At 41.5% G+C, this 72,089-nt stretch overlaps 1 long non-coding RNA gene and 3 pseudogenes across 1 annotated transcript; 3 read left to right on the top strand and 1 right to left on the bottom strand.

Moving 5' to 3' along the window:
- Positions 1 to 20,052: 20,052 nt before the first annotated feature.
- On the top strand, positions 20,053 to 22,197 carry LOC122112026 (annotated as a pseudogene).
- An 8,719-nt stretch (positions 22,198 to 30,916) lies between these two features.
- Positions 30,917 to 38,369, bottom strand: LOC122112073. Its single transcript, XR_006148085.1, has 3 exons — positions 38,099 to 38,369; positions 37,119 to 37,122; positions 30,917 to 30,927 (listed from the first exon to the last, which is right to left on the bottom strand). It is a non-coding gene; the product is annotated as an uncharacterized LOC122112073 (long non-coding RNA).
- Positions 38,370 to 38,921: 552 nt separating this feature from the next.
- LOC122112025 lies at positions 38,922 to 45,108 on the top strand (annotated as a pseudogene).
- A 174-nt stretch (positions 45,109 to 45,282) lies between these two features.
- On the top strand, positions 45,283 to 45,976 carry LOC122112023 (annotated as a pseudogene).
- The last annotated feature ends 26,113 nt before the right edge of the window (positions 45,977 to 72,089 follow it).

The raw sequence follows: 72,089 nt of genomic DNA, 5'->3' as shown, positions 1-72,089 counted from the left end.
TTTTCACTGTATTTGATTCTGGTGCCCTACATCTTGTATATACATTTTTCTAATTTGGGGAGGGGAAGGGAAATAAAAAAATGCTGAAATAAGGATACAGGTTGACCCAGTGTAACAATGAGATGTATAAGACACTGCTAAAAACAAACTACAACTTGGTGGGAGGAGGAGTTGGGAAGGAAGGGAGGGAAAACAAAGGAGGAGGTAACAAGCTCCATAGAAAATGTACTCATTACCTTACTTATGTAACTGTAACCCCTCTGTACAGTATTTTTACAATAAAATAATATAAAAAAATTATTAAAAATGGCTTGCATCTTTAAAATCTTTCATTGATCCAAATCTGTGCCATACAAAAACTACTTCACATTTCATACTCCTGATTCATAAGAATATGAAGGAAAGCCATTTAAGTCACAAATTTACATGATAGGAAGAACATAAATTTTGGGGTGAAAAATATATCTGTCTCCATCAGTCTAATGCTTAATGTTATGAGAAAATATCTAAGTCTCAATTCAGACCTTTCTTAATGGGTTTTATATCAATATGCTACTAGGCTTTTCTGAACTACACACTATGTTTTCTTAAAACTCCAAAGAATTGGGTTATCTTCCAATGCAATTCTTACAAAGGACCCTAAACACCATTCTAATGAAACCAAGTTTAACTCTTATGTTGTGTACACTCACAAATTAAAGTTTTCTAGCTTCCTGGCATTGAATAAAGTAGTTCTTCAATAAGGCTTGTATTTTCAACGCATATTAAATACATCTTGGAGCAAAAAAGAACAATGGATTATGATATGAGAGAAAAACTGGAGTAAAATGGTTGTCAGTTTCAGCAATGTTTCAGACCCCGTTCTAACAGGTTATTTGCTCATCTTCCTTGCATTTTACATCTGAGGATGCACACCCTTTTCCCCCAGCAAGCATTCTTCCCCTGCATTCACCTGAAATGTCCCAGTTTTCATCATCTTCTGTCTCCATCTGACACAGAAATTGTAAAGCTCAGCCAATGTGCTAAATGGTTGAGGTTTCTCATCAGTAACTTGCTGAGCCTAGGAGTGTGAGCACAGGCAGTTTTATTAATACAATCAGTAATATATAAAACATACATGTATGTCATGGATATGTGCACTTTATACATCTCAGGTGTGGAATATCCACAAATAACACATTGCTAAATCGAATCATGTATAAGTTGAAAACATCTGAATTTCAGCATACATAAATATACATATATGTAAATATATATGAATATGTACCCATATATATTTGTAGTAGTGTTATCCTGTTCCCACCCAGGTTACACCAAATAGTCACAGAGCTTTGCAGGTATATGCATCTATGCTAGGATTAGGGCATGCAAACACTTATATAAAGGCAGTATTCAGGGCAGTCATAGGACATATTTCTAGTAAATAGAAGAGCATAAGCATTCAGGCATCACTAGAACATATCCCACAGGATCATTAGAATTAAAAGTTTTTCACTAGTACCGTACTTCTGCACTTCTATACCTGCATCTATTCTAGGTTATATTTATAGATTAATTCCTGTGACTCAAATTCTGCAGTGTTAAAATACTCACCTCTTCAGCTCTGGTTTGTTGGTAAGGTGCTTGATGATGTCTCTGCCCACAGCTTTTAGATTTTCTTCCCATTGCCATATTTCACTCTGAAATATGGCACTGATATTCGGAAAGTGCACCTTATGAACAGCAATATTTGGCTATTTCTATGCTGAAAGGACAACATGTAAATTTGAAAAATTGTGGAGGAATTTTAGTAATATGGTATAGAGCAATTATAAATATGCACACTTTCCAATCAATATAAGTCCATATATGTTAAGATAAACACAGCTCAAATAGGCTTATTTGGCTTAATTGATCTTTTTTCAAGTCTTTCTGCTTCCACACAAACGGGACAATAGCATTAATTCTGATGGAAACATAGCATCCCACTGTACATCTATACCACTTTTTTGATCCATTTCTCTACTGAGGGACATCTGGGTTGATTCAATATCTTGTCTATGGGAAACCATGTTACAAAGATCAACATTGTGCTGATGGCTCTTGTGTGGCCTGGTTTGTGGTCCATTGCATAAATGTCCAGGAGTGGAATTTCTGGGTCATAGGGAGGCTCTATGTTTGGTCTTTTAAGGAACCTCCATACTACTTTCCAGTGTGGTTGAACAAGTTTAAATTCCTACCAACAGTGTAATAGAAGTAACATAGGCTGCATTGTATCCGCACTATAGTAACTATAATGTGCCTATAAATCTACAAGTAAACACACTGAATGATTTCTATACACATAAACACACATACACCCTGGGACATGATAAATTATATACAACTCTAGACACAAACTGAGGCCAAAGGAGGATATACATAGGAGTGGTTGACATTTGACAAAGGCTCAATAGCTATGTGCAGATGATAATATATTTTATGAAATGAATTCCAAGAAAAGAGAATTTTTGTTGCCATTGTTGCTGTTTTCTTTTCCTTTGTCTTGTTTGTTAGTTTGTTTGTATTTGTGAGGGTAAAGGAAGACATACAATAGTTGGAACAAGGGTGAACAAACACAACAGTAATACTCACTAGACACTATGTAGAAAATGAACTGGCTATCTTGTGGGGGAGGATGCAAGGAAAAATGGAGAAAAAAGTGACAGAAGGGGAGACATGGTTAAAAAGGAATTGAACTCATTACCTGATTCACCTAACTCTATCCCCTCTGTATATCAACTCTACCATAACGATTAAAAAAACACATAGGCACAAGCTACCCTTGAGTCCCATGGCAAACATCTTTTACCTGTTCTACTTTCTCTTGCTTAAAGTTGTTGCAATCCAATTTTACCTAGCAGTCACATATTTGTGGTATATTCTTTGTAGTCTTAACAGATAAAAACCTCTGATTTTATTAGTAAGCTTTGGCTCACTATCATAGAAGAATGAAGGAAAACAGCAAGAAGAAGCAAGTGGCAAGCCAGAACAATACTACTTTGATTATATTCGCTTTAGCTAGGCCCCTTTGCTGCAAACATGACTTCTTCGATGGACCATTCGTTCTTCTGTAATCAGGTTGTCCAGTCCATCAAAAATTCTAGTTTCTTCATGTCCTAGAATTTGAACTTAGAGGGAAAAATTTGCTAGGTGGGTGTTCTACCACTTGATCAACATCACTCAGCCTAGGTTTGCCGGTTGTTATAAAGATAAAGAAACTGGCCAATTCTCCTGGCCATGTTCTCCTAAAAATGTTATTGTTCCACTCTCAGCCTCCTAGACAGCTATGAGTGCAGCCACCTGCATGGTTTTATTACTGCTCAAGGCCTAGGGGAGTTGATTAACACAGCAGTGGCAACCCCTACCATTCTCTGCCCCACCAACTCAGCCTGGTGCAGAACAGACCCTGCATTCCAGCATTGACTTCATCAGCTGCCGCACTCCCTATCACTAGATTCCTGTGGTTGGTTCTTCCGGTTGCACCACAGGCACCCACAAGTGAGGCTCAGTGAGTGTCTCCAACACAAATTCAAAAGCTCAACCTACCTCTTATTAACCCCACCAACACCACCTTACATTTTGGTGGCCTCAAAAAACATGGTTTATACTCTGAGCCACTCAAGAAGCCATTTAGTCACACTGTTTTAGGGCTTGAACACAGGGCCTGGGGGCTTTACCGTAAGATTTTTTATCAAGGCTGGCACTCTAACAATTGAGCCAAAGCTCCACTTCTGACTTTTTGGAGAGAAAACTTCCTCCCCAGGCTGGCTTCAAAATGTGATCTTTCCTGCCAACACCAGCCTTGCGTTGTGAACCTCAGACCTCAGACTCCTGCATACCAACATTAGCAAGCATGAGCCACTGGCATCTGGCACAATGTAAACTTTGAAGGATAAAAAAAAGCATGGCAACTCTTCCTTTCTTAACGATAAAAGTGAGCTCATGTGAGCAAGAGCAAAATGGAGGGTGGCAGACTAATTCAAACTCCCTTGACTAGCACTTACGAAAACCTGAGATTTCCAGGAAGAAAGCACAGAGCTCACCCCAGGCTGCTCTGACCTGTCCACAAGCAGAAAGGAATATTCCGGGGAACATTCCAAGGAATTCCGGCCTGAGGCTGATGCTAGGTGTGACCATACTTGGAGTGAAGGTCCCACAGTTCTCCTCCTGTCATCCCATAACTTCTCTGCCTGGGATAGGGAAGATGAGATGCTCCTGTGGGCAATAGGGACATCACTGTAATGTGGACACTCAATGGCTGAATTGGGCCTTCTGACACCAAGCCCGCACTATGGGACCACAGCGACCACAGGGCCACTGATGTCCTGAATGGAAAACATGTTCTGACTTATCAGGAAGCTCACATAGGAACACGGCCTCATCCTAGAACAGAAACATGTTTAATGTATCCTCATGGTAATATCTGTCTTCTGGCAGTGTTTCCTAATACATTCATAATCAAGAATTTACACATGAAACCAGACTTCATCATTTAAGTCCTTTGTTCTTTAGCGTGTGCATAAAGCAATTTGTATAACTACTTGAAATAACTTAAACAGACATATATTTGGTATAATAAGAAGCGTGTACATTATAACACCTATCTAATTTATTGTTAAAATATTTTCAAATATCCAGGCACTGGTGGCTCACACCTCTAATTCTACTTATACAGGAAGAAGTGTGAGGATTGTGACTCAAGTGGCAGAGTGCCAGCCTGGAGCAAAAAAGCTAAAGAACAGTGCTCAAACCCTGAATTCAAGACCCAGGACCAGTACAAGATAAGTATTCTCTAATGAAAAAAAAAAAAAACCACCCTACAGTCTCTATTTTATCACATAGTGTTCAAATGCAAGAATCTTTCTTCAGAAGTTTGTTTTTTTTTATGTGAAAATGTTGAAGTAGGAGAGGTAGGCTGATGTGAAATTCCATGTTGAGAACAACTGATCACTGAGTCTTATTAATGACTCATTGATCCAGGAAGACTGCATTTTGATGTTGCCTTAATGGGTGCTTTTACACTCCTAGATGCATGACAGATGTTTCCTTTTTAAAACATCCATCCAGTGTAAATCAAAACAGTTTACAAGACATTTGAAAGTTAGATATTTTCAGAGGAGACTCTTAGGGCAAATATAAATATATAAAACCAGACAATGGTATTTTTGTACACATAACACAAAGGGAAAAAAATACAATTAGCTAGAAAGATGGCATTGCCCCATTTGTTAGGAAATGGAAAAACTTGTACAAAATTGTATTAAGTGAAGTAATCCAGGCCCAAAATCATAAGTCCCATGGTTTCCCTTATTTGCAATAACTAGTATATGCCTGAGACCAGCAGAAATGGTCAGATAAGTTGATGTTAAGTGAAATGAACCCCAAGTTAAGGACTCAAATGTTTTTTTCTTTCTTGCTATTGTGTCTAACATATTTATAAGATATTTCTTTGTTGCTTTGTATGTTCCCCTCCCACGGTATAACCCCTGTTTTCACTGTATTTGATGTTGGTATAATTTTTTTAAATTCTTTTATTTTTTATTTTTTCAATTTATCTTTTTTATTGTGAAAATACTGCACAGAGGGGTTACAATTACATGGACAAGATAATGAGTATATTTCTTATCAAGCATTGTAGCCTCCTACTTTGTTTCCCCTTCCCATCCCTTCCCAGCTTCCCCCTGACCCCCTACCCAATCCTCCCTGATCCCTCTTCCCCCCCCCCCCCCCACCGTCCCCGCACCAAAGTTGTAAAGTTCGTTTTCGACATAATGACTTGTACATCTCATTGTTGCAATGGGTCCATCTGCATCCCTATTTAAATGATTTGTTTTTCCCCTTCCCTTCCACAAATTATACCAACATCAAATACAGTGAAAGCAGGGGTTATACTGTGGGGGAGGGACATGCAAAGCAACAAAGAAATAATCATATAAATGTGTTACAAACAATCACATGAAAGAAAAAAAGCCATTTGAATACATATCTTAGGGTTCATTTCCCTAACATCACCTTATCTGGATGTTGGTATAATTTGTGGAGGGGAAGGGAAAAAAATTGTTTAAATAGGGATACAGGTAGACCCATTGCAACAATGAGATGTACAAGATGTTATGTCGAAAATGAACCTTACAACTTTGGTGCAAGGGTGGGGGTGGGGAGGGGGGGGCGAGGTGGGGGAGATGGGAAGGAATGGGAAGGGGAAACAAAGGAGGAGGCAACAATGCTTGATAAGAAATGCACTCATTACCTTGCCCATGTAATTGTAACCCCTCTGTACGGTATTTTCACAATAAATTTAAAAAAAGATGAGAATATACATAGACTGCTGTGTTGAAAGTAGCATCTATTTATTACTATATACATGAATATATAATTGATGTAGCCTTCGTTCAGGCTCCTATTTCTAGGAATCCAGCATTATAGGGATGGAAGACATTGATGAGAGCCACCACCAACTGACAGGATCCACACTGGCTCAAGAAAGATGCACGAAGTCGGGTACCAGTGGCTCACGCCTGTAATCCTAGCTACTCGGAGGCTAAGATCCGAGGATTGCAGTTCAAAGCCAGGCCTGGCAGGAAAGTCAATGAGCCTCTTATCTCCAATAAACCACTCAGAAAAACCAGAAGTGGCACTGTGGCTCAAGTGGTAGAGTGCTCGCCTTGAGCTGAACAGCTGAGGGACTCCAGTGCCCAGGCCCAGAGTTCAGGGCCCATGACCAACCAAAAAAAAAGATGCACCAGCACCTGAGGTTTAGGCTAAGTTTTGGGAAGGAGTTGATGACTGCAAGTGATGGCCACGCGCATCATGGGTCATGGCATACCAGGTGAAGAAGGAAAACAGAAGATGGTATCTCTAACATTGCCTGAAAATTGACTGGAAAAATCAACATGGTAGAATTTACGGCCATGTGCAGACCTTCATCATAATGAATTTTTCCTTCTTCCTGGGATCTTATTTTCTGTGTGTGAAAATAAAATATGATTGCTTTCTTCCCCTCCTTACCTGTCTCCATGGAGCCTCATGGTACATAACGTGAAGGGGTCTAAATAGTATCTATGAGAGACTTGCTTTCTGTCTTGGGTTCACAGGCTAGTCTGAAAGACAACCATTTTGAACGCCAATATTCAGAGCTCAACAAAGGTTTCTGGGAGGAACTTTTCGTATTTAGGAAATCGTGTCATCTATTCTTTCTCACCACACATTCATGAAATAACATTCTTGTGCATGGTATTTCTTACCATGTGATCATACAGACCATTATTTCATCATACTGACACAATGGACACCATCATTTCCTATTTTATATCAAGTGCCTTACTTCTTCGGCTCAAGGCTAACGTTCTACCACTTGAGCCACAGTGCCACTTCCATGCCTTACTTCTTAACTTGAAAATAAAAAGTTTTATACTCCTGCTAAAAATCTCTTCAACTGGGAATGATAGCAGTGAATGTTGAGGTGGCTTAATGGAGAGTAGAAAGGTATTAACAGTCTAGAACCTGTGATAATATGATGAGTGGATAGGTTCCATTTAGAATGCAAACTGTTGGGTTCTATGTGTTAGATTATCAGAGATAGAAACAATGAATGTACCACTTTATTTTGTGGTAGAATTCTCTTAAGTTAAATCAACTAATATTTTCCAGATGTAAACATTTGCTCTATAAATACATAATACATCCAAAACAAACACCAATTTGCATGAAATATAACAATATAAAGGAACAGGCCCACCTCAGAAGATCATGAGCTTAAGGCCATCTTGTGCTACATAGCAAAACCCACTGTCAAAAGTAAGATTAAAAAAAGAAGTATGCTGTACTGCCAAAACAGAGATTATTTTGTGACTATGCTAAATCCCTTAACTTCAGTCATTTTTGTAACATATTCACAGATGTGATTTTGGTTATTGTTCACCTTCTAACATTCCTTTTTTTCCTGGTCAAAACCTTCTAAACCCTTCTGCAATGGCAATTTTTTTACATATACATGCATGATCATTTATATATCAATATATATGTGTATATCTACATATAGACATATGTTTGTACACACACATAAACCAAACACTCACACATATATATACAAAGAAATGTTTCACATCCCAGGTCATAAAGGAAATACAGGTCACAACAGAATAGATCTAAGCACCAGTGTTTCACTTCTGTAATAAGAGATACTCAGGAGGTTGAGATTCTCTTTCCAGGATCAAACTCAGCCCAGACAGGAAAACCTACGAGACTCTTATCTCCAATTAATCACCAAAATGTTTGAGGAGGAGCATTGGACCAAGTAGAACAAACAAAGGAAACAACACAGCACTGAATTTTTTATTACTGTGAAAATACCATACAGAGGGGTTGAAATTACATGAGCAAGGTAATCAGTACATTTCTTATCAAGCATTGTACTGTATCATGTGGTGTATGAGCAGTAACTATCAATGACACCTGAAATCTGATTCCTGGGGACAGTTCCAGGAATATTTTATTTCCAATTTTCTGTTACATTAAATGAAGAATCTTAGAACCTGCTGCATCTCTGCTGCTGACTGGAGTGATGAAAGTAAACTCTGGGTTGTAAAAATAATTTGTAGTTAGCACTAAAGGTTCTACATTCTACTTCCCACAAAGAAGGCAGTGTACACGCAAAGCAGGAAAAGTACCAAATTATTTTCTCATGGGGAGAAAAAGAAAGTGAGATTTAAATAAATTAATGGACACTGAGGTCAATTATACTTTAGAAAACTTTTCACCAGGGAGTGGGTGCCTTGTGCATATCTTGTGGTACACAAATGTTTTCTTTTAAATACTGTACCTTGAAGAAATGGTGGAATTAGTTCAATTACCTTTAGTTTTCTAAATCTGAAGTTACTTTCCTTAAAAATCAACTTTAATGTTCTCATGAAAACAGCTCTCTCTTGCCCAATTTCTTGCTGAAATGTGTGACTATTCCTGAAACACAAACTACCCAAGAAGCTGAAATCGAGAGGATCATAATTCCCAATTAGCTTCAGTAAAAAGTTCATCAGACCCCACCTGAAGCAACAAAATCTGGCCAGAGTGGTATCGGCATATTGCCTAGTTACAGAAGTAAAACAAAGAGGATGCTGGTCCAAGCTGTGCTGAGCAAAAACCTAGATGCTAATAAAATACCACAAAATCAAGAATGACCAAAAGGAAGCATGACTCAAGTGGCAGATTACAATACTAGCCAACACAAAACCTTGAGTTGAATCTCCTGGACTGAGCAAATAAAATAAATACACTGAATAAACATTGCCATACAAAATTGTGAATACAAGGAAGCGATTCAAACCAGAGATGGAGAAAAATCTTCAGACAGGTTTACACGATTCATTGAGCCGTCTACTGCCTGCCATACAGAATTATTTTACATTACACGCCCCAACTTAGAAACGTTTTAAGGAAAATCATTGAAGTGTCTCTGTTAAATATACATGGTAAGAAGAACACAAAATGTGCAATGAAATCCGCATGTGTCTCTATCCGTTTGATGCTTCTTGTTTAGACGTAATACCTGAGGTTCCAGAATGACATTTGTGAAATTAGTTTCATATCAATATGCAACCAGGATTTTTTGAACCACAAGCTATGTTGGCTTAGAACTCTAAAGATTTGGGTTATACCTGCTTTCACTGTATTTGATGTCGTTATAATTTGTGGAGGGGAAGGGAAAAAACAAATCGTTTAAATAGGGATAAAGGTGGACCCATTGCAACAATGAGATGTACAAGTCCTTATGTCGAAAACGAAATTTACAACTTTGGTGGGAGGGGGGAGCAGGGAGGATTGGGTGGCGGGGAAGGGGGAGGATGGGAAGGGATGGGAAGGGGAAACAAAGGAGGAGGCTACAATGCTTGATAAGAAATGTACTCATTATCTTGCCCATGTAATTGTAACCTCTCTGTACAGTATTTTCACAATTAAAAAATATCAACAAAAAAAGATTTGGGTTATACTTTTGATGCAATTATTATGAAGGCCCACAAAGACCACTCTAATGAAATTGAATTTGGCTTTAATGCTATGTACATTGACAAAGTAAACAAAGTTCCCCTAGTTTCCTGGCATTGGATACCTCAGAAAAATTGGGTTCTCAAAACAAAATTAAACATATTTGGAAGAAAAAGCACAATGTATTTTCACAGAAGACAAGTGGAATCAAATGTTAGCCAATTCTACTCTCCAGTCAATTTTCAGAAACATTTCAGAACACATTTTTTTTCTTTCTGCGAGTCCTGGGTTTGAACTCTTGACCTGGGCACTGTCCTTGAGCTACTTTTGCTCAAGGCTAGCACTCTGCCACTTGAGCCACAGCACCACTTCTGGCTTTTTCTATTTATGTGGTACTGAGGAATCGAACCCAGGGCTCATTCATGCTAGGCAAGCACTCTACCACTAAGCCAGCTTCCCAGTCCTCAGGATACTTTCTAACTTGTTATTTCCTTGTATTTCATTATTCCAGATGCATACCACTTTTCTCCAGCAAATATTGTTTTGGGAAATACCTGGAATCTCGCAAACTCCTTTAACACATAATATTGGAAAGCTCAGCCAAAGAATTCACTGGTTGAGATTTCTCTTCAGTAACTTGCTGAGCCTAGGAGAGTGAATAGGTACAGTAATACATATCAATAATATATAGCACATGAATGACATTTTTATATATAAAAAATCTGAAAATAGCCACAACCCATAGGTCGATCAAATTATAGAAGTTGAAAATATTCTGAACATCAATGTGTGTGTGTGTGTGTGTGTGTGTGTGTGTGTGTGTGTGTGTGTGTGTGTTGGAGGGGGGGGGTGCATAGTAATGTTACTCTTCTCCTAACCAGGTTACTCCAAATAGTAGGTAATGAGGACTTTGTAATTATTTTCATGTATGATTAGATCAGTATGTGCCAACTCTTGAATACAGGCACAACAAGATAGTCACATAACCTACTGCAGGAAAACAGATGAGCATATGTATGCATTCACACACCACCACCAGAATATCATCCCTTAGGCCCAATAGACTCAAATCTTATTCAGTAGCACTACCCATCTGCACATTTATATCTGCATGCATTCAAGATTACATCTGTTACATTTAAAGATGAATTTCTGTGGCCAAAATTGAACATTGCTAAGATACCACCTAAGTACTAGACTTTTGGTTAGGCGCTTTTGCCCAGGCCCTACTCAGTACATTCTGCTCAGTCTACTGCCAATATTTCCCTGCTCTTTTATGGGCCTACTGTATTTTTTCCAGGTTTTGATCTTAAGAAACCTGAATTTTAGCTTTGATATCACCCTGACTGCCTCCATGCCCCCTAATAAACTTCATAGTCAGTGATATCATATACAGACTCAGTCCAAATTCTCCCCCTTTTGTGATGGTAATTGAGCTTGAACTCAGGGCCCTAGTTTTTTGCTTAGTTTTTTGAAGATGGCAAGTGCTCTGCAACTTGAGCCACTTCTTCACTTCTGGCATTTTTGCTGCTTTATGAGATTGTCTCTCAGATTGGATGCATCTGGGTTCAAACTTCCATCCTCAGATTTTAGCCTTTTGAGTAGCTAGGATTACAGGCATCAGCTACTGGCCCACTGCACATGAATGATGTTGTTATATTATTTTATCTTTTTGGGCTAACATTGGGGCTCAAACCCAGAGTCTTGCACTCTCTCTTGGCTTTGTCACTCATGACTGGCTCTCTACCACTTGAGCCACATTTCTAGTTTCTCAAATTCCACTTTTAAGAAGCTTTTAAAGTGGTCTGGAATGTGTCTCATGAAGAGCTGGTGACTTGCACATTGGGACTCAGAATCTCTGGTTTCTTCATGACTGATAGGATATTGTGGGCCATGTGCAGGACACACTGCCCTCTGGGAAGTAAGTCCACTACACTGTCAATGTGAACTAGGACCACATCCAGAGAACAGAACACATACTCAGAAATCAACATGGCTTCTTCTCTCTGAACTATTTCAGATTGTCTGCATTTATCTCAGTGAGAAATATGCAAATATGTTTCCATCTTTTTTTGAAAAAACTAGGGTTTGAACTCAGGGCCTCATATTTTTTAATATCTATTTTTTATTGTAAAGATACTGCATCTATTGAGATAATCATGTGATTCTTATCCTTGCTCTTGTTGTTGGGATGAATTATATTGTTTTGCATATATTGAACCAGCTTTGTATCCCTGAAATGAATCCTGTTTGGTCATGGTGTATAATTTGTTTCATGAGTTCTTGAAGTTGATTGGCCAAGATTTTGTTGAGAAGTTTTGCATCAATATTCATCAAAGAAATGGATCGATAGTTCTCTTTCTTTGATGTGTCTCTGTCTGGTTTGGGGATGAGGGTTATGCTGGCTTCATAAAAAGAGTGTGGTAGTGAATTTTTGCTTTGTATTTCATTGAAGAGAAGGAGGAGTATTAGTGTGAGTTCTGCTTTGAAGGCCTTGTAGAATTCCACTGTTTTCTGGGGTGGGAGGATTTTTATTGCTGCTTCTATTTCAATGCTTGATATGGGTCTGTTAAGTTGGTTTAAATCATCTTGGTTTAGTTTGGGCATGTCAATTCACTGTATTTGATGTCGGTATAATTTGTGGAGGGGAAGGAAAAAACAAATTGTTTAACTAGGGATACAGGTGGGCCCATTGCAACAATGAGATGTACAAGTCGTTATGTGGAAAATGAACTTTACAACTTTGGTGGGGGGCGGGGGGGGGGAGATGGGGAGGGATGGGAAGGAGAAACAAAGGAGGAGGCAACAATGCTTGATAAGAAATGCACTCATTTCCTTGCTCATGTGATTGTAACCCCTCTGTACAGTATTTTCACAACAAAAAACTTACTAAAAAAAAGAAAGAATAAGAGAGTAGCCGAATTTGATCAAGTTACACTGTATGCATTTATAGACATAACACAATGAAGCTCTTTTATATAATTAACATACAATAATGAAAAAATCTTTCTAAAACAAGATATACCCTGCATAGGCTGCTTTTCAGGGCTCTGTTCCTAGTCTTTTCTGCATTTATAGCCATGTCTTACAACTTCCTTATTCCTAGCCAGTGCTCACAGTTCAGAGAAGCTGTTGGCTCTCTAGCAGGACAAAGTGTGATGGTCAGAGATGGGATTTCATATCTGTTTTTCTGTATTGGTCCCTGGGGCTTGAAATCAAGGTCTAGGCACTGTCTCCGATCTATTGTGCTTCCACTTTGAGTGAAAGCTGCACTTGCAGGTTTCTCTTGTTAATTGGATATAAGAGTCTTACAAACTTTCCTGTCCTGATTGGCTTCCAACTGTGATACTCAGATCTAGGCCTTTTGAATACATAGGATTACTTGCATGAGCCACCATTGCCTGGCTGGCTCCCTACCTAAAATGATAAGGTAGTTGGAGGTGGGATTAATATAACACTTGTGTGTGCTTGCAAGTGTATGTGTGTGTGTGTGTGTCTGTGTGTGTGCATGTGTGATTAAATGTTAAGAGCTTCCTCACAAAGCTGTGGGCTTTGTCTTAATCTCTTTAAAGACTTTTATTATTTGCTCTCACTATAGTCTATTACATTTCAGTTAATTCACTTTAAAGAGGGGAAAATAAATCCAAAGGGAGAGGGGTCAGAGAATGAAGAGGGAAGGGGAAAGAACATACAGAATAATTGCTTTTATATACCACATAACTAATAAATATAAGGAAGGATGGGACTAAGTAGGATGAAGATCATGAAGTGCTGACACAGATCAAGACGCACTGTACATACAAATTACATTGTTCAATGGCAAAAAGATTCAATACCTAACCGAAAATTCAGATAAGTAATGGAAGAGGTGTGTTGGGAGGATGGATGAGAATTTTGAAAGGGTTGACATTGATCAAGATGCGCTCTATTCATAAACTGCTCCTGGGAATGGCAACATCGTTGTACAACTACTTAATAAAAATATTCAGAAAGGGGGTCAAGGGAAAAGAGGTAGACTACTGAAGAAGAGAAGAGGGGGAAATGTAACAAAAAATCTGATGTATATCCCACAAAGTTAAGAAGAGTAAGGAAGGACTATGTAGGGGAGGGAAAGGTGAGAATGTTGAAAGGGATGGCACTGATATATCATAAACTCCTTTGTTAAATAACTCTTTTGTATAACTACTCAAAGATAATTTTAAAGTTAAAATAATAGATGCTATTTCAGGATCTCTGATAAAGACAGCAACAGTCTCTACATCTGGTGGCCCACAATCCTTACATTTTATTATCACAGATCACAAAGGAAACAACATGGATCATTGTACTTGGCTGCAAAGATATACTTTCTACATTCCCTTACATTTTGATCCTCAGTATCGGTTTGGCTTTGAGGATCCTTCTTACCAATCTACAAACTGATCTAGACTATACTCTACCAGGGATTTTGATATAGTCTACAGCTGTTCAGGTGGACTGAAGCCCAGGATCTCTTACAATTTAATCATTAATCATACAATCCTTAATCATTCTGGTGATACAATATCCCAATGATATTCTCTCTGGTTCCTGCAGAGGAGATACTCTTCATATTGAAGATTCCAAAAGGTCAATGGATCCTGTGCCATTCAAAAAAAGTGACCTCTTCTCTTTGCTTTCTCTCATTCTGTGCTTCTACTCTTAACTTTCTGGACAAATGTTGCTGTTCTATACTTTCCTTCAAAATAAAAAAATAAAACAGACTCTAGCGCTCATCTTTGTGCTACTGATTAAAATTGAGGGAAATCTGTGTTATCTTGCTCTTCAAAAACATAAGCTCTCCCCATTTTTGGAAATCACCTTTACCTTGTCTTCCCTCTGAGAGCATAAACAAACATTTCTATCTATTTGTTCTTGCTCAAATGTCCTGTTCAACATGGTCTCTATAATCAATCTGTAATACTCTGCCATGGAGGCACCACTAAAGGTGACAAAGGAGTTTTAAGAGTTGGACTGCAACTCTGCCTTGGATTACCTCAGAACTAGGAGCAGCTGCAACCTCCAAGGGGACAAGTTTTTTGTTTTTTGTTTTCCTTTTTCCTCCTTCCCACAGGCTTCTCTGCCCTTTGTAGGCCTGTCTGCTATTCACAGGCCTCTCTCCACTCTCGCCAGGCCTCTCTGATCTCCATGGGACTCTTGGCTCTTCACTGGCCTCTGCGCAGGCCTCTTGGCTCTCTGCAGGCCTCTGGGTTCTTCACAGGCCCTTCTGCAGGCCTCTTGGTCCTGTGTATGCCTCTCAGCTCTGCGCAGGAATTTCTGTAGGCCTCTCAGTGCTGGCAGACCTCTCCACCAATCCGGGCTTCCCCGGGCACCTCTTCTGGCCCAGTTCTCCCCTCAGGCTGGCTGGTCCTTCCTGGGCCTCTCTGCCAGCCAGGGTGTCCTCTGGCATCTCTGCTGGCCCAAATCTACCCTCAGGTCAGCCTGGGCGTCCCTCAGGCGGGCCAGGCTGCTACTGCTCTGCTTCAGGAAGTGCATTTCTCCCCACGTGTTTCTTGCAACTTTTCCCTCTCTACCCTCTTCCCTCAACCCCATCCTCCCAATATCAGGCAGCCTGCTCCCCCACCCGCCCTTTGACACCCCGCCCCCCCCAGCAACCATGGGTGATAGTGACATCAGCATGGGGAGGGAATTCTTCCCCCAGGTTCTCCCAAATTTAAGAGTATTTTTTTTGTCGGTCATGGGGCCTGAACTCAGGGCCTGGGCTGTCTCTCAGCTCTTCAGCTCAAGGCTAGCACTCTACCACTTGAGCCACAGCACCACTTGCGGCTTTTTCTGCTTGTGTGGTACTGAGGAATCGAACACAGGGCTCCATGCATGCTAAGTAAGCACTCTACCACTAAGCCACCTTCCCAGCCCATCTAGGAGTAATTTTAAACCCTGAGGTCATGACCTCAAAAATAAAACTGGAAAGATATTTTGATCCCTTTATAGAGCCATGCATTCTCTAGCTGCTTACTCTACAAGAACCAAATTTGCACTGTTGATGCTAAAATACACACATGTGAAGTAATGACATCTCCTTACCACACCCCCTAATTATAATCAGCCTATAGCAAAATGACATATCTGAGAGTATTCTAAATTAATATACTCAGTTATATATAATTTCATTTATCAAACATTGAACAAAACTTTCTTTGTACCCAGGAAATCCAGAATTATAATTTACACAGATTTACATTTTGAAGTCAATTATTATGAATTCATGATATGTCTAATCTGAAATTTATTGTACATTTATGTGTGTAGGTATGTGCACATAAAAACTCAGGATGCCCTGCTATTTTAACTGCATAAAACTAAGAACACTCTTAAAAGATTGTTATCTTATTTCAATTGGATCTAAAAAAGTAATGACATTGCCTCATTTGTTAGGAAATGGAAAGACTTGGAAAAAATTTTATTTATTTATTTTATTTATTTATTTTTTTTTTGGGTCCGGTCGTGGGGCCTGAACTCTGGGCCTGGGCGCTGTCCCTCAGCTCTTCAGCTCAAGGCTAGCGCTCTACCACTTGAGCTACAGCGCCACTTCCGGCTTTTTTCTTTTTGCTTATGTGGTGCTGAGGAATCGAACCCAGGGCCTCAGGCATGCAAGGCAAGCGCTCTACCACTGAGCCACCTTCCCAGCCCCAGAAAAAATTTTATTAAGTAAAGTAAGCCAGACCCAAAGAAACATAGGTCCCATGGTTTCCCTTATTTGCAATAACTTGTATAAGTCCAGGACAAGCAGAAAAATTCAAAATCTGTGTACATATGTTCATATAAGGTGATGTTAAGTGAAATGAACCCCAAGATAGGGACACAACTTGTTTTTTTCTTTCTTGCTATTGTTCTTAATGTATCTAAAATGTACTATGTGATTTTTTTTGTTTCTCTTGTCTCCTCCCACGGTATAACCCCTGTTTTCACTGTATTTGATTCTGATGTCCTGCATCTTGTATATACATTTTTCTAATTTGGAGAGGGGAAGGGAAATAACAAAACGCTGAAACAAGGATACAGGATGACCCTTTGTAACAATGAAAATAAACTACAACTTGGGGTGAAGGGGGGAGTTGGGGAGCTGGGGAGGGAAGGGGTGGTAGGGAAAAAACAAAGGAGGAGTTAACAATGCTCAATAGGAAATGCACTAATTAATCATGTAACTATAACAATAAATAAATAAATAACCAAAAAATTAACTTGACCAAGTCAAAAAAAGGCGGGATTGTTTTGAATTCAAACAACAAATGGGATCTTACAATTTGATTATCTAAACAAATGACCATAATCTGTTTCATTTTAGATTTAACTATCTTACAATAGATGAGTATATCAATGAATGTATTCAGTATTATACGACCAAAAGAGTTTATGTTGGCTTTACTTCCTGGATACAAAAATACTGTGTTTTATATAAAATGCTACCTAAATTCCACAGTTTCATAAAAGTAACCTTAAAATACACATTTGAAAAATGTACATGAGAAAAAATCTATGGACGTAAAGAATGTTATATGTAATGTAAACTAATCTAACAAGGTATAAAAGATAAAAAGTGCAAAAAGTTATATATACTGTGCTAAGGGCAGTGACAGGTCCAGAGGAGGAGCCTGAGTCCCTACAGCTCCCACAGCAGCTGGCCAGGGACCCTGCGTCTAGATTCAGTATAAAGGAAGCAGGCCTCTCTCTGCTAAGTGAAGACTGCACAGTGCATCTTGCAAGCAAGGTGCCAGAGTGGACATTAGCCATGGCAAAAGACAGTGGCATGGGAGGAGCCTTGCTTATCTTGTGGCAGGCCCAGGGCAGCTGCTCTGCATCCTCCAGGTGCATTCAGCCTCCTGAAAAGTGCCCTAAACAGTTTACCTGCAAATGTTAGTGCCCAGCATATGCCTCCTTGTCTTCACTCCCCTCAGGTGACTAAGAGCCTGAGGGTTAGGGAAAAGATGTGACTTTCAGACTATCCTGAATGAGCAGCAGGAGTCCAAATGTTCCTCTGCTGAATGAATATAAACGGGTCTTTCTTCTGAAGCTGTTCCCACAGACTGTTCTCAGAGGCCCTCCACGCCAATTAAACTATCATTATATGTGTCAATATTCTCTCTCTGATGCCATGGATTTAGGTGAATTAGGAATACTTTTGTGTCAAGTAGATTCCCTTCTCTACAGCAGCTCTTTCAGGTGAACTAATACTTTTCACTGCATTTGGTATCCTGTTCACAAGCTTATATGCCAAAAGGAAGTCATCAATGGCAAAACAAATATTTACCTCAGATATTTTAGTAGAGGTAGAAGACCATGAGTTGACAAGCTGTGCTGGGGCTGAGAATGTCAAATTTCTACTTCCTGGCAAAAAGTAACATGTAGGTAATACAGTGCTCCATTTTGTATTTGCTAAGTTGATAAGTGGGCTCTCCTACCTCCTCTAACCCAAATTCTTGTATAGAAGCCACAGCCTTTCTTATAGTATTATTTGGAAATAGGGCCTGAAGGAATTGGTATACTACATCATTATAAGAAGGGACACAAAATGGCTTGATTTCGCTGCAATGGGAATACAGCAATAAGGTGGCTACTATGAGCCAGGATAGTACTGGCATTGAGTTCTTTAACTCTCAAACTCCGGAAATGTGAGAAAATAAATTTCTGGGTTTTATTAAGCTTATAAGGTAGCCGGATGCTTGTGGCTCAGGCCTCCAATCCTACTTAATGTGAAGACTGAGGACAGATGACCGTTGTTTGAAATCAGTCTGGACAGAAAAATCCGTGACTCCCTTTTCCTCACAACATCTTTATGTCTTTTTCCCTTTCATGCACTTTTTTTGTCAGGAATGGGGCTTGAACTCTGGGCTTGGGAGCTGTCCCTGCACTCTTCAGCTCAAGGTGAGCACTCTACTGCTTGAGCCACAGCACCACTTCCCGTTTCCTAGTGGTTTATTGGAATAAGAGTCTCACAGACTTTCCTGCCTGGGCTAGCTTTGAACCATGTTCCTCAGATCTCAGCCTCCTGAGTAGCTAGGATTACAGGCGTGAGCCACCCGCACCCAGACCTTCATGCAATTTTATTGATATTATGAATGTGATATACAGAGGAGATACAGTTACGTAAGTCAGATATAGAGTCCATTTCTTGCAAGGGTCTGGTGGCTCATGCTTGTAATCTTAGCTACTTAGGAGGCACAGATATTAAGACTATTGGTCAAAAACAGCCAGGGCATTAAGTCCATGGATTCTTTTTATAAAAATTGCTATTGAACAATTGATATACATTGGACTCACAGCTACATGCGTCAGATAATGAGTACAATTGTTTTCACATCTTGTCTCCCTTTCCCTCACTGTCTCTCAGGTTTTCCCTCTCATCTTCACCTAAAAAAAATACAGGTCATTTTCCACATAGTGTCTAGTGACTACCATTGCACCTCCCTCACTCTCCCAAATACAAACTAACAAAATAAAAGGAAAAGAAAACCAAAACAGCAAAAATAGCAACTAAAATATTCCTCTTCTTTCCATTTCTTGAACTTAATTTCATAAACTATTAATTTACATGGTCCTATGCACATAGCTAAAGGGACTTTGTCAACCATTCCTACGCATATTCTCCTTTGGCTTCAGTGTGGGAACAGCCAGAGTCCTATATAATTTATCTTGTCCTAGTGTCTGTGTGTATGCATATATATATATATATATATATATATATATATATATTATTCATTCCGTGTGTGTACTTGTAGATTAATAGAACATTCTAGTTACCACAAATGAAGGAAACCACATAATGTATGTTTTTTGGGTATGGCTTACCTCACTTAATATGCTTTTCCAAGGCTTTCAAAATCCTTACAAATGGCCCAATATCATTCTTTCTGATTAGTGAGTAGAATTCCATTGTGTGTGTGTGTGTGTGTGTGTGTGTGTGTGTGTGTGTGTGTGTGTGTGTGTGTGTGTCACATTTTGATACATTTGTCCAATGAAGGGCATCTGGGTTGCTTACATATCTTGGCTATGGTTAACCATACTGCAATGACCATGGCTGTGTTGGCAGCTGTAGGATGGCCTTGTTTGTGGTCTATTGGATAAATGACCAGAGGTGTGATTGTTGGGTCCTAGGGGTAGTTCTATATTTAGTCTTTTAAGAAACGTCCATACTGCTGTTCAGAGTGGTTGAACAAGTTTACATTACCACCAAGAGTGTGATAGAGTTCCCGGTTGTCCACATCCCTGCCAGCATTTTTTATCATTATTTTCCTCATAATGGCTATTCTAATGGGGATAAGGTAGAATTTCAATGTTGTTTGGATGTGCATTTCTTTTTTTTGGGGGGGGGGTGTCCGGTCATGGGGCCTGAACTCTTGGCCTGGGCACTGTCCCTCAGCTCTTCAGCTCAAGCCTAGCACTCTACCACTTGAGCCACAGCACCACTTCCGGCTTTTTTTTTCTGCTTATGTGGTGCTGAGGAATTGAACTGAGGGCCTCATGCATGCAAGGCAAGCGCTCTACCACTGAGCCACCTTCCCAGCCCCATTGGATGTGTATTTCTTTTATGGCCAGAGATGTTGACTATTACTACTCCTCTTCAACATAGTGCTGGAATTCCTAACAAAAGCAGTAACACAAAGGAAAAAAGCAATGGTGATCCAAATAGGAAAAGAGGTAAAGTGATCCCTCTTTGTGGATGACATGATCCTGTATTTCAAGAACTATATAGATTCCTCACCCAAGCTACTTGAGTTGATCTGAAACTTTAGAAAAGTAGCAGGGTATAAAATCAACCAACAAAAATCAGTACCTTTAATCCCATTCCTGGGCATTACCTTCACAAACTCTAGAGAGCAGAAAAGCCCTTTGAACCAGGGTGGGTAGAGGCTGCTGGCATGGGACAGCCACCTCATAGCAAAAGACTGTCCACTGTCTCTGTTATCCAGACTCAGTAGCTGTGGTTTTTGGATGGACATAAGGCCCACCATTCCTCCCAGGAAGTTCCTCAGCCCAAAGATACAGATGATGATCTTTTGCTGGGTAGCTCTGCCCAGGTGAGCATGCACAGCCTGGGCCCAGGGCTCTGTTCAGCCAGTGGGGAGGTGGCCTCAGGTAGCTGTGGCAGTAGGACTAATGGGAGTAGCAGGGACTATGACCAATAGCTGGGTCTAGACTTGTCCAAAAAAAGTCCACCCTTGCTCTTTATGACCCAGCCCAGCTGGGTAAAATGTAACACGACTCACCACCATCACTCTCCATCTCACCTGTTCCCAAAAGTACCTCTTTTGCTGAGCTGGGAGACACTACTGATGAGCCCATGGATCTGGAAAATACTGATGACAATCACTCGAAACTATTTGAGGAGCCAGAAAGAGAAATGAAGCAAGAAGGAGCCTGTTTCTGCCTGTAGCCCATTGGGCAGGGAGAAATAGGGCCCAAGGGCCCCTACCCAGGTGAAGAGAGCAAAGAGGACAGAGTTCCCAATGGCATTCTGTCCAAGGTGGTAGTGTTGGAGGACATAGTGGGCCTTAGAGAAAATCCCTGTTCCCCTCCAAGGAGGAGGGGGAGAATAACAAGCAGGGGAGCCAGGACAGTGGGCAGAGCTGGAGTGAGGGTGATAGTGGCCACACTGGCAGGAGACCTGAGAAAGATCTATATGGAGACACCCTTTATGTATGCATGTCCTGCGCTAAGGGCTTTCCTGCTCCACGCAGCTCAGTGCTCATGTGGAGACACACACAGAGGAGGGGCTGTTCATCAACAAGGAGGGAGTTTGAGTGATGGGCAGCAGGGGTGCTAAGGAGAAGGCTGAGATCTGTCATTGCCCAGCATAGCCTATGCAGTAGATCCCTGGCCTTTTATGTGCTCAGTCTGTGAGATCTACACGGACCTGGCCACCCTGCCGCCCCAGGAGAAGACATGCTGGCTGATGAGGCCCTTTCCTGCAATATCCACGGCAAGATGTTCACCCAGTTTGGCATGCTGATATGCCCCATTCAGAGCCACTGGCAGAAAAGGCAGAAGCCTTTTGCCTGTGATGAGTGTGGCATGTACCTCAGCCTCCAGCACCACTTCATCAAGCACATGTGCGTGCATTCAGGCAAGATGCACTATGAGTGGCAGCTGTGTGGGGGCAAGTTCCCCCAACAACATAAGCCATTCAGCCACCTGAACCTGCATACCTTCCCGTCCTAGAATACAAACTCCTATGGGTGTCCTCTGCAGATCTACTGCCTGGGAACCCAACAAAGAAGCCAGGAAGCAGAGTGGGAGGGGCTGAGTTGAAGTCCATGGGGAAGCTTTCCAGGCAGACCCACAACCAGAGCATAATCAACAATCTGTACCAAGGGAAGCCAAGCGAAGAGAAGCCTGTAGGCGCAGCCCCAGTGTGGTGCTGATGGGGATCATTCTATCTTACCATTGCACCCTTCCATCCAGCCCTGGGGGACTGCCAGAAACAGGAGGGAGTGAGTCACATGAGTCTTGGCTAAGAGCTGGTCCCTTTCCTTCAGGCTGGGCTAGAGAAGGGGAAGAAGAAATCCCTTTATTCTAGTGAGGCAATATGCTTCTTATAAACATGGGTGATGCCTGCAGCAGGTCATGGCCTGACAGGGGCCATGACTGTGTGCTTGGGTCTGTGCATGTCCCTAGCTCAGGGGAGCAGATGCTTGGGGACAGCTCCCTTCCTCCTTTAGTCAGGGTGGCACTGCTCTCGGACATGAGGATAATCAGGGTGAACCCACTGTCTATGTCTGGGCCTGTGTTGCTGTTATTGCTACTGACATGTTGTTCTTGCTCCACCTGTTCTTTAAACGGTGAACTTTTTAAAATGAACACTAGCAATAGTTAATTTTCTACCTGCCTCTTTGGGGCTGAGCCTGGGTCTTCAGACTGAATGTAAGTAGAGCAACTACACCAGCCTGTCCCCCCCCCCCCCAGAGGTGATGATGTGGGAACGAGTAGAGCCCATCTCTCCAGGCTCTAGAAGCCTCCTTGCCCAAAGGCTTCCCTGGTCCCAAACCCTGCCTGGGCTGCCTCAGGAAAATAGGTTTCCTATAGTTTTCAAGGAATATTCTTTGTTTAGAGGTGCCTGTTCTTTTGTTTTTGTTTTTTGCTTTTAATTGAGAACACCCTCTCCATATCACATTTATGGAATTGTTGAAACTGGAATATTTAGGGGATGGGGGAGGCTGAAAATGTTGCCAATACCACTAGTATTTGCACTTGTCATTTCTGTATATTTTGGGTGAGTGTGGCAGGGACAGATGCTTGAATTTCCCTCCTCACAGAAGGAGGAGAGACATCTGACCACTTGCTAAGTCTTGAATTCATAACAACAGTAATGGTATGGTGGTGACAGGAAGCTGAGGGAGAACTGCTTGCTTTTTTATCTGGGAGAAGAAGCTGGGCTCAGATCAGCCCAGTAATGTTGGGATCCAGAGGCCTGGGCCCCAAATTCTTAACTGCTATTCAGTATGCTTGAGTGTGAAGTAGGTGCTGAGCACTGAAGTAATAAGGAGAGACCAGCTCTTAACATCTGCTTCCAGGGCTGCGCTAAAGGGGAAGAGAGCCCCTCATCCCCACCATCCTATCTCTACATGGAGTTGGAGAGAGCCAAACCTCCTCCTGGTTCATCTGATGCAGGCAAGAGCCAACTACAGGACAATGAATGGAATAGAACCTTTGAACACTCCTGGCCACTCTAGTAAGAGTTGGTCAAGCCATGGGGACAACTTTATCTTGGGCCAGTGAGTTCCCCCATACCATAGGTTTCTGAGATATTTGCATGGGTCCTAGTCAGGATCTAGGCCAGACCAAAGCTCGTTTCCATTGCCCTTCACCAGCTGAGCCACAGGACTGGCCTAGCAGGCTTTTATCTTCATTTTGCTTCATACTTTTTCTTGTTACCTTTAAATTTTAATTTCAGACCAAAAACATCTAGTCCCTGATCCCACCCCTTCACACACAATCTAAAGAAAAACAGAACGAAGTTCAGGGACTTGGGTAGTGATTGGTGTTTTCTTGGAATAAGGTTGTTACATCACAGAAGGGATCTTGGTGGGGCCTCCATGTGGGCCCCCTATCCCTGAGCTGGCTCACCTTCCTGTTAGATAGGAGGTGGAGGTCTGGACCCTTGACCTCAGTTCCAGCAAGTCTGGCTGAGCACCTGAGGAAACACCTGGGATCCTTCCCAACACTATTAGCACTAAAACCCACATATCACATTATTTGAACTGCAGTAGCACACAGGAATTGTGCATGCGCCCAGTGGCACATGTGGCCTCCACCACCATGGGCAGCTGCATCTATGAGGTGATATTGGAAACTATGTGATCTCTCTACAAAACTTAGGGACTGGGATCAGAGCTCCCTCTCTCACTGTCTGGGTGATGTTGGATTGTATCCACCCAGTACTGTATCAAGCATTTTTCTGTATTTTAATGGGGAACTTTAAGTTTCTTTTTTGTGTGTGTGAATCATGGTCCTAGAAATCTGGGCCTGAGCAACTGTCCTTGAGCTTTTTGCTCAAGGCTAGCACTCCACCACTTGGGCTACAGCACCATTTCTAGTATCATGGGTATTCATTGGAGAAAGAACTCTTACGGATTTTTCTGAGGCTGGCTTTGAACCATGATCCTCACATCTCAGCCTCCTCATTAGCTAGGATTACAGGTGTGAGCAACCAGTGCTGGGCGAGTTCCCTATTTAAGATGATGAGGGTAGTTGGGATGGGGAGGGATTAATACAACACTTGGTTTTGTTTACTTTTCTTTTGATTCCATGTCAGTGTATGCTGCAACTCTGAGTGTGTGTGTGTGTGTGTGTGTGTGTGTGTGTGTGTGTGTAAATGCTAAGAGCCTCACAAGGAAATTAGGCTGTGGGAGACAAAGCAGATTACAGTTTTCTGCTTTAGTTATTTAATTCCTGAATGTTTCAGAGAAAGGAGAAACAGAAAACAGCAGATGTTACTTAGGAATGATGGTTTTTCAGGGGGAAATAAGTTCAAACGCAAACTAACAAAACCTATCATTTAAACAAAGTACATGTTGAATGAGTCTGGAACTGGAATAGGCTCAGATACAAAAAAACATAATAATACTGCCTCATTGTTTACATAAACTTTTACAGTTTCAGATCTCAGTAGCTTAAAGGCCAGTCCCAGGTAATCTTCATCTTCCACTGCAGGTCCTGGCTCAGCTCTGGAACAGCTCATGGGCAGACATAGGGCTGGGAAGAAGTGGGAAGCCCCCCTGGATTCACCAGGGCTGTCACCATCAATCCCAAGGATTCTCCAAGTCCAGATGGCACCTAACAGCTTGGTTCTGTGCTACCCAGGCCTCAGGCCTGCTGGCTGGACTTTAGTGGTTTTGCCAGCTGGTACACACTAGGTGGCTAACAGCTCTGCTCATAGGACCCCAGGCTGAGGTTCAGCTCCAAGTGAAAAGCGAGCTCACTGTGTTGCTCTGCTAGTGACCCTTGGCAGAAGCAGGCAGATGGAATGATGTGAGAGTCTCACTGAAGTAAAAAAGCAGAAACTTAGCCGGGCGCTGGTGGCTCACGCCTGTAATCCTAGCTACTCAGGAGGCTGAGATCTGAGGATCGCGGTTCAAAGCCAGCCCGGGCAGGAGAGACCGTGAGACTCCTATCTCCAATAAACCACCAGAAAACCGGAAGTGACGCTGTAGCTCAAGTGGTAGAGCGCTCGCCTTGAGCTGAATAGCTGAGGGACAGCGCCCAGGCCCAGAGTTCAAGCCCCACAACCGACAAAAAAAAAAAAAAAAAAAAGCAGAAACTTTTGTATAGCTCAGTTGACTCCAGTGGGTCCATTGCCCTCCTACACCGCCAGCTAGCGAAGGGCTGACAGGATCTTATCCTTACCACCACAGATGGTGCAAACCCTCTCAACAGTGTTGTTATATCAGTGTTGTGGTGCAGTGATAAGTATATTTATTTCTTCCACTTGGGACAATTTAGTAGCAACCTGGGGTCTGCCAGTATCTGCTCCCTCAGGACCCAGCCACTACAAGGCCTTCCCCCCAAGACTGAAAAAAATAAAGGAAAGAGAAAAGAAAAAAGGACAAAAAAATGAAGAAAAAGATGAACCTTTAAGCAAATGAGAATCTCAGAGACTTGCAGTATAGCCATACACTTCAACCTATGAAGCCAACAATCTAAACCCAAACTGACTTCCCTGACCTTAGAGTAGCCAGGTTGTTTTAGGTCCATCACCACTTGGGGTAACAGGGCCATCTCTCACTGTCACCATCCTGAAGTTATTCACAAAAACATCAAGAGTTTCAGATATCAGCAGCTGGAAGGCCAGTCCCAGAGAATCCTCATGTCCTGAGTTGGTCCTGGAACAGGTCATGGGCAGACATAGTCCCCAGAAGGGGTGGGAAGCATCCCTGGACTCAACAGGACCTCATCACCAATCCCAAGGCCTCTACAAGCCCACATGGCACCAAACAGCCTGGGCCTGTGCTGACAAGGCCTCAGGCCTGCTGGCGGGACTTTAGTGGTCTTGCCAGCTGTTGCCCACTGCGTGGCTATCAGCTCTTGCCACAAGACCTGAATCTACAGGTCAGTCCCAAGGGAAAGGTGAGCTCCTTCTGTGCTCTGCTCCTGACCTTTGGGGGATGGGTTATTTTGAGTGCCTCACTGAAGCCAAATGAAGGGCGTTTGGCACAACTCTGTTGACTCCACTGGATCCGTTACCCTCCACGCCCCAGCTAGTGACTGAATGGCTAACAGGACCTGATCCTTACCAATATACAGTGCAAACACTCTCAACAGTGTTGTTCCTGTATCAATATGTTTGTGCTGTGATGAATGTATTTCTTTCTCAGACGTGGGACAAGGAGGTAGTAGTAAGGAGGACTCTGCCACTGCCTGTGCCTTCAGGACCCAGTCAATGCAAAGCTTCTACCAAGGTTGGAAAGAAAAGGAAGAAGAAAGAAAAAAAGAAAAAGACAAACCATTAGAAAATGAGAATCTCAGAGATCTGCAGCAAAGCCATACACCTAAAACCAACCATCTAAACCCAAAGTGACTTTCCTGACGTCTGGTAGAGAGGGGGTTTCTGGTCCATCACCACTTGGGGGCACTGGACCACCTGCCCACTGTACCCATGCTGAGGTTTTCACTGGACCTCAGCTACCTTTGCAGTAATGTGAGCAAGCTAGGCTGCTCTGTAAGTATCCCGAGGGGGAATGGGGGAATCAGGGTCAGGCCTGTGCATCCCAGAGGGCAGAGATTAGGAGAGCAAGTGCTGTATCTCACTTCTAGGCCTCAGTCACAAAAGCTTAAAACCACGATGAGAGGAGCAGGCAGGGTGCTGCACTGTCATGCCCCTCTGAAGGGACCAAGGACTTATGATTGCCCAGTCACACTGCGGTCCATAGTAACTGAGCCTGTAAAGTAGATGCTAGGAATGAAGGAATGGCAAAGGACTGGATCAGAGTTCCAGCCTGATGTTCCAAATGGGATTGGTGGGAGCAGTGAGAATTGAGGAATACTAGAACCCCTTCCTAGGATGCCTCCAGCTTCAGTTGACCCACTTCAATTTTCTACAGTAACCCCTCCCCCTACATCCCTTCACTATTCATTGCTGTCATTTATTGAACTCAAAAAGTCTCCGTAATGGAATTCAGTTGAGGCAAGAAGGGGTCCAGTGTACTCCCTCTACTTGGCAGGACCTCTTCAGACCACATGTTGTGGGGAGCCTCTCTGCCACACCCATCACTTGCTTGCCCTTGCCACCCAGGGGCCGTAGGTTGGGCTCTGACTCATTCTCAAATACCTCCAGGGGGAGGGGAAGGAATGTGGATATAGCTCTTTTAGAGAATTACAATTAGCAAAGGGATCATGTCCTACTTTATAACCTTCACGAAGACAGCCAGATACACCAGGATTACACTCCTTTACTTGCCAAAGCGCTTGCTACTCATCACATTGAGTTCAGATCCCTCAAGAGTTAGGGTACATTCAGGTCAGAGTTACAGATATGCAGCCCTCTAGTGTCACAGAAAACTGGTTGACCAACCATTAATTTCCATTCAGAAATGTACAGTATTACTGTACAGTGATGAGAAAGTATTAATCATTTCATTAAAAGCATGATGGAAAACATTATAAAAAGAATTTGATGCAGAAAACAGTAAATTTTTATTGAGAATTATTTCCCAGTGACATGGCTGGCAGAGGTCTGTTGTACTTGTATTCAATTACTTCTTTGATTTCCCTTTATCTGTAAGGAAACAGCACTTGGGGATGATGAGTAGAACTTCTCTGAGGCAAGGTTAAAGGTATGAAAAAGTCCATGGACATTGTTTTTTTCCAAAGGGACTGAACCAGAACCCTAAGTATACTTTTAGGCTAACATACAGTGAACACCTTGTGAATATGAAGGTGGACTTTGGCAAACCTTGAAACACAACATTCTGGTATGATATATATATCAGGAAATGTGAGACATCCTTCTACCTCAGAAATGTTTAAATGTACTAAGCCAAGCAGATTTTTTAGTATAAAGGTAAAATAGAGTATACTTTTAGAGAAATTGAACCCTGAAACATCTGGAAACAAAGAAAACATTTTAACAAGAATTATTTGGACATTTTATATGAAATACCTTTCTAAATATGACATAAAAGAACATGTCAACTGGAATTACATAAGCAAAATGTATAAGTAATAGAACTATTTTTAATTTCTAAAAGAGAAAATTAAGAAATGTTTTGGTGAACACTTTAACATTTGTGTAGTTATTTTAAGCAAGATAACGATTTGTCCTCATTTTCATCCACACTCTTGGTTTTCTGAAGAAAAATTCCTGTTCCTATGCTCATGAATAACTCAATTTGATAGGAAAATTGTATGACACAAGAGTTGTAAGGAATTTTTGGTCTCGCATCTACCAAAATGTCAACTAGCATAGTTTACAAATGTGTTTGTGAACAGCAGCCATTTTCATAGGTATGTGAAAATACTCAAAAATATAAATTATTGCTTTTCACTTCTCCCAGTTTAGTATGAGTTTTCATTGATCTGGTACTTCCACAAACAGTCTGCTTTCTGAACTACTTTTCAAAGAGCCTAGATATGTGACTTCAGATATGAAAGTGGTGGCAATGATTCCTGTAGATGAGTAAAAGAATAAAGTGGTGTCAGGCTGAAATCTCCTGATCCCCCTTCATGGTGGTGTGTATGCCTGCCCCTGGCCCTAAACACCCCTAGATTTGGTACAATCTCTTCCTGCACATCAGGACATTGTCATACTTACCCTCAGACTTTTCAGGAGTCATTTTCTCCTTCTGATCCTTAACCACGTCAAATTCTGAAATTAACACACTTGTTACTTTAGGTCTCAAGGCATGATTCACAAATTCACAATCTTTCCTTACCCCAGACTATGAAATAAAAGCCTTTTCTCTAGTGTGGTATTAAATGTCATGACTAAAACTTGCTTGAGGACCCTATCCAAAGTTCTATGCCAGAAACCAAAGAAAGCCCTGATCGAAAATCAATACCTTCTCTCTTTCCTAAGACATCCTTCAGGATACTTACTTGTAGTTTTTGTTCTTCCCTGGTATTTGATTTTTTATGTTTACCATATTTATTACCACAACTTACGATGCAGAGAATAAATAGAGAATGAAAAATGTATTAAATTAAAAAGTAGGGACAAATTAGTGAATGATTCTCAGAAGTGGACTGATGAAACTTTCCTGTGTTATCAAAAGAAACAGAGCTTTTGAAAAACTAAGGGTCTGGTACATATTAAACAGAGTAATTGTTCACTACCAGTAAATGTAATGCCACATTCACAACTAGACTCTGGTTCAGATAATATTCCTGTACCAGAAATTATAAATACAAGTAGGAAAATATCAACACAGATTTTAACCTCAATTACTGTACTTTCTCACTGTTAATTTAACAAAATGGTTGGGGTGAAGATTCATAATATATGAAACTTTAAGAGCAAGTGATGAAAATGTGTACATGAGTTCATATGTGTACAAAGGGGGAGGAGTAAGGGAGACATGGAAAAGAGGAAGATAAGAAACCAAGAACTATTAACAACTGATAAAGCTAAATGAAATCAATGTGAGGGTATTTCTTTTGCTACTCTTCAAAACTGAAACAGAGATTCAATTACATGAATATCCAAAGTAAAAATATATAGGATGTTTTAAATACTGCTTTATTTAGGAACATTGATCTACTTTTAAAGCTACACTTTTTTTTTTTTGGTCCGTCGTGGGGCTTGAACTCTGGGCTTGAGCGCTGTCCCTATGCTCTTCAGCTCAAGGCGAGCACTCTACCGCTTGAGCCACAGATCCACTTCCAGTTTTCTAGTGGTTTATTGGAGATAATAGTCTTACGTATTTTCCTGCCTGGGCTGGCTTTGAACTGTGAGCCTTGATCTCAGCCTCCTGAGTAGCTAGGATTTCAGGCGTGAGCCAGTGGTCCCTGGCTAAAGCTACACTTTCAATATATGGGGTCACACTTCATTTGTTTATTTCCCTGTTATGAAATCTCTGTAACTTTTCTAAAGGATAGCCTGAGGACAAACCACACTGCATTTTCATGTATTGAACGGTGTGGTGTGTGAGCATTATCTATCAATGTCATCTGAAGTTAGCTTCCTTGAGAACATTCCAGCAATATTTTTGTCTAACTGTATGCTATGTTAAATGAAAAATCGTGGAACCTATTGCATCTCTGATAGTGACTAGAGTGGTGAAAGTAAACTCTCTTGTAGAAATAAAGTGGTATTTAGCCCTAAGGGTGGTACATAGAACTTACCATGAAGAAATCCAGTGTACAGGCAGCATGAGACATACCAATTAATCATTACCACATGGGGAGAATAAAGAAAGCAAGATTTAAAGAAATTAATAGATGTTCTTACTAATGATACTCAAGAAAACTTTTTATCAGGGAATGGGTGCCTTATGCAGGCTTTGTGCTCACAAATGTTTTCCTTACAAATGCTGTTTTCATTGAAGAAATGGTGGGCTTGGCTGACTTTACTTTAGATTTTTCTAAAAAAAAATTTTGTTGGTCTTGGGGCCTGAACTCTGGGCCTGGGTGCTGTCCCTCAGCACTTCAGCTCAAGGCTAGCACTCTACCACTTGAGCCATGGCTCCACTTCCAGTTTTACTGCTTATGTGGTGCTGTGGAGTTGAAACCAGGGCCTCATGCATGCAAGGCAAGCATTCTACCACTGAGCCACCTTCCCAGCCCTAGATTTTCTAAATTTGAGGTTAGTTTTTCTTAAAAATCCACTTTAAAAATATGAGGCCAGGTGCCAGTGGCTCGTGGCTATAATACAAGTAACTCAGGAGGCTGAGATCTGATAATCACTATGCAAAGACAGCCTGAGCGGGAAAGGCCCTGAGACTCTTATTTTCAATTAATCACCAGAAATTTGGAAATGGTACTGTGGTTCAAAGTAGAAGAGCATTAGCTGTAAGTAAACAGCATGAGGTTTTTCTTTGTTGTTGTTATTTATAATGCACTATGTGATTTCTTTCTCTTTTATGGTAAGACACTGATATGAGGAAAATGCAACTCATAGACAATAATATTCATTAAATCCAGTCATAAAAGTTTGACTTCTAATTTTTACAAATTGTGGAGATACATTAACAACATTTCATGCAGCAATTGTAAACATGCACACTTTTCAATAAAAAAACATGGTAAACATACCTGAATTAGGCACAAAATACCCTTAATTCTTATGGCACACATCTTTTGCCTTATTCAAATTTATCTTGCTTAAAAATGTTGAAAATCACATTTTACAAATCAGTTATTTGTAATATATTCTTTGTAGCCTTAACTGATAATGGCTTTTGATTTTATCAATGAGGCTTGGTTTGTAATCATGGATGAAGCAATAAAAACAGCAAGAAGAAAGAAAATTCAAGGTGGAACCAGTACCACTTTTATTACATTACATTTACCCAGGCCCCTTTGCCAACAACATGGCTTCCTGGATGGAACAGTGTCCTCCAATCCTCCTTGTATTTGTTCTATTTGTTCTAGCAGGACATCTCTTGTTTTTCTAGCCTGGGCTTTGAACAGTTAGTCTCTAGTCTCTAGTCTGTTAGTTGGGTGTTCTACCACTTGAGGCATACCACCAGGGCAGGTATTTGCAGATTGATTTGAGATATGAGTCTGGCTAAATTTCTTAACGAGGTTATCCTCAAAAAGTGATTCTTTACTCTCAGTGTCCTAGGCAGCTATGAGTACAGCAAGTGGTACAGTTTACATTTTGTGTTTATTCCTTAACTGCTCAAGGTCAAGTGGAGTATAACACAACAATAAGAACCTCTCTCTGCCCTCTGCCTCACCAGTCCTCACAGCTGTAGAACAGTTCCTGCATTCTAGGCATCTTTCTCACCAGCTGCCCACCCCATCCTACTAGCTTCCTGCCCACAGCTGGGGTTCAGTCAGTGTCTCCAGCAGAACTCTTGTTCATCCTACCTGTTGTCACCACCACCACCAAATTACTCTAGTGTGCCCTCAAAAGGCCTTCCTCAAACTCTCATTAACTCCAGTACCCAATGTAGTCCCAGTTTTGTTTTTTTTTGTTTTTTTGTTTTTGTTCCTGCACTAGGGATTGAACTCAGGGACTAGATTTTGTCCCTTGACATTTTGGATCAAGGTTGACACTTTAACATTTGAGCCATAGCTCCACTTCTGACTTTCCCAAGAGAAAACATTCAGGGATTTCTCTGTCCAGGCTGACTTTGAACCCCAATCCTCAGATATCAGTCTACTGTGCAGTTAGGATGACAGGTATGAGCCACTGTCACCAGGATGGCATCTATCTCCTAGTACTGCTATCTGCATAAGAAAGAGAATAATTCAAAGGGTAGTAATACTAACTCCTCCAAGAGTCCTTCTCTGACTTCCTGCTGAACAGATCCTACAAAGTCAAGAATGCCAGGCAAGATCCTCATTTGGGCCCCGCTCTCCTTTCCTATGTTCATGAAGGAATCCATCACCTGTACTTTGGACATTAGTCATCCCCTCCTTGGCTCAGTAAAGGCTAAACGATTATCTCTTTCCTATTATCCTTCCTCCTCCACCTCACTGCAGACACCTGACAACACAGTGGACTCAGAAAAGGCACCTTCAGCTCTTAGCCTCCTAATTAGTTACCGTTGCATTTTTAACCATCAGTTTCCTGCATTTATTACTGCTCAAGTCATTGAAGAGAAGTTTATTCACAGAGCAGTTAGACCCTACAACTCAGGTCCCCAACTCCAGCTGTGTTTTCCTGCAGAATAGATTGTGACCAGTCAAGATTGACAGCTCCATTCCCCACTATCACCACCATGCTCCTCCCTCCCCAGCCCATGGAAGATTCCAGCATCTGGGTGTGTCCAACCCAAGTACTCTTCTCCTTTTTGAGGATCACTGAGGCCCTAAGCATCAACTTAAAAAATCACTTCTAATCTTCCTCCTTCCCCCAATTCCACACCACAGCCACCAGACTTCAGTGGGATCAAAATGTGATTCATTCAATATCCACCTCCCAAGTATCTACTATAGTCTTGAACCACTGACATCTTGTTTTCACTCCTTACTGAAGAGGGAAGAAGTTAATGCATCGAGCTGTGGGAAGCATTTTTCCCAATGCCTGCTTTGACTTCTGCTGACCTGATTTCTTAGCATCAAGATTGACAGCACTTTCCTCATTGCTTGTCCTGACTCCAGGCGGGTGGTCAGGGAAGAGTCCACAGTCTGTCCTGTGGCCAACACCAGTGCTTATGTCTGGGGACTGTCAAGGCCCAAGGCTTCTCTTTCCCCTTACTCCTTGGTCTCCCCGCGGCCAGGTTACTCTGCAGTGGCCTCCAAACTCGATCCTTCCACTGGGACCAGGACGCCCGTCTTTATCCCTGCTCACAGGAGAAGTTGCTTCACAGGCAGTGGGACCCTGGCTGCACCCCGGCGCTGACCAGGAGCTGAACACAGCCCCGCACCCAGGTGGCCAAGCATTTTCCTCAGCACGCTCCCTGCCTGCATGCAGGATGCACACCTTTCCATACCCTAACATTGAAATGGACTTGCATAGTATTTTTCTCTGAAACCAACCTTTCACCCATTTGCAGGACAATCAGAAAACAGACTCAGCTTACCCCTGTGCAGGGATGTATCTGAAAAAATGCATTGTTACAAAAATATTTTGTAAATGTTACTTTGGGAAAGTTACTCCTATCCATTACTTCAATCCTTCCTTCTGACTTTCCAGTTATGGGGACTAGAAATATGCACACTACTCAAGAATAAAGACATTCACTCCTGATGACTTTCACATTTCCTTGACTCCATTACTGGGTATGAAAATTGTGAACAGCTGGGCTCTGGTGGCTCAAGCCTGTAATCCTAGCCACTCAGGAAGTTGAGATCTGAGGATCGTGGTTCAAAGCCAGCCTGGGCAGGAAAGTCCCTGAGACTCTTATGTCAAATTAATCACCAAAAAACTGGAAGTGTCGCTGTGGCTCTAGTGGTAGAGCACTTGCCTTGAGCTGAAGAGCTCAAACACAGCACCCAGGTAGAGTTCAAGCCCCATGACCAACAAAGAAAAAAACAATCTGTGATCTACGTGGGTAGGTAGAGTAGGTTTCAGTATGGTTGCTGAAGCCCCACATCCTCATTGTGTTCTCTGAAACTGCACACAAAAGTGTTTGCTTTTGGTATTTTCCTTTAGATTGTCAAACCTTTACTGCTATCTTCTTATGCCGAATGCTTGTGCCTATTTGTATTTAAAGTCTTCCTTAGACAGGTCAGAATAGAAAGAGAGACCTCTTCCTGGGAAACATGGGCAAAGATTAAGCACTTTTTTATCATAATGAAATACTAAGGCTACTAGAACTGAATGCTCTGTTGAATTATACTTGTCTGTATTTTTAGGACTCTTTTCAATGATTTCTGTGAATGACTAAAACTATCAAGACAGGCATGCTTCTTATGACTCAGAGATATATGTGGAAAACTGCTATACTTTGACTTTTAAAATAACTGGATTATTTTATTGTCTGCTGTGTGGGAAGCTGATACTGATCCATGTCATAGGTATATAAAATTCCATGATTTTAATATAAAATCTTGTATTAGAGTCTTTTAAATTGATATTTTCTTTTGTAGTCTTTAGCTAGAACACATAGGAACATATGTTTAAAACATATTATCCTATACAAACATATAGTTTATCAGAATGCTCATTTCAGCAAATTTAGCTTCATACTAATGAAGTTTTGTAAAACAATGGAAACACTCATGAGAATAACTGAATATAAATTGATGACAATACACAATTCTATATACTTAAAATCTTCTCAGTTCATGTGAATCACTGCTGGATAGATCACATACCTAAATGCTAACCTGGTGACTGCTGGGTGACAGCTCCTGGAAATAAGGTCACAGTAACTAATAGTGAATGAACTCACTGAGCTCATAGTGAGGCTTCCTGTGAAGAGAGAGGAGGACCAGTAAAGGCGATGGTGGCAACAGTGGCTAGACCAATGAACCACAGAGACATCCTCAACAGATGCTGTGCCCAAGTTTCACTTCTGCCTGCTTCGCTGTCCTGAGAACTTTCCATAAGACATTTGGTGGCTGTGACTCACTTGGCCCTAATCAGTCATTCCCAAATGATTCTGACACACACTTCATAATCCAAGTCTACTCTCAAATACCCTCATTTCTCCTCTGGTACTGAGTATCCCTGGTACTGGGGTATAATTATGTCATTGAACATGGGAGGACTCTAAGGCAAGCAGGGGCCATGCCTTCATCTTTACAGCACATCACTGATCAAGGATGGATCAGGAGCTACTTAACCCAAAGTCATCCAAACCCTCAGACATATGAACTTTTATTTCCCCTTCTTTGAAGTACACTCTTGTCATATATTTCCTAGCCTATGACAACTGTTGCATCTTACACCAACAAAGAACTCTACACCCAGGACTTAGGCCTAAGAAGAAATATTGTCTTTGTTGAGCATGGACTTTGACTTTTGTGTGGCTTGGGATTGGTGGTCTTTTGTTAAACCCAGGCTGTTTTGCAATTCTCCCCAAAATTTTAATCATGAAATTCTGTGTCCTAGGATTAGCCAACCTTTTGATTGACCTTCCATACTGCCTTCTGTAAAGTAAGATCATCATGTGTGTGTGGTAAGTGCATAGATATAATGAAAACTTGTGTCTGAGTGTGTGTGTGTGTGTGTGTGTATGAGAGAGAGAGAGAGAGAGAGAGAGAGAAAGAGAGAGAGAGAGAGAGAGAGAGAGAGCAAGTCCTGGGGCTTGATCTCAGGGCCTGAGTACTGTCCCTGAGCTTTTTTCACCCCAGGCTCATGCTCCACTACTTGAGCCACAGCTCCAAATCTGTCTTTTTGGTTGTTTATTGGATTCAGACACATGGAATTTCCTTCCCAAGCTGACTTCGTATCTCAAACCTCAGTTCTCAAACCCCTGAGTAACTAGGTTTACAGGCATGAGCAATTGGGATGTGGCTCAATACAAAATTTTAAAAGAGTAAAACAAAGTATGAGAACTGTTTCTTTCCTTTCCATGTTAATAAGCTTATTGTAGAAAGAGAAAATGGAAGATTGCAGACTCCCTTGACCAGCACTGACTAAAACCTGAGCTTTCCTGAAGGAGCAGAGCCCACCCCAGGCTTTCCCCACCTGTCCACAGCAGAAAAGCATAATCCAAGGAACATCCTGTTAGGGCTGATGCTAGATGTGACCACACCAGGAGTGAACTTCTCAACATTCTGCTCCTGTCATCTCAGGACTTCCCTGTCTGGGACATGAGATGCTCCTTTGGGCAATAGCGGGCATCACTGTAATGTGGACACTCAATAGCTGAGTTATGTCTGTTGATACCAAGGCCTCATTGTGGAACCACAGCCACCACAGAGTCACTAATGTCATGAATGGAAATGACACTCTGACTTATCAGGAAGCTCACATAATAGCACAACCTCATCCTGCACCAGAGACATCCACAATGGGGAGTCATGGTGATTTGAGTATTCTAGCAGTGTTTACTCATACTTTCTTTATGGAGAATCTTGTATGAAACCATACTTCAACATGTAAGTCCTTCATCTTTTATCATTTGCATCAAAGTGATTTTTTAGGATTACGTGGCATAAGAAAAACAGACAGGTATTTGGTACAATTAGAAGTATATACATTAGAACATTAATGCAATTTATTGATAAAATATTTTCAAATGTCCAGGCATTAGCCATTCATCATTCTAAACCTAGTTATTTGGGAAGAGGCCTGAGGGTTGTGACTGGTACTCTAAGGCTAAACGAATGCACATTGACCCTGACTGAGTTCCAGGCCCAGCACCAGCACAAAAAAAAGGATTCACAAATGCAGTTCCCCATTTTGTCACAGAGTGCTGAAATGCCAGCATCTTTCATCAGGAGACGGTTTTTACATGTGAAAATGTTGAACTAGGAGATACAGGCGGATTATGAGCCTCCCATGCAAGGAATAAGTGATCGCTGAGCCTTATGAATGACACATTGATCAAGGAAGACCACACTCTGATATTGCCTGTGTGTTTGCTCTTACGTACTCAGACCTATGCCCAATGCTTCCTTCTTAAAAAGTCTTCTCACATCAATTCTGTGGAAATGAAAATAGTTTACACAAATTTTGCTAGCAACATTTTTTTCAGAGAAGACTTTAGGGGGAAAAACAAGTTCCCCACTATTTTTGTACAATTAATATAAAAGAAAAAATACTATAGGATCAATTACACAAGAAAAATCAGAAAAAATATAGTACAGTGTTGAAAGTATCTTAGGAGATATTTATGACTGTGTATCCATGTGGCACCCAACTAAGACTCAAGCATTTTGAACTACAAAAGTTCAGGGATCAACGAATGTTTCTGGGGGCAGCTTTTGACATTTAGGAAATCCTGCCACCTATTCTTTCTCACCATATACTCATCAAATACCATTCCTGGCATTCTTGTACACAGTACTTCTTCATTACAATTTACTTTTTAATTCTTTATTAAGGTATATTAACTGTACAAACATGATTTGCTGTAATGTTTCCACACATAAATCTTCATTCTTAAAAACTAAGCTATTATAGCCCAAAACAATTTTCATTATCTTTGTAAAGGTACACTTATGTGCCAAGAAAACAATATAAACCTCCCAATACAAAAATAAGCAGGGTATCTGTGTTGGTTCTTGTGAGATGACCATGAGTGACCAAAGAAACATTTAAGTAGGCCAGGAATACTGGCTGGGACCTGTGAAGTGAGAAAGACTTGGAAGGCAACAAATTGTAAGGCTGCCTGTGGACCCAAATGTCCAATTCTACCCACAAATATAGGTTTTTCCAAGATAAAAGCAGAAAAACATAATTAGCAACCACACAGAGCTGTTATGCCCTTGTTCAAGTCAGGGCAGAAGAGGATGGGTGACTTTTATTGACCTCCAAACTAACAAAACCAGCTCTATGCACAAGTACTTTAGAATACTTTGATTCTGTAATCACTATGTAAACTGAAGTCAGTTTGTTTTGTTTCTGGAGCCTCAGCTCTGTTTTCTGAGAATCTAAGAAAACTTCATGTGCTCATTTCCTTCGCAGTCTCTCAGCATTTGTAACCATCATAGGAGGCAGAGGGAAAAAACCAGAAAGACCTAGAAGTTTTTCCATAGGTATAGAGAAGTGAGCTCCACAACCAATCCAGTGCTGGATCCTGACCAGGCTGGGGCAATGAGCTTTTCTCCATGGCTGTTGGGCAGCAGGTCATAGGAACCCAACTGCTCCACGAAACAGCCATTTCAGAGACATTTGCTCTCTGAGAGCAGCAACAATGCAGTAAAAGGGTCAGTTGGTGCAGCCGATGAGAGCAACGTGGATGGTTAGGTGGCTCCCGTGGACGGTATTGCAGGTAAGAGTGGTATGGGGGACGATTGTGTGGTCAGGTTTGTGGGGCAGATAGTTGGTGTGCCCAGGGCCCCATTGCTCCCCAAGATCAGCTCTACCACTTCGCAAGAACCCAGGTTCGGGCTGCACAGTGTTTCTTACCATGCTTTCCTTTTATTTCATTGTACTGACAGAACCGGTATCATCGTTTCTGATTTTATATTAATTAAGTTGTTGAAATTTTTGTTTTAAATTTCTGTCCAACTGGAACTGGTATTGCTAAAAAAAAAATGTTGGGTGAGTGTTTAGGTGGCCTGCTAGAGAGCAGGAAGATCATAACAAATCTACTGCCTGTGATTGTTATTGGAGGATATGATACCAATTTAGAGTGCAAACTGTGGGATTTCTTTGTGCTAGACTATCAGATTTAGAAAAAAGTGGGATAGCACTTTATTTTGTAGTATAATTCTTTTAAAAAATCAACTAATATTTTCCAGATACTTTTATAAATTCATAATAGGTGGAGGGAGAAGAAAACAAGGGAGTTGGCATCAGTGAATGAAAATTCCCAAAGGACAGTGTGGGAATACCAACTTAGCAAGTTATGCATCAAGATCTGTTCCTCCTGATTATTAGGCCTACAGGAAAAATGAGGGGAGGGAAACAGCTGACTATCTCCATTCCTCAATGAAGATGGCCTTCTTAGGATGCTGAGTGACTGTGATATAGGATGGAGACCCAGAAGTTGATCTGCTTGAAAGAAGTTGTCCTGCCAGATCCAAGCCAAGGAGTCCTGTTTTCCTTGGATAGAAGCCAGCTATACTGTCTCATGTGGGATCAGCAGTGCTCTGCCCTCTGTCTAAGCACTGATCTTTCAACACCTATTCAATACTGATCTTTCCACCTTTATGAGAAAGGCCTAGTGGCTTCTTACCACTAAGGAACTTGGTGATCTGATGCAGCTGTCTCCAGGTGTCTGAGCCAACAACCAGGTATCTTCATTCTTCATTGAACACTTAGGGTCCTTAAGAGTTTTCCTCTTGAACAGGATTATGATACTTGCACCAATGGCTCAGTCCTATAACTGTAGCTTGGCTGACAGATCATTGAGGCACATCTCTAATTAGGTAGCAAAAAGCTGAAAGTGGAAGTATGGCTCAAGTGGTAGATGCCTGTCTCAAGAAAACCCACTACAGATATGGTGGTTGATGTTTCACCCCTGTCATTCTTTATACTCAGGAAACTCAGAGGTGAGGTTCCTGGTTCAAAGCTACTATGCAGAAATCTCCATGAAATATGTATATTCAGTTAACCAGAAAAAACTAGAAATGGAGCTTTGGCTCAAGTAAAAGACTGGTAGCCTGCAGGTCCATCCTGTCCCCCACTTCCTTCACTCTGTAGTAATGGTCACTTAATCCTGGAAATCTGGCATTATAGAAATGATATGAGGCAAGGTGTAATCCTAATCTTAGTTAGTAAGGTATCTGAGATCTGAAGATCAAAGCTTCACAGCCAGCCTGAATAAGAAAGTCCATGAGAGTCTTATTTCTACTTAATCACCAAAGAGCCAAATGTGGATATGTGGCTCAAGTAGTAGAGCTCTACCCTTGGAAACAGAAGCTCAGAGACAGTGTTCAAGCCCCAGAACTGGCACCAAAACAAATAAACAAACTAAATAAACAAACAGGGATAGTCAGAATCTGGGTAGAATTGTGGTTAGTATTCACTTTGTGACTAGGGATGTGAAGCATTTCTTCATGTATTTATAGGCTAAATGTTTGTGAGTTAGACTGTATTAGTTTTCATTTTGACTGTGCTTAAGTGGCTCATCCTATCATTCTTTTGGTTCGGATTGTTTTATTGCTCACAACGGATTTTTCTCACTGGCAACAACTATATATAATCTCTACTCCTGAACCACAATACCCTTCCCAAAACAAAGAAAAGGAGAGTTAGATAAGGGAATACTTAATTATTATTTTGAACCTCTAATGTCTGTGCAATTACAGGGCTCTGGGTTGGTTTGTCTTAAAATTGTGTTCTGCTGTGGTATTGGATTTGCTTTTGTTTTCAAATGGGCAGAACGAGCTGTAGAAACACAAAGAAAATGGCAAGTAAAGGAACCTCAACTTCCACTCAAAATAAAAAGGCAATAGAGCAGTCAATGAAAGACTTGAGAATAGTTCTCAAAATGTTTTAAAAACACTGCTGGTAAATAAGTTGAATGAGAAGATTGAAAGCCTGCACGTGGCTATGCATGAGCATGATGAGGCTATTTAAAGATTAATAGAGGAATTCATGGAATCCACAAACAGAAAGCTGAATGAATTCCAAGAGAAGGAAAGGGAATCCAAAGACAACATAGTCACTTAGCAAAAGGATATGAGAGAAGACACTGAAACACAAATCTTCCATACATGACCTAAAATAAAGCTTTAATAAATAAATTGAAGAAATCAAAAATGACCAGTTTGAAGGCAGGAAAATAAAAATGGAGAGTCTTGACAACAGATTCGATGACACAGAAGTTAGGATCTCTGGAATAGAACATACTCTAGATTTTCTAAAGAAACAAAATTTTAAAAATCTGAAAAAGAAAATTAAAGAAGACTTAAGGAAGAAGAAACACCTCCCATGATCTGGGATTGGGAGGATTAACATAATGAAAATGGCAATATTGCCAAAAGCCATTTACAAATTCAATGAAATATCCATCAATGTCCCAACATCATTATTTAATGAAATAGAGGAAGCAATCAAAAAATTCATATACAATAATGAAAGATCCCAAGTAGCAAAATCAGTCCTTAAGCGAGGTGCCAGTGGCACATATCTGTAATCCTAGCTACTCAGGATGCTGAGATCTGAGGATTCTGGTACAATACCAGCACAGGCATTTTCCACTAGAAAACCAGAAGTGGTACTGTGATTCAAGCCTTGAGCTGAAGAGCTGAGGGACACTGCCAAGGCTCAGAGTTCAAGCCCCATGACCAACAAAAAAAAAATCCTTAGCAGGAAGAAGTGTTGGAGGAATATCAATACCAAAGTTCAAACTCTAATACAAAGCCGTAGTTATAAAAACAGCTTGGTACTGGCACACAAATATCCCTGAGGAACAATGGAACAGAACTAAAGACACATAAATGAACCCAGAGACCTACAGCCACATAATCTTTGATAAGGGAACCAGAAACACAGGATGGAAGATAAAAAGCTTCTTCAAGAAAAGATGCTGTTAGCTGGGCACTGGTGGCTCACACCTGTAATTCTAGCTACGTAGGAGGCTGAGGCCTGAGGATCACAGTTCAAAGTCAGCCTGGGCAGAAAAGTCCCTGAGACTCTGATCTCCAATAAACTACTAGAAAACTGGAAGTGGTGCTGTGGCTCAAGAGGTAGAGTGCTTGCCTTGAGCTGAAGAGTACAGGGACGGTGCCCAGGCCCAGAGTTCAAACCCTGTGACTGACAAAAGCAAAGAAAAGAAAAAAGAAAAGAAAAGAAGAGAAAAGAAGTGGTGCTGTTAGAATCAGTTATGTACAGAAAATAGACGTTAATATTCTTACATATCACCCTGCATCCGAATCAATTCCAAATGGATCAAAGTCCTTAGTGGAAGGCCAGATAAAGTGAAAATATTACAGGAAGGGATAGGAGCAATACTAGGGTTCCTTGGCACAGGTAGTAACTTCCTAAGGAAAGATCCAGAAACACAACAAATCAAAGAATGGTTGGATAAATGAGACTACATTAATCTGAAGGGTTTCTTCATGGCAAAGGACATAGCTAGGAGGATAAATAGAAAACCAACAGACTGGGAAAAGATGTTTGCTAGCAATAAATCAGACATGAGCCTTATATCCAAAGTACAACTAAAGCTCAAAAATTTAAATCCCTCAAAAACAAATCCCCAAAGAAAAAACAACCCCATTAATAAGTGGGCTAAAGGCTTAAAGAGAGACTTCTCTGAAGAAGAAATAAGAATGGTCTATAGACATGACGAGATGTTCAACATCTCTGGCCACAACAGAAATGTAAATCAAAACAACATGGAAATTCTACCTCATTCCAGTTAGAATGGCCATTATCAAGAAAACTAATAAGTGATGCTAGGGGGATGTGGCCAAAAGAGAATGCTACTACACGGTTGGTAGGAAAGTAAACTGTTCAACAAATCTACAAAGAAGTATGGAGGTTTAGCTAAAGACTAAACCTAGAGCTCCATTATGACCCAGCAATCCCACTCCCTGGACATTTACCCAAATGACCACAAATAAGACAACACCAAACCAACCAGCATAATCAAGTTCATGGAAGCATTATTTACCATAGCTAACATATGGAATCAATCCAGATGCCCCTCAGTAGATGAATGGATCAAGAAAATGTGGTGTATATGCACAATGGAATTCTATGCTTCCATCAGAAAGAAAGACATTGCCCATTGTAAGGAAATGGAAAGACCTTAAAAAAATCATAATAAGTGAAATAAGCCAGACCCAAAGAAACATAAGCTTCATAATTTCCCTAATTTGTAAAAACTAGAATGGGTTTAGGATATTATTATCAGAGGATCACAATGGGACTGCATTAAACCACCATTTATAAGAAAATAGAATGACTTGTAAAAATTGTATTAAGCAAAGTAGGGCTGACCCAAAGAAACATAGATTGCATGGTTTCTCTCATTTGTTGTATCTAGAATGTGCCTACAAGTATATAAGTGATTGGTAAAAGACAAAATATAGACTTGGTCATGATAAAGTATACAGGACTCTAGACATTCACACAATGAAAACAATGGAGGATATTTTTAGGAGAAAATCACAAAAGCTCAATACCTTTGTGCATATGATCATATAAAACAATGTTTATCAAAATGAATACCAAGAAATTGATGGAAGAAGTTGTTCTGATTTTGCTTTTCTCTTTTTTTTCTCCTTTGTCGCTATTTTTGTTTTCTATAACTTTTCTCCTGTATGTAAGTTTATCAGTTTGGGGGAGGTTTAAAGCAGCACAGAAATAGAGGGACAAAGGGCTGGGAAGGTGGCTCAGTGGTAGAGTGCTTGCCTTGCGTGCATGAGGCCCTGGGTTCGATTTCTCAGCACCACATAAGCAAAAAGAAAAAAGCCGGAAGTGGCGCTTGGCTCAAGTGGTAGAGCGCTAGCCTTAAGCTGAAGAGCTGAGGGACAGCGCCCAAGCCCAGAGTTCAGGCCCCACGACCGGACCCCTCCAAAAAAGAAAGAAATAGAGGGATAAAGGGTGAACAAATGCAGCAGTGATACTCACCAGACACTACATTATGTAGAAAATGAAGTATAGAACTTGTGTGGTTAAGTCAGAAGGAAAAACTGGGAGGAAATGAGGGAATAGGTGACACTATTTTAAAAGAAAAATACTTACTACCTGACTTTTGTAACTGTAACTCCTCTGTATAGCACCTTTTCAATAACAGTAAAATATAAAAGAATGTCCTGGTTGCTAGCAGCATCTACTTCAAGTCCTGGCTCCTGCAACACATCCTCATCAGCCTAGATATGAACATGGTTAACTCCATGGTGTTCCAGAAAATCCTGGGTTTCATGTACACAGGTAAGCTTGGGCGTAGTGTCCCAACTTCAGCACTGTCCTTACTGCTACCAGCTACTGCCAGCTGCCTGCATTCACAGCCCTCCACCATACCATACTCCAGAGAACCAGACAGTGCTTTGGCCATGGACAAATAGGGGCTGCTAGTATGGTTTGTCCATCTTGCAGCCAAAGATTGTCCAAAGCCACTGGTAACGAGGCTTAGTATCTATAGCTCTTGGATGGACATAAGGGGCACCATTATTCCCAGGATTCCTCAACCCCAAAGATAGGTGATGAGCTTTTTCTGGGTAGCTCTGCCCAAGGGTACACACACAGCAGTTGTGGCATTAGAACCAATGGAAGTAGCAGGGGCTATGAACAGTAGCTGGACCTAGACCTGTCCAAAAAGAGCAGCCCCCGACCACTGATGACAGAGCCCAGCTGAATAAAAGCTCACACAATTTACCCCTGTCGGTCTCCATCCCACCTGTTCCCAACAGTACCACTTAGGCCTAGCTGGGGGCACCCCTATTCAGTCCATGGATCTGGAAAATACTGAAGACAACAGCTTGAGCCTGCTTGAGGTGGACAGCCTCTGAAGAGCCTCTTGAAAGAAGGAACAAAGCAAGGAGCTTGTTTCTGCCTCCTGCTCTTTGAGCAGAGAAAAATAGGAATCAACAGCTCCTGCCCAGGTGAAGAGAGTGAAGGGGACACGGATCCCAATGCATTCTGACCATAGTGTTAGTGATGGTAGCCCCATTGAGCCTTATTGAAAACCCCCACACCCCTGCAAGGAGGGCAGGAGAATACGGAGGGGAGTCAGGACAGTGGGCAGAGCTGGAGTGAGGGTGGCAGTGGCCACACTGGCAGGACTATGAGACGGTGTCATATGGAGACAATCTGTATGTGTGCTTGCTCTGTGCCAAGGGCTTTCCTGCCTGTGAGCAGCTCACTGCTCATATGGAGATGCACACAAAGGAGGAGCTGTTCATCAAGGAGGAGGGGGCACGTGAGACTGGCAGCAGGGGCTGCTGAGGAGGAGGCTGAGGATCTTAATGCCTCACACAGCCTATGCAGCAGACACCCAGTCATTTAAGTTCTCAGTCTGTGAGAAGGCTACAAGGACCTGGCCACCCTGAGGCAGCAGGAGAAGACACTCTGGCTCATGAGGCCCTTCCTCTGCAATATCAACAACAAGATGTGCACCCAGTGTGGCATTCTGACATGCCCCATGCAGAGCCACTTGGGCTTGAAGCTTTTATACAGTGATGAGTGTGGCATGCTTTCGGCCGCCAGCACCACCTCACCAAGTGCATGTGTGATTGCATTCAGGCAACAATCCCTATGGGTGCCAGCTCTGTGGGGGGCAAGTTCACCCAGCAATTGAACTTCATCAGACACCTGCACACATCTCCTCCTAGAAGACAAAGACCCTCAGAGGGTGCCCTCTGCAGACCTGCCACGTAGGAGCCCAGCAAAGGAGAAGCCAGGATCTGGGGATACCCTCTGTAGACTTGATTATGGGAACCTAGCAAAGGGGAAGCAGGTAGTCATGGGGGTGAGCCGCAGGTCCAATGGGCATATCCCAACAGCTCCTTTGCCACAGATAGCCCACGCCCAGACATTTAATGAACAGTGTGAACCAAGGGAGAGAAGCCTGCAGGCCCAGCCCCATGTGTGGTGCTGGTGGTGACCATTCCACCTCCTTGTCTTACACCTCACTCCAACCCTGGTGGGGGGGGAGGCTGCAAGGAACAGGTACAAAAACATCACTTGGGTCTCTCTGAGACTTGGTCCCTTTCCTTCAGGCTGGGCTAGAGAAGGGGGAAGAGCGAATCTCCTTCATGCTAGTGAGATCCCCACTCAGCAGGGACCATGACTGTGTGCTTGAGTCTGTGCATGATCCTGGCTCCAAGAAGCAGATCCTTGGGGGCAGCTCCCTCCCTTCTTTAGCCAGGGTGACATTGCTGTCTGGCACGGAGATAGTCAAAGAGGCCCAATGCCTGTGCACAGATGCTTCCCTTTCCTTCCTCACTGAAAAAGGAGAGACTTCTGACCACTTGCTAACTCTTGAATTCATAACAACAGTAATGGTATGGTGGTGACAGGAAGCTGAGGGAGAACTGGTTGCTTTTTTATCTGGGGGAAGAAGCTGGGCTCAGATCAGCCCAGTCATGTTGGGATTCAGATGTCTGGGCCCCAAGTTGTTAAGTGCTACTCACTATGCTTGAGTGTAAGGTAGATTCTGGGCACTCAAGTAACAGGATCCACAAGGAGAGACCAGCTCTTAACATCTACTTCCAGGGCTGCACTGAAGTGTGGAAGAGAGCCTCCCCCATCATCCTATCTTTACTTGGAGTTGGAGAGAGCTAAAGCTCCTCCTGGGTCATGTGGACTGGGCAGGAGCCAATAGGGAATGGAAAAGAATCTTAAAACACTCCTGGCTGCCCTAGTGAGGGTTGGTCATGCCCACAGGCTCAGCCTTCTCTGTGTCCATACCATAGGTTTGTTAGATATTTGCAAGGGTCCTAGTCAGAAACTAGGCCAGATCAAGGTTGTCATGCTTGCTTCCATTCCCTTGGCCAGCTGAGCCACAGGACTAAGCCAGCAACCTTTTATCTTCAGTTTGTTTTATACTTTTCCCCTTGTTTTCTTTCAATTTTAAGTTCAGACCAAACAATTACAAATTTATCCCCAATCCCACCCCTTCAGAGACACTTCAAGTGAAAACAGAGCCAAGTTTAGGGACTTGGTTGCTGAGGGGTGTTTTCTGAGAATTAGGGAGTAATGTCAAAGAAGAGTTCTTAGTGGATCCTTCCATGAGGCACCCCTGGCCCTAAGCCCTATCAGATAGAGGAGATGGATGCCTTGACCTTAATCTCAGTTCCATCAAGTTGAGAAACTGAGGAAACACGGAGCTACAACCCTGTCCATCAGGACTAAAACACAAGTGGCACCTGTGGCCTCCACCACAATGGGCAGCTGCATCTGTGAAGTGACTGGAAAATAGATGATTCCTCTAAAAAACAAACACTGAGGGAGCTTGGGAGCAGAGCTCCCTCTCTCAGTATCTGTGTTACATGGTATTATACCCACTCAGTACTGTATTAAGCCTTTTCTGTATCTTTAAAAGAAAACACAACCCATGTTTCTGAATTTTTTGTCACTCATAGGGCTAAAATTGGGGCCTGGGCACTTGGCCTGAGTTCTTTTGCTCAAGCCTGGCACTCTACCACTTGAGCGACAGCACTGCTTCCAGTTTTCTGGTGATTAATTGGAGAAAAGATTCTCAGGGACTTTCCTACCTGGGCTAGCTTTGACCCATGACCCTCAGATATCAGCCTCTTCAGTAGCTAGGATTAGAAGCATAAGCCAGCAGTGCCCAGCTAGTTCCCTATTTAAGATGATACCAGTAGTGGAATGTGGTGGGATTAATACAACACTTGGTTTTGTTTGCTTTTCCTTTGATTCCATGTCAGTATGTGCTTGCAAAATGTATGTATGTATGTGGGGGGGGGGTGTTCATGCATGTGTTTGAAAGTTAGAAGTCTCACAAAGAAATTAGTCTGTGGGAGGTAAAGGCAGCTTACAGTTTTCTGCTTTAGTCATTTAATTCCTGAATGTTTCAGTGAAACAGCAAACAAAATAACAGATGTCACTTAGAAATGCCTTTAAAAAAACAGGGTGGGGGGAAGCTAATACTTAAACTCTCAAAAACTATTTTTAAAACAAAGTAAGTTTTAAATGAGTATGGAACCACAGTGGGCTCAGAAACAAAACAATTCTAAGATATTTATCTAATTTTTTTACATATACTTTTACAGTTTCAGATCTCAGCAGCTGTAAGGCAAATCCCAGAGAATCCTCAGCTTCTGCTGCTTGACCTGGGTCAGCTCTGCCACAGCCATGGGCAGACATAGGGCTGGGAAGCCTCCCTGGACTCACCAGGGCCCTCATCACCACTCGGAAGGCCTCTCCAAGCCCAGATGGCACATAACAGCTTGGGTCTATGCTACACAGGCCTCAGGCTTGCTGGCTGGACCTTAGTCTTGCCAGCTGTTACACACTGGATGGCTGTCATCTCTGGCCACAGGACCAAAGTCTGGGCTTTGGCCCCAAGGGGAAGGAGAGCTTCTTCTGCTGGTCTGCACCTGAACCTTGGGGGTTGGGTTGGTTTGAAAGTCTCACTGAAGGCAAATATAGGGACTTTTATACAACTCAGTTTACTCCATTGGGTCTGTTCCCCTACACCTCCAACTAAGGAAGGGCAGGCAGGACCTGGTTCTTACCAATATACAGTACAAAGACATTCAACAGTGTTGTCCTTGTATCAATATGTTTGTGCAGTGATGACTGTATTTATTTCTCATACTTGGGACAAGGAGATAGTAGTAATCTGGGCTCTACTACTGCCTGCTCCATCAGGACCCAGACACTGAAAAGCCTCCTCCAAACTTGAGAAGTAAAAGGAAAAAGGAAAGAAGAAAAAAAGATGGACCTTTAAGCAAATTAGAATCTCAGAGTCTTGCAGCATAGCCATATACCTCAACCTATGAAGCCAACAATCTAAACCCAAACTGACGTTCCCAACCTCATGTAGCCAGGAGGAATTTCTGGTCCATTGTCACTTGGGGGCACTGGCCCACCTGCCTACTGTCCCCATGCTGAAGATATTCACACCTTTGCAGGAGTGCAAACAGACTAGGCTGCTGGCAGGTGCTGCCCTCCTGTACCTATCCTGAGTGTGTGGAAGCTTGGACATCCAAGAGGGCAGAGTTCAGGAGAGCAAGTGCTGTATCCCACCATTAGGCCTGAGTCACAAAAACTGAAGCCAGGCTGAGAGGAGCAGATGGGGTGCTAAGCATATTGTGCCCCTCTAAAGGGACCAAGGTCCTCTGATTACCCAGTCACTCTGGGCTCCATATTAACTGAACCAGTAATGTTGATGCCAGGAATGAGGGAATGGCAAAGGACCTGACCAGAGTTCCAGTCTGATGTTCCAAATGGACTTGGTGGGGGCAGTGGGAATTGAGGTTGCATAGAACCCCTTCCAAGGATGCGCTCAGCTTCAGTTCACCCAATTTAATTTTCTACAGTAGCCCACTTCAATTTTCCCTCCTCCTTCCTCCCCTTACTATTCATTGCTATAATCCATTCACCTCAAAATGCTCCATAGCAGATTTCAATTGGGTCAAAGAGGGGTCCAGGATAGCCCCTCCACTTGGGAGAACCCCTTGGGCAGGTGCTGTGGGGAGCCTCTCTGCCCCACACATCATTTGCTTTCCCCTGGCCCCAAGGAGCCCTAGGGTGGGTTCTGGCCCATTTTCAAATACCTCCAGGGGGAGAGGAACGGATGGGGTTAGAGCTCTTTTCTAGAATTCAAATTGGAAAAGGAATCATGTTCTATTTTATACCCTTCACAAATAGAGCAAGGACACTAGGAACACACTCCTGTACCGGCTACCACTTTTGTTACTCACCACATTGAATTCCGATCCCTCAAGTATTAGGAGAAATTCAGATCCGAGCTGCAAATAGGCAGCCCTCAATGTCACAGAAAAGTGATTGATTGATGACTGATCTCCAACCCAAAGTGTGCAGTATTAATGTACAGTGATGACAAACTGTCATTTTGTGATTGTTTCATTAAAAGCATAACGGAAAACATTATGCAAAGAATTTGGTGCAGAAAACAGTGAAAATTTTTATTGTAAGTAATTTCCCAGTGACATGGCTGGCAGAAGGGCTTTGTTGTTGTACTTGTAGTCAATTACTTCTTTGATTTCCCTTCATTTATAAGAAAACAGAGCAGTTGGGGATGTTACCTAGTACAATTTCTCTGAGAAAATGTTAAAGGTACATAAACAACATGGACATTTTTTTAGTTCCACAAGGACTGAACCAGAACCCTACGGTGGACCTTTAGGTTCACATGCAGCAAACCCCTGGCCAGAATGTAAAGGTGGACTTTCACAGACCTTCAAGATACCTGGAAACACAACATTCTGGTAAAATATATAAGAAAATATAAGACAGACCTTCTACCTCAGAAATGTTTAAATGCACTGATTTGACAAGAAATTTTAGTACATAGGTAAATAGAGTATACTCATTGAAATTGAATCATGAAACTAATGGAAACTAGGAAAATATTTTAACAAGAATTATTTTGGTATTTTTTCATAAAATGACATTCTAAATATGAGATAAAAGAGCAAAATGAAAACTGTAATTAAGTAATATATATATATAAACAATAGTGCTGTTTTAATTCTACTATAGAAAAGTATATTTTGATGGGCACTTTAGCACTGTGTAGTTACTTTAAACAAGATAATTGTTTAAACGATTGGTCCTCATTTTCATCCACAGTTCTGCTTTACCAAAGAAAAGTGACTCTTCTTATGCTTATAAATAACCCAAATGGATGGAGAAATTGTATGGCCACGAGAGTTTTAAGCATTTTTTATCAGGGAGATATCAAAGTATATAAACTAACATAGTTTACAAATATGTATTTGTGAAAAGCAGCCCCGTTCGTAGTTATTTGAAAATACTCAAAAATATAAACAGGATTTCACTTCTACCAGTTTAGCATGAGTTTGGCTCAATCTGTTACTACCACAAGCATTCAGAGACTGGCATTTCCTTCCTAGACTACCTTACAAAAAACCTAGATATGTGACTTTAGATACAAAAATGGTAGTAATGATTCCTGTACATGAATAAAAGAAAAATGTGGTGGCAGGTCAAAATCTCCTGATGCCCCTTCATGATGGTGTTCATGCCTGCCTCTGGCAAAAAAGGCCTCTAGATTCAGTAAATCTCTTCCTGCACATCAGGACACTGTCCATACTTACCCTCAGACATTTTAGGAGTAGGTTCCTTCTTCTGATCCTTAACCAGGACAAATCCTGAAAAATAAAACACTTGTTACTTTACATCTCAAAGCATGATGCACAAATACAAAATATTTCTCACCCCAGACCATGAACTAAAAGCCTTTTCACTAGTGTGGTATTAAATGTCATGAATAAAAATTGCTTGAGGAACCAATCACAAATTCTCTGCCAGGAACAAACAAATTGCATTTGGAAAATCAATACCTTCTCTCTATCCCAAGACTTCTTTCAAAATTTTTTTTTTTTTGGGTCCATCCATGGGGCCTGAACGGTGTCCCTCAGCTCTTCAGCTCAAGGCTAGCGCTCTACCACTTGAGCCACAGTACCACTTCCGGCTTTTTTCTTTTTGCTTATATGGTGCTGAGGAATCGAACCCAGGGCCTCATGCATGCAAGGCAAGCGCTCTACCACTGAGCCACCTTCCCAGCCCCCTTCAAAATATTTATTTGTATTTTTTGTTGTCCCCTACCATTTTATTTTTTTATGCTTACCATATTTATCACCACATTTTCAATGTAGAGAAGACATGGAGAATGGAAAGTGTACTAAAAGTAAGACTCAGGGACAAATTAGTGATTGGTTCTCAGAACTGTACTGATGAAACTACCCTGTGTTATCAAAAGCGACATGGCTTTTGAAAAACTAAGGATCTGTTCCATGTTGTACCAGAATACATGTTCATAACCAGTAAATGCAATGCAGCATTCACAACTGGCCTCTGGTTCAGATAAAATTTCTGCACCAGAAATTATCAAAAAAGTAGGAAAATACCAAGAGAAATTATATCCTCAATTACTGTATTTTCTCAATGTTAGCTTAACTAACTGAGTGTGGCACAGACTTGCCGTATACGAAACTTAAGTTGAAATATTCAGCTTTAAGAGCAAAGGAGGAAAAGTGCACATATGTATACATAGGGTGAAGACTATGGGAGACATGGAAAAAGACGGAGATAAGAAACCAAGAACTATTAAAAAATGATTAAGCTGAAGGAAATAACTGAGGTTTTTTTCTGCTCTTCAAAATTGAAGTAGAGATTTAATTTAATCAATGACAAAAGTAAAAATATACACATTATTGTTTTTAAATCCCCAACAACAAATCCTCAAAGAAACAACTGCCCAATAAATAAGTGGGCTACAGACTTGAAGAGAGACTTCTCTGAAGAGGAAATAAGAATGGCCAATAGACACATGAAGAATTGCTCAACCTCTCTAGCAATAAAAGAAATGCAAATCAAACAAACATTGAGATTCTACTTCACCCCAGTTAGAATGGCTCTAATCAAGAAATCTAGTAACAACAGATGCTGGAGGGAATGTGGACAGAAGGGAAATCCTACTGCATTGTTGGTGGGAGTGTAAACTTGTTCATCCACTTTGGAAAGCACTATGGAGGTTCCTCAAAAGACTACACATAGAGCTCCCCTGTGACCGAGCAATCCCACTTTTGGGCATTTACCCAAATGATCACAAACAATGCCATACTAAAGCTGCCAGCACAAACATGTTTATCATAGCATTATTTACCATAGATAAGATATGGAACCAACCCAGATGCCCCTCAGTAAATGAATGGATCAAGAAAATGTGGTATATATGTACAATGGAATTCTATGCCTCCATCAGAAAGAATGGCATTGCCCCATTTGTTAGGAAATGGAAAGACTCGGAAAAAATTATATTAAGTGATGTAAGCCAGGCCCAAAGAAATGTAGGTCCCATGGTTTCCCTTGTTTGCAATGACTAGTACACGTCTGGGACAAGCAGAGAAGGTCAAAGGCTATGTACATATGATCATATAATTATGTTAAGTGAAATGTACCCCAAGACAGGGACTGACCCAAGTGGTTTTTCTTTCTTGCTATTGTTTTAATGTACTTATAATGCACTGTGTGATTCTTTTGTTTCTTTTGTATGTTCTTCCCCCATGGTATAACCCCTGTTTTCACTGTATTTGATTCTGGTGTTCTGCATCTTGTATACACATTGTCATAATCTGGGGAGGGGGAGGGATATAACGGAATGCTTAAATGGGGATGCAGGTTGACCTATTGTGATGATGAGACATACAGGACACTATGTTGAAAACGAACTTTACGATGTCAGGGGGGAGGGAGGAAATGGGGGGTGGGGAGGGAAGGGATGGTAGGGGAAAAACAAAAGAGGAGGTAACAATGCTGGATAGGAAATGTACTCATTACACTGCTCATGTGACTTAACAACTCTGTACAATATTTTGTGTGTGTGTGTGTGTGTGTGTGTGTGTGTGTGTGTGTGTGTGTGTATTACTGCTCTTTTAGGAATTTTGAGGTATTTTTTAAGTTAAAACATGTAGATATTTATTTTTGTAGTACTTTTTAAAATTTTGTTTTATTGTAAAGATGCTGTATCTATTGAGGTATTTTTAAAGCTACAGTTGCTATATTTGAGGCCAGAATTGTATGTTCGTTTCCCTGTGTTATAGAATCTCTGTGTTCTAAAGGACAGCCTGAGAGCTGGGAATGTGGCTTAGTAGTAGAGTGTTTGCCTCACATGCATGGAACCCTGCGTTCAAGTCCTCAGTACCACATATGCAGAAAAAGCTGGAAGTGGCACTGTGGCTCGAGTGGTGGAGTGCTAGCCTTGAGCAAAAGAAGCTCAGGGACAGTGCCAGCCCTAGATTTCAAGTCACAAGACTGGCAAAAATAAGTCTCCTAAAGGACAGCCTAACAATAAACTGCAATGCACTGGCATGTGCTATATACCATGTGATGTGTGAGCATTAACTATCAGTGACATCTGAAGTCTCCACCCTGAGGAAGATTCTAGGAATATTCATGTCTAATTTTGTGTAATTTTAAATGGAGAATCTTGGAACCTATTGAGTCTCAGATAGGAAATGGAGTGATGAATGTAAACTCTTTGATACAAAAGTAAAGTTGTATTTAGCCCTAAAGGTGCCATATCCAACTTACCTTGAAGAAATCCAGTATACAGGCAAAGCATGTAAAATATCAAAAAAATTATTATTTCAAGGGGAGAATAAAAAAGAGAGATTTAAAGAAATTAATGGATGTTGCTGCCAATGATACTCTAGGATAGTGGTTGCATTATGCATGCTTTATTTTCCTTACAAATATTGTTCATTGAAGAAATGGTTAGATTATCTGATTTCCATTAGATTTTTAAATTTGAAGTTAGTTTTTCTTAAGAAATCCTCTTTAAAAGTGTATAACCACAACTAACCCTGGCAAAATATTTGCTGGAGTTATTTATTCCTGGAATCCTAACTCCCCAGGAGGCTGAAGTGGAAATGATCACAGTTCCCAATGAGCTCCAGGAAAAAGTTCATGAGACTGGATCTCAACCAATGAAAATCTGAACAGAGTGGTATGGGCCTGTTATCCTAACTTTATAGGAAAAATAGATAAGAATCCTGACTCAGGCTGTCCTGAGAGGCAAGGTAGATGCTACTAAAAACATCACAAAATCTAGAATGGCTAAGAGGAAACATGACTCAGGTGGCAGAGCAGCTGACTCGCTAACACAAAGCCCCGAGTTCAATCTCTCGGTACTGAAGAAATAAAACAAATCAAAATCTCCAGATCAAGCTTTGAGTAAATATCACTATATAAAATTGTGAAGCCAAAGAAGCAATGATAAGCAAAAACTGAGTGAAATGTCTTCCATCTTTTTACTTTTCCATTGACCCAAGTCTACTATGTTCCATGCACAGCAATTTTATATTACAAACCCCTGAGTGAAGAAAGTCATTTCACTCACACTGTTAAATAGACATGCTGGGAGGAACACAAATTTTGGAGTGATATATGCATCTGCCTCCTTCAGTCTACTGCTTCTTGTTAAGACACAATATAAGGTCTAAGTTCAGATTTATTTTTTATTTTTATTTTTTTGGTCAGTTGTGGGGCCGGAACTCTGGGCCTGGGTGCTGTCCCTCAACTCTTCAGCTCCAGGCTAGTGCTCTATCACTTGAGCCACACTTGCCACTTCCAGCTTTTTCCGCTTATGTGGTGCTGAGGAATCGAACACACAGCCTCATGCAGGCAAGGCAAGCACTCTACCACTGAGCCACCTTCCCAGCCCCATATGTTCAGATTTATTAAATGGATTTCATATCAATATGCAACCAGGCTTTTCTCATCTACAAGCTATGTTGGCTTAAAATTTCCATAGATTTGGGGTACACTTTTAATGAAATAATTATAGAGGTTTCATTCTAATGAAACCAAGTTTAACTCTTTACATTATGTACATTGAAACAGTACTGCTCCAACAATGCTTTTTATATGAGACAACAACTGGAATAAAATGATAGGCAACTCCACTCTCCATTCAACTTCCAGCAACAGTTCAGACTTATTTCTAACATGTTATTTGATGTTCTTCCTTATATGTTGCTATGCAGGATGCACAACCCTTTTCCCCACCAAGCATTCCTTCCTAGGATTCACCTGGAATCTTGTATGGTCCATCTTTCTTCTGTCTCACGTATCTAATATGGTACACCTTAACCGATGGTTGAGGTTTCTCCTCAGGAACTTGCTGAGCCTAGGAGTGTGGGCACATGCAGACTAATTAACACACATCAGTAATATATAACATATGTATGCATATAATGGATACATGCATTTTATATATCACAGATATGAAATATACAAAAATAACACATAAAACTAATTACAAATAATTTGAAAACATACATCAGCATGTTTATGTGGCTATATATATGTAAACATATATATGTAGACATATATATAGGAATTTAATAGGAAATTAATCTCCCAGGCTACTCCAAATAGTAGGCCACAAGGACAAAGACTTTGCAGGTATTTTCATCTTCACTAAGATCATGTGTGCTAACTCTTATATAAAGGCATGACAATATACTTATATGACATATTCCTGTTAAAACAATATCATCCTCCAGGATTATGAGAATCAGATGTTATACAATAGCATTTTACTTCTGCACTTTTATACCGGCATCTATTCAATTTTACACTTAAAGATCAATTCCTATGACCCAAGACCTTCAGTACTGAGATACTCACTGCCTTAGCTCTGGTTTGTTGGTAAGGTGCTCCAGGATGTTTCTGCCCTCTTTGGTTACATTTCCTTTTCTTACCCATATTTCACTCTGAAATATGACACTGATATTAGGAAAGTGCACTTCATGCACAACAATACATGGCTACTCCTGTGGTAAAAGGCTGACTTGTAAATTTTATAAATGGTGGAGGTATGCTAATGATATGTCAAATAGCAATGGTAAAGATGTTCACATTCTAGTCAAAACACATAGGTGATAAGGTAAACACACTTGATTTAGGCACAAAATACCCTTATTTCCCATGGCTAACATCAAGTTTATGTTGCTGAAAGATTTTGAACATCTGATTTTATCAGGTAATCAATTGTAATATTTTCTTTGTAGCCCTCACAGATAATGACTTCTGATTTTATCAAGAGGTTTGGTTTGCTTTCCATCAGCAACAAGAAAGAAAATTCAAGTTGGAGCCAGTAATACTTGGATTATATGACTTTCAGCTGGGCCCTATTGCCTCAAACATGGCTATTTGGATGGAACAGAGTCCTCCATTTCTCCCTGTATAGTATTAGGTGTTGAGTCAAACAGAATATCTGTTATTCTTCTGGCCTGGACTTATAACAGTTTACACAACAAATCAAAGAAAGGTTAGACAAATGGGATTGCATAAAATTGCAGAGCTACTGCATGACAAAGGACATAGCTTGCAAGATCAATAGAAAGTCCACAGAGGGCTGGGAAGGTGACTCAGTGGTAGAGCGCTTGCCTTGCATGCCTGAGGCTCTGGGTTCGATTCCTCAGCACCACATAAGCAAAAAGAAAAAAAGCCGAAAGTAGCGCTGTGACTCAAGTGGTAGAGCTCTAGCCTTGAGCTGACGAGCTGAAGGACAGTGCTCAGGCCCAGAGTTCAGGCCCTATGACCAGACCCCCTCCCCACCCAAAAAGAAAAGAAAGAAAGCCCACGGATTGGGAGAAGATCTTCACTAGGCATAAAACGGACAAGGGTTTCATATCTAAAATATACCTGGAACTCAAAAAATTAAATCACCCAACAACAAATCCTCAATGAAACAACTGCCCAATAAATAAGTGGGCTAAAGACTTAAAGAGAAACTTCTCTGAAGAGGAAAGAAGGATGAAGAAATGCTCAACCTCTCTAGCCATAAAAGAAATGCAAATCAAAACATTGAGATACCACCTCACCCCAGTTAGAATGGCTATAATCAAGAACTCTAATAACAACAGATGCTGAAGGAGAAGTGGACAGAAGGGAACCTTACTGCATTGTTGGTGGGAGTGTAAACTCGTTCAACCACTTTGGAAAGCAGTATGAAGGTTCCTCAAAAGACTACACATAGAGTTCCCCTATGATCCAGCAATCCCACTTTTGGGCATTTACCCAAATGCTCACAAACAAGACCATACTAAAGCTACCAGCACAACTATGTTTATTGTAGCATTATTTACCATAGCTAAGATATGGAACCAACCCAGATGCCCCTCAGTAGATGAATGGATCAAGAAAATGTGGTATATATACACAATGAAATTCTATGCCTCCATTAGAAAGAATGGCATTGCCCCACTTGTTAGGAAATGGAAAGACTTGGAAAAATTATATTAAGTGAGGTAAGCCAAGCCCAAAGAAACATAGGTTCCATGGTTTCCCTTATTTGCCATAACTAGTATATGTCTGAGACAAGCAGAAAAGGTCAGATAAGTTGATGTTAGGTGAAATGAACCCCAAGATAAGTATTCAAATGTTTTTTCTTTCATGCGATTGTTTCTAACATATTTATAAGAAGATTTCTTTGTTGCTTTGTATGTCCCTCCCCCCACGGTATAACCCCTGCTTTCCTTCTATTTGATGTTGCTATAATTTGTGGAGGGGAAGGGAAGAAACAAATCGTTTAAATAGGGACACAGGTGGACCCATTGCAACAATGAGATGTACAGTCGTTATGTCGAAAAGCAAACTTTACAACTGTGGGGGGTGGACATGGGAAGGGATAGGAAGGGAAACAAAGGAGGAGGTAACAATGCTTGATAAGAAATGTACTCATTATCTTGCCCACCCTCTGTATGGGATTTTCACAATTAAAAAAAGATTGACAGGCACTTTCCTCATTACTTGTCCTGACTCCAGGCGGGTGGTCAGGGAAGACTCCGCAGTCTGTCCTGTGGCCAACACCAGTGCTTATGTCTGGGGACTGTCAGGGCCCAAGGCTTCTCTTTCCCCTTACTCCTTGGTCACCCGCCCCACCGCGGCCAGGTTACTCCGCAGTGGCCTCCAAACTCGATCCTTCCACTGGGACCAGGACGCCCGTCTTTATCCCTGCTCACAGGAGAAGTTGCTTCACAGGCAGTGGGACCCTAGCCCCACCCCAGCGCTGACCAGGAGCTGAACACAGCCCCGCACCCAGGTGGCCAAGCATTTTCCTCAGCACGCTCCCGCCCCACCCCCACGCTCAAGATCCTCTGTCCTGTGACCATCAGAGGCGCCCCGCACCCCGGGATTCCATGAGCACCTCCTAGACACCCCAAAGGCTCATCTCTCCCTCTACTCCTTCCTGCCCCTCCCCCCACCTAACCACCCCATGGCACTAAAACCAGATCCTTCCGCCCAAAGCCACTAAATAGCTGCTATTGCCTTCATCTTGCAAGAGTGCTCAGGGCAGCCGGCAGAAGTTGACCCACAGAGCCGTGTCCCCTCCCCACCCACCCGGTCCCCGGGGTGCTGACCAGCTCCCAGCACGTCCACGTGACTCAGGGAGGCCCTCCGACCTCACCCTCCTGCCCGCCCCTCTCGTTCTGCCCACCCCCCACGGCCACCTCCCTTTGTCCAGACCGCGCCACCATGACAAAGGCCCATGCGACAGTGCCACCTGTCAGGGACAGGACGGCGACCTCGAGCGAGGCTCGTCCACCTACAAGGCCACGGGCCACACGCCACACCCACCGGAGCCCTTTGACCTTCCCTCCCCCCTACACACACATACTGTCAGTCCCATTTGCTCAACATGAAGTCAGCATTGCTCTGAGGCCTTTCCTGAACTTTCAGAACAAAATTAAGGAATATGCGGCCCAAGTCCACGCTTCACCACCTTGTGCACAGCTTCAAGCGCCAAGGCTGGCTCAAGGGCGTGCCCAGTAAGGAACATGCGGTGGTTGGGCTGGGCAGAGCGTGAACCTGCGCAATGTATAACTCGCCCATGTCTGGGCGAGCTCAAACGTAATATAGTATGATGTCTAGAAATGGCCACACCCATCAAGGTAAGGCAAGTACCTTTGGTCCTAAAATATCTTTTCCTGCCTGCCTGCTGAATGGACTCTTCTACATATCATAAGATTGAGCTGCGGGGAAGGTGGCTTAGTGGTAGAGTGCTTGCCTTGCATGCATTAAGCCCTGGGTTCAATTCTTCAGCACCACATAAGCAAAAGCTGGAAGTGGCGCTGTGGCTCAAGTGGTAGAGCACTGGCCTTGAGCTGAAGAGCTCAGGAACAGTGCCCAGGCCCAGAGTTCAAGCCCCACAACCAACAACAAAAAAAAAAAAAAGAGAAAGAAGATCGAAAATAACTGTGCACGGCACTCTTTTCCCAACCAACTTTCTCCCATTTGTGGGTGTTCAGAAAATACATGCAACTTGCAGCTGTGGACGAATGTGTCTGAAAAACACCCATCATGACGTTAATTTTGCTCCTGAGATCTGAAGATTGCGATTCTAAGCCACGGGACCGGAAAGTCCCTGAGACTCTTATCTCATATAAAATACTCAGGAAATGTCAGATGTGGCGCTCTGTCTTAAGTGGTCAAACGCTATCCTTTAGCACAGAGACTCATGGAAGGAACCGAAGCACTGAGTTCAACCGCTAGGTTTCGAAATATGTGTATGTGTATACATTTATGTGGTGTGTGTGTGTGTGTTTCTCCTATCATTTATTTCCATCCTTCCTTCTGGATTTTGTGTTATGCAGGTAAGGACTTTGCCCACTTCTCAGGAATAAAGACTTTTCTGATGGCTTTCATATTTCTTTGTTTTCATTACTGTATATGACAATCTGGGACCCACCTACACAGGGTAGAGCAAAATGATGCAGCGTGGGTGCTGGAACCCCACCTTCACCTTTTATATTCTGACACTGGGCTTCATTTTTTAATGGAATTGTTTGTTTTTGGTATCTCACTCTAAAATGTCTAACCTTTACTGCTATCATCCTATTACAGTTGCTTTTGACTATTTGTAATTAAAACATCAATTAATGCTTGTATTGGAGAGATCAATCAGAAAAGAAAGAGACAGCTTTCCCTGGGGATGAAGAACAAAGATTAAGCACTTGTTAAGTGTAATGAAATAGTGTTACTTTTTATAAATGCTATGAAAATTGCTGCTGTGGTGAACTATACCTAAGTCTATATTGTGAGATCATTTCAAGGATTTCTGTGAATGATTAAAACTGTCAAGACAGGCAGGCTTTCCCTTTATGGCTGGAAGGGTTGGATGGAAAATTTCAATACTCTGCCTTTTAAAATAGATTATTTTGACTTCTCAGTGGAAGACTCATATTACTCTATTTCATAGGTATATACAAGTATAGGAATTAAATATAATATCAGGTATTTGGATTATTTCAGTTGATTTTTTTCTTTGTATGTTTTAGCTATTACACATAAGAACATATGTAAAGAAACATATTACACTATACAAACATATTGGAGCTTACCAGAATGCTCACATCACTAAATTATAGTTCATATAAATGGAATTTTGAAACACTATAGAGCCACTAGTTACAACTGAATAAAAATTGGTGACAATACACAATTTCCTATACTCAAAACTCTCTCAGACCCTGTGTATCACAACTGGATATATTACACAACTACCAACTTGTTCGCTGCTGGGATGACAACTCATGTCATTAAGGTCACAAAAACTAAAGGTCACAATAACAGTGGCTCCCAAAAGATCTGACAGAAGGGGATGGTGCCAGCAGTGGCTAAGCCAATGCACTACAGAGACAACCTCAGCAGGTGCTGGGCCCATAGGTCCAGTTACTCCTGACCAACTTCCCTGAGCTTCTGACAAGACTTCCATTGGCTCAGGCTCAGTGGCTCCAAGTCAGTGTTTCCTCAGTGATTCTGACCCACTCCTCCTCATAGTTAAAATCTGCTCTCTCATAGCCTCATCTCTCAACTGCTCATAAGAATTCTGGCTTAGTGGATGGTGTAATTATGCCCATTGAATAGATGAGGAGACTGAAAGGTGCTGGGCCTTCAGCTGCACAGTACATATGTTATCAGGGATGAATATGAAGCTATTCACCACACATTCATCCAACCTGTAAAGATACGAAGACTTTCTACTGCCCCTTCTCTGGAGCACCATCTTGTAGGTGTTTCCTAGCCCATGAGGAATGGCCCAACTTACATCAACAAGGGACTCTACACCCAGCACTGGGGCCTAGGGAGAGACCTTGTCCAGGTGGACATGGATTTTGGCTTGTGTGGGGATTGAGATGAATGATAGCCTTTTCTTTCTTTTAATTTATTTTTATTATAGAAGTGATGTACAGAGTGGTTACATTTACATAAGTCAGATAATGAATACATTTCCTTTCATACAGGGTCATCTGTTTCCTCATTCTCTCCCAATCCCTCTGTCCCATCTCCACTCATGAGTTCTATAATTCACTTTCATCAATGTCCAGTGTGCTCTACTGCTGCACATTTTTACCCTTGTCCCCCAAGCTGTGAGCCCTCCCCTCCACCCTCTCGAAGATATACATGTGAATACACTGTCTGTAAAGTAAAGAATACAGAATCATCAGAAAAATGGGACAAAAAGAGAAAAAAATTAAAAAGAGTGTTTTGTTTCCATATCTGAGTTCATTTCAGCATATCATATATATAATATATAGTATATATTAATAAATATATTAATAATAAATATAAACATAATAAATGATATATACATTAATATATACTATATATCATATATAATATATACTGAAACAAACTCCTCAAATATGGAAATAAAATACACCTTTTAATTAATATTATATATATTTATTATATTATTAATTTAATATTTCATATATATATGAAGAGGTGCTTGGGTATTGCACTTTTGTAATTCTCTCCCAAAGATATCCTCTTTTGGTGTCACTGTATGTGAGTATCTAGAATCCTGTGTAATTTGTCATTTCTCAGTCTGTTTCAGATCTAACTTCTGTATATAAGAGAAAACATGTGCCATTTGTCTCTCTGATCTTGGCTTAACTCATTTAACATGATTTGTTCCAGTTCCATCCATTTCTTTGCAAATGACATGATCTTAATCTTGCTAATTGCTGTGTAAAATTCCATTGTATGGGCTGGAGAGGTGGCTCAGTGGTAGAGTGCTTGCCTTGCATGCATGAAGCCCTGGGTTGGACTCCTCAGCACCACATAAGCAGAAAAAGCTGGAAGTGGTGCTGTGGCTCAAGTGGTAGAGCCCTAACCTTGAGCTGAAGAGCTGAGGGTCAGTGACCAGGCCCAGAGTTCAGGCCCCAAGACCAACCAAAAGAAAAATTCCATTGTATATATGCATCACATTGTTTGGTTCCACTCATCTATTGCGGGGCATCTGGGCTGTTTCCATATCTTGGCTATTGTGAATAGGGGGGCAATATATATGGATTTGCAGGTGTCCTTATCATATCCTGGTTCATGATGTTCAGGGTAGATGCCTAGAAGTAGTATGGCTGGGTCTTGGGGAAGGTCTGTTTAGTTTTTTGAGGAACTTTCAGACTGCTTCCAGAGTGGTTGTACTAGTTTTTACTCCCACCAGCAGTGCAGTACAGTTCCTTTCTCCCCACATCCCCACCAACATTTACTGTTGTTGAAATTCTTGATGCTGGGCAATCTAACTGGGGTGAGATGGAAGCTCAGAGTTGTTTGGATTTGCATTTCCTTTATGGCCAGGGATGATGAGCATTTCCTCATGTGTTTCTTTGCCATCTAACTTCTGAGAAGTCTTCCCTTAGCTCCCTTGCCCATTTATTGATTGTTTATTAAATTTGGGAGGGGGAACATTAGGTTTTTAAAGAAGAGGCCAAGTAAAAACAACACCACGCATGTGGTATTCAGGTAAGGGCTAGGTTTATTCATCATTCTGGCTGGCACCTGGCCATGTTAGCACTCCATACGGCTGGGTATCTGGCCCTGAGCTAGGCCTTATCTAGGGTATGGGTGGGGAAAGGTGTGGCCACATGGAATCGAGATGTGACCTCAGCTGATGCAGATGAGATCTCTTCCAGTTATACCAGTTGTCTAGGCAACACCATGTACTGGGCAGAGACTTCGCTGCAAGGAGGGCAGAGTCTGCTCACCATCCGGAAGCGGGCCTCACATTCCAGCCTTTTTATAATCATGAAATAGGGTGCAGATTCTCTCTGGTTTCTTCCTGCTGATAAGGGGCATCGGCATTAGTGGTAAAAGGCTGGAATGTGGTCTCCTCCCAGAGAAGGTAACGAGCAGCAGCTGTCCCTTGGTAGGTGTGAGTCCTTAGATGAAGTCTGGAGGAGGCAAGTCTCTTGGATGAAGTCTGGAGAAAGTCTCATGAGGCATTGAGGGGCTGGAAAAAAATACTAGAGAGCAAATAAATGGCAAGGGGAAGGACTTGGGCTGAAAATGTTGGTAGAAATGTCCCTAGCTACTTCTGACATCTGGCAACTAAGTAGAGAAGTCAGGTGACAAAGGCAAGAATGTAAATTCTTGTCCAGGCTTCTTACTTCTATTGACCTCCCGGCTCTGGTTAATTTTGGAAGGGCAGGCACAAAGTGGCTAATGTGACATCATCTCCTCTTACTCCTCTCCATGGTCCCTTCTTCCCCAAACTGGCTGAGTCCCGGGGTCTAGGTTCTCATTGCTGGGATGGCTCATGCCAGTTGGTATTCATAGGCCTTAAACTCAAGGCCTGGGCACTGTTCTTGAGCACTTCTGCCCAAGGCTAGTGCTCTACCACTTTGAGTCACAGTACCACTTCCAGTGATTAGCCGATTAAGTCTCTTGAGCCATGCTTCCAGCCTGGCTCTTTGCAGGTTAGTTGGGAGATGGAGTCTCAGGGATTTTTCAGCCCAGGCTCGCTTTAAACTGAAATCTTTGCCACAAAAAGCCTTTATTATTTCCAATTAAAGCAACAAGGAGATTAAATAGAATAAGTAGAGCTTACCTGCTCCTTATCAAGAATTGATCAACAAATATTCTGCAATGACAAAACTCGTTAGATGTAATAAGAATCTTAGCATAGATATGCCCAATATTTTAGAACAATGTAGTCAGTACTAGAATACACAACACAAAACAAAAAAAGGCAAAACTCAAAACCTAAAATTTTTGACAACAATGTTTAGACATCTTTGTTAACAAAGCACATCAGGTGGGCGGGCCTCAGTTTCCAGGGCCTGTGAAGAGGCAGCAACTTGTTAGCAAGGCACATTAGAATAAATGGGTGGAGGAGTAGCAAGCTTGGTGGAAGGTTAAGGGTCAGATGAGACCAAACACTTAACACACCATGTGGCGAACATGGTGAACTCAAGATGGCAAATTTATGAAAAAATGCAATGAAAACCTGAACATATGGAAACGGACAATTTTTAAACCTAGAGTGGCTAGCCTTTGAGAGGGAACCTTGGGGGAGGGGTCCCTGGGACTCAGCCTGCATCACACTCTTCAGGGCACAGTTTTTAAGCTCCTTGCATATACTGTATATTATTAGGCCTTTGTCTGTTATATTGCTGGTAAAGATCTTTTCCCAATTGTTTGGCTGTCTTTCTAGTTTAGTAACTATGTGCTTAGCTGTGCACATTTTTATTTGTTGTAGTTCCACTGGTCGTCTCTCCTATCTGTTGTGCCCCTGGCACTCTATTCAAGAAGTTACTGCCTATATCTGTAAGTTCTCTCTCTTGCAGTAATTTCAGGGTATCTATTCTGACATTAAATGAGATCAGTTCTCAGTGTTTTGTCTTTTAATGAGGTATATAGCATTTCAAGTTGTATCTCCATAGCTTTTGGGAAGTACTGGATGTTCTTTGTTTTTTTTTTTTTCTTTGTAATCCTGAAATTGTTTTTGGATATCCCCTTTTATTGTCTAATTCTATCATCATTTCTTTAATGGGTCATCTGTCCTCCATCTCTTTCTTCTTCAATCTCACTGGAGTCCTTCCCTAGATTGTTGATAGCTTTTGGATTTTGTTTGTTGTCTAGATTGTTCATGAGTCTTTTCATCTTTCAGTGTGATTTATACATTGGGTTAAGGGATTTTCAGGTCCTTGGCCTGAGCTTGGCCTGCTCCTGCCTGAGAGGTGGTAGCTGGAATTTAGCCCAGACTTAATCTGGGTGAATTAGCTAGCAAGCTCTCCATGGGCTGGCAGGCCCTTGGTGTGGTCTGGGGTGGCAATTGGGAAGTCTATATTCAGGCCTCCAGGGTGGAGGAGAGCTTCAGAAGGGGTGGGCTCCCACCAGTGAGAGGGAGTTTGTTTCTCCATTTGGCCCCTCAATGTTGTTCTGCATTGGACCTCAAGTTGGTTCTTCTTTCTAGCATGTCAGGTTTCCCTGCCAGCAGCCAGGGCAGCGAAGGACACAGGGTCCAATTGCCCCTCCAGTTTTAGTCTAGGTGGTCTTCTACTGGAGGCCTATGTGGTGGAGGGTGATGAGAAAGGGCCTTGGCCTCTTTTGTCCTCCTCATGTGTAGTGTCTCATCTTGGGCAGGAGGGTGGGTCCAAGCCAAGCTCTCTGAGTCATGAACAGAGCTGGTCTCTCATTTGGGGTGGAGGGGTTCCTAGAATGGTACTCACTGATCATGGACTTGGTTTGTGGAGTGACTGGCAGCAGTGCTGTGGAAGATCTCTGTGTCTGGATGCCATTGTCTCACATTGATGATTTTTGTTGCTGTGTGTGCTGGCTTGGTCCTGATACTGTGGAAGCTTTCTGTGCCTGGATGCTACAGTCTCTTTGTCAGGTCCAGGGTCTCAGGTAGCCACAGAGCCCCTCTCACAGCTTAGCCATGCTGCCTGCATAGGATAGGGGATTGTGGGAAGGCACTTTGCAGTTTCCATCCTTGTGTGTGCTACTTATGAGGATTTTTCCATTCTTATGATTCTGTCTGTATATTTCTTATTGTCAGTCTCTTGGACAGAAGTGTGTGATAGGACCCTAAATCTGTTTGATTAGATAGATCTAGGATGATTCCCTGTTGATTCACTGCCAACTTCTTCCCTTTTGATGGCCTTTTCTAAAACCCAAATCTATTTTGCAAATGTCCTCAAAACCTTACGCATCCAGAACTATGCCTTAGGATTAGCCAAGGTTTAGCCAGTCCATGCTCCCTACTGCAAAGTCAAAGCAAAGTGTGGCTATATGTGTGTATTTGTTTCTGTTAATGTACATTCATACTGAAGTTGAGTGTGTGTGAGTGTGCATGCGCATGCGTGCATTTGTGTGCTGTGTGTGCCAATCCTGGGGCTACAATCAGGGTCTGAAGGGTTGTAGATAAGTTCACAATCTCTTGAACAACACAAAAACTTGAGTTTTCCAGGAAGGAGCATAGCCCACACCAGGTTACCTCCATCTGTCGTTAGGCAGAAAGGCATATTCCCAGGACCAACCTGACCTGAGGATCATGTTACCTGTGATGCCACCAGGAGTGGATGTTTCAACTTCCTCCACTTGTCTTCTCAGGTCTTCCCTGAATGATACATGAGATACTCCTGTGGGCAACAGTGGGTATCACTTTAATGTGCACAGTCAATGGCTGAACTGTGTCTGGTAACAAGACCTCACTGTGGGACAACAACCACCACAAGGCCACTGATGCTCTGCATAGAAAAGACACACTGACTTATCAGGATCCTCACAGAGGGACACGACCTCATCCTGGGTCAGAGATATCTAGAATGGGTAGTCATGGTGATTTTAGTTCTCAGGCACTGTTTCCTAATGCCTTGTTGAAGGAGAATCTATACATGAAACCAGACTTAATGAGACTTCAACATATAAGCTCTCCCTCTCCCCTCCTTCTTTGCCAGTCCTGGGGCATGAACTCGGGTGCTGGGCTCTGTTCCTGTGCCTCTTTGGGCTCAAGGCTAGCAGTCTACCACTTGAGCCACAGCACCACTCCAGGCTCTTTCTGAGTAGTTTATTGGAGACAAGAATTGCATGGACTTTCCTGCTCTGGCTGACTTTGAACCATGATCCTCAGATCTTAGGCTCCTAAGTAGCTAGGATTATAGGTGTAATGCACCAGTGCCTGGATAGCACTTTCTCTTTTAGCATGTGCATTAAAGGGATTTTTAAAACAGCTTCACATAATATAAATGGGCATCTATGTGATATAATTAGAAGCATGCACATTAGAACATCAATGAAATCTATTGTTAAAATATTTTTGAATATCCAGGCAACAGTAGCTCACACCTCTAATCCTAGTTAAACAAGAAGAGGCCTCAGGACTTTAACTCAAGTTATAGAGCACCAGACAGTAGCAACATTGCTAAAGGATATCACCCAGCTCCTGAGTTCAAGCACCAGCACAAGAAAAGTATTCTCAAATGAAAAATAAACACAGTTCTGATTTTTGACAGAGAGTGTTCAAATACGAGTACCTTTCATCAAGGGAAGTTTTGTTTATGTGTAAATATTGAACTAGGAGAGATAGGCTCATGAATGCTAGGAACAGAGTCTCATGAATAACACATTATTCAGGAGGAATTCATCTAATGTTGGCTGCATGGGTGCTTTTACATTCTTAGACTTATCCCAGATGCACATGTGTGAGCATGGACGAATCTCTAGAAAATGATATGCTCAAACTAAACCAAGATAATTTAAACCAACTTAAAAAACCCATATCAAGCATAGAAAGAGAAACCGCAATAAGATATCTCCCACCCAAGAAAAGCTTAGGACCGGAGGGATTTACACAGCTGAATTCTACCAGGGCTTCAAAGTAGAATTCACATCAATACTGCTCCAACTGTTCAATGAAACTGAAAATGAAAGTTCACTACCAAACTCTTTCTATGAAGCCATCATAACCCTTATCCCAAAATCAGGCAGGGACTCATCAAAGAAAGAGAAATAGAGGCCCATTTCTTTAATGAACATTGATGCAAAACTTCTCAACAAAATTTTGGCCAATTGACTCCAAGAACTCATCAAAAAATCATAACCATGATCAAACAAGATTCATTTCAGGGATGCAAAGCTGGTTCAATATACACAAATCAATATAATGCATTGCATCAACAAGAGCAAGGATAAGAACCACATGATTATCTCAGTAGATGCAGAAAAAAGCATTCAACAAGATCCAACACCCTTTTATGATGAAAGCTCTGGAAAAACTAGGAATCCATGGAACATTACCCAATATAATAAAGGCTGTGTACAACAAACCCACAGCCAACATTATATATAATGGCAAAAAGCTAAAGCAATTTCCTCTAAACTCAGCAATGAGATAAGGATGTCCACTCTCTCCACTTCTCTTCAATTTAGTATTAGAATGCCTAGATGGAGCAATAAGACAAGATGCAAATGTAAAGGGGATCCAAATAAGGAAAGATGAAGTAAAACTCTCCCTCTTTGTAGATGACATGATCATTTATTTAAAGAACCCCAGGGACTTCACTCCCAAGTTACTCGAGATGATCTGAAACTTTGGCAAAGTAGCAGGGTATAAAATTAACCCTCAGAAATCAACGCCTTTCTTGTATGCCAATAAGGAGAAGAGCACGGCTGAAATCAGGAAAGCAACTCTTTTTGTAATAGCCCCACAAAAAATGAAATACCTAGGAGTTAACTTAACTAAAAAAGTGAAGGACCTCTATGAAGAAAACTTTAAAAACTTGAAAAAGGAAATTAAAGCAGAATTTAGGAAGTGGAAAAACCTCCTATGCTCCTGAATTGGGAGGATTAACATGGTGAAAATGACAATACTTCCACAGGCTATCTACAAATTCAATGTGATACCTGTCAATATTCCAACCTCATTTTTCAATGAAATAGAAGAAGCATACCCAAAATTCAATAAAAGACCCCGAATGGCAAAAAAAAATCCTTAGCAGAAAGAATAGTGCTAGAGAATATCAATACCAAACTTCAAACTCTACTACAAAGCCATAGTAATCAAAATGGCTTGGTAGTGGCACAAGAACAGACTTGAGGACCAATGAAATAGAACTGAAAACCCAAAAATGAACCCACAGACCTATAGACACCTAATCTTTGATAAGGAAGTTAAAAACTAGAATGGAAGAAAGACAGCCTCTTCAGTAAATGGTGCTGGCAAAACTGGTTAACAACTTGTAGAAAACTAAAGCTAGATCCTTATATATCACCTTGCACTAGAATCAACTCCAAATGGAATAAAGACCCCGAAGTCAAAGCAGACACCCTGAAAACATTACAGGAAGTAATAGGAGAAACTCTAGGGATCCTTGGCACAGGCAGAAATTTCCTTAATAGAGACCCAGAAACACAACAACTCAAAGAAAGTTTGGACAAATGGAATTGCATGAAACTGAAGAGCTTCTGCATGGCGGAAGACATAGCTAGCAAGATCAATAGAAAGCCCACAGATTGAGAGAAGAGCTTCACTAGCCATAGAACAGACAAGGGTCTCATATCTAAAATATACTTAGAACTCAAAAAGTTAAATCCTCCAGCAACAAATCCTCAAAGAAACAACTGCCCAATAAATAAGTGGATGAAAGACTTAAAAGAGAAACTTCTCTGAAGAGGAAATAAGAATGGCCAATAGACACATGAAGAAATGCTCAACTTCTCTAGCCATAAAAGAAATGCAAATCAAAACAACATTGAGAATCCACCTCACTCCTGTTAGAATGGCTATAATCAAGAAATCTAATAACAACAGATGCTGGAGGGGATGTGGACAGAAGGGAACCTTACTGCATTGTTGGAGGGAGTGTAAACTTGTTCAACCACTTTGGAAAGTAGTATGGAGGTTCCTCAAAAGACTCCACATAGAGCTCCCCTATGACCCAGCAATCCCACTTTTGGGCATTTACCCAAAGGATCACAAACAAGACCATACTAAAGCTACCAGCACAACCATGGGCTGGGAAGGTGGCTCAGCAGTAGAGTGCTTGCCTTGCATGCATGAGGCCCTGGGTTAAATTCCTCAACACCACATAAGCAAAAAGAAAAAAGCCGGAAGTGGCACTGTGGCTCAAGTGGTAGAGCACTCGTCTTGAGCTGAAGAGCTGAGGGACAGCGCCCAGGCCCAGAGTTCAGACCCCACAACCGGACCCCCCCAAAAAAAAAAAACCTATGTTTATCACAGCCTTATTCTCCATAGCTCAGATATAGAACCAACCCAAATGCCCCTTAGTAGATGAATGGTTCAAGAAAATGTGATATATATATATATATATATATATATACACATACATACATACACACACACACACACACACACACACACACACACATATATATATATATTATATATATATATATACATATATATATATATATATATATGAATTCTATGCCTCCATCAGAAAGAATGGCATTGTCCCATTTGTTAGGAAATGGAAAGACTTGGAAAAAATTATACTAAGTGAAGAAAGCCAGGCCCAAAGAAACATAGGCCTCATGGTTTCCCTTATTTGCAATAACTAGTATATGTCTAGGACAAGCAGAAAAGTTCAAAAGCTATGTACCATATAAGATGATGCTAAGTGAAGTGAACCCAAAGATAGGGACACAAGAGTTTTTTATCTTTCTTGCTGTTGTTCTTCATGTACTTATAATGTGCTATGTGATTTTTTTTGTTTCTTTTGTATGTTCTTCCCCCATGGTATAACCCCTGTTTTCACTGTATTTGATGTCAGTGCCCTGCATCTTGTATATATATTTTTCTAATTTGGGGATAGGAAGGGAAATAACAAAATGTTGAAATAAGGATACAAGATGACCCATTGTAACATTGAGATGTACAAGACTATGTATGAAAATAAACTATGTTGAAAATGAACTTAACAACTTCGGGAGGGGGGAGGAATTGTGAGGTGGGGAGGAATAGATGGTAGGGGAAAAACAAAGGATGGGGTAACAATGCTTAGTAGGAAATATACTCATTACCTTACTCATGTAACTATAACCCCTCTCAATACATTATCATTTAAAAAAAATCTATGTAGCCAGACACCAGTGGCTCACACCTGCAATCCTAGCTACTCAGGAGGCTGAGATCTGAGGATTGTGGTTCAAAGTCAGCCGGGGCAGGAAACTCCAGTATTTCCAATAAACCAGTTAGAAAACTGGAAGGGGCACTGTGGCTCAAGTGGTAGAGTGCTTGCCTTGAGCTGAAGAGCTGAGGGACAAGCGCCCAGGCCCAGAGTTCAAGCCTCATGATCGACAAATACATATCTATATCTATATCTATGTCTAAATTTTAAAAAAGAAAGAGGTTCACTTCAGAAGATCACGAGAGAAGACCAGCCTGTGCTAGTAAGACCTACTCTCAAAAAAGAAGATAAAATACAAGTGTACAAGTGGGCACTATTGCCTACACTATAATGTTCTTTGTTATTAGCCAAATCCTTTTCCATAAAAA

Source organism: Dipodomys spectabilis, unplaced genomic scaffold, assembly GCF_019054845.1.
Source record: "Dipodomys spectabilis isolate Male_0828 unplaced genomic scaffold, ASM1905484v1 ptg000091l, whole genome shotgun sequence".
Taxonomy (NCBI): domain Eukaryota; kingdom Metazoa; phylum Chordata; class Mammalia; order Rodentia; family Heteromyidae; genus Dipodomys; species Dipodomys spectabilis.
Note: the sequence above shows the minus strand (reverse complement) of the source record. Positions and strands in the feature narration are given on the sequence as shown.